General features: G+C 40.4%; 2 protein-coding genes across 3 annotated transcripts; both read right to left on the bottom strand.

Annotated features, from left to right (window-relative positions):
• Positions 1 to 1,631: 1,631 nt before the first annotated feature.
• Positions 1,632 to 12,145, bottom strand: rft1 (RFT1 homolog). Its single transcript, XM_083971840.1, has 10 exons — positions 11,911 to 12,145; positions 11,724 to 11,809; positions 9,986 to 10,108; positions 7,803 to 8,094; positions 6,203 to 6,337; positions 5,842 to 6,102; positions 4,730 to 4,874; positions 4,504 to 4,609; positions 3,280 to 3,529; positions 1,632 to 2,261 (listed from the first exon to the last, which is right to left on the bottom strand). Exons 1-10 carry the CDS (start codon positions 11,971 to 11,973, stop codon positions 2,097 to 2,099), a joined length of 1,626 nt encoding a protein of 541 aa, XP_083827966.1. The 5' UTR covers positions 11,974 to 12,145; the 3' UTR covers positions 1,632 to 2,096.
• Positions 12,146 to 14,852: 2,707 nt separating this feature from the next.
• prkcda (protein kinase C, delta a) lies at positions 14,853 to 54,170 on the bottom strand. 2 transcript variants are annotated; one of them, XM_083971830.1, is made up of 18 exons: positions 54,075 to 54,170; positions 45,939 to 46,068; positions 44,488 to 44,687; positions 41,556 to 41,622; positions 38,244 to 38,400; positions 36,933 to 36,964; positions 35,836 to 35,921; positions 35,116 to 35,245; positions 33,793 to 33,893; positions 30,779 to 30,875; positions 29,277 to 29,407; positions 27,947 to 28,120; positions 25,592 to 25,683; positions 21,384 to 21,446; positions 18,043 to 18,181; positions 16,719 to 16,907; positions 16,458 to 16,586; positions 14,853 to 15,114 (listed from the first exon to the last, which is right to left on the bottom strand). In XM_083971830.1, exons 2-18 carry the CDS (start codon positions 46,045 to 46,047, stop codon positions 14,959 to 14,961), a joined length of 2,052 nt encoding a protein of 683 aa, XP_083827956.1. In that variant the 5' UTR covers positions 46,048 to 46,068; positions 54,075 to 54,170; the 3' UTR covers positions 14,853 to 14,958. The 2 variants fall into 2 exon arrangements, with proteins under 2 accessions (XP_083827956.1, XP_083827957.1); XM_083971831.1 differs by having other exon boundaries at positions 30,779 to 30,872.
• Positions 54,171 to 54,499: the final 329 nt, after the last annotated feature.

The following is a 54,499-nucleotide window of genomic DNA, read 5'->3' as shown; positions in this document are numbered from 1 at the left end:
AATCAACCTGCCGAGTTCTCACAGGAAACAATAAAAAGGTGCAACACACGAGTACAGGATGAAAACCTGTGTGACACTCGGTGTGTTTAATGACAGTTTTTATTTAAAGGAATTAAAATGTCATGTTTTCAACACATGGTTTTAACAGTATGAGATAACTGATGGAACAATGCTGTCATGAGACACCTGAAGTGTTTAAATTAATAGAAATGGCTTTTTATAAACAAACAACAACAACAAGTTTTGGTGTCGTTTGAACTCAAACATCATATTTAATCATAAATGTCCAGAGTTTATGATAAAGACCTGAAAAATATGGAGCCATATGGAGCCATATTGGGACCAAAAGTCTGAAACTGAAAAACAAGGATCTGAAAATGAAAAAAAAAAAAAAGATTTGAAACTGAAAAAAGAAAATCTGAATGAACATACAATAAAAAAAAATGGATCTCAAATATCAAAATATGCAAGCGAAAAATGAAAATAAGGAAATGGACTAAAAGCATGGTTACAAGCAATTAAAACCAGACATGCAACCACCTGTAACCTGTATATAACAACTGCTGGGGCACCATTTGAGTTTTTATTTTCAGTTAATTGTACATAATATTTGGTTTTAGTAGAACTTACATAACTTACATAATACAATTATGTATTACATTTTGTGCAATATCTACACACTTCTGTGTGTAAGGTGAACTGCTGTTGAACTGTTTTTATGTTTATGGGACCTAGGACGGAAATTAGCATCTTGCTATAATCTGGCACATTTACATGTTATTATGTCCATTAATGTGCACTGTCCCATTTAAAGGGATAGTTCAACATTTTGGCAAATTGGCCCATTGCCATAATCGCTATAGTCATAGCAGTAGGTTCGTTACCTTTATTTGTCAGTGCAAGCTATTTTTAGAACGGCGGAGCAGAGCCACGAGCTGCTTAGAGCTACGCTACGGAGGCTAAGGGAATTTCTTGGTTTTCCTCATCAAACTCATCAAATACACAATTCAGCAACTCCAAAATGCTGTCGTGGACAAGTTGTGACCTGCACATTCATCACGCTATGAGATAATAATGTAACGTTATGAGACAGAGTTGTTTTTGAGGTAAATTCATGCAAAACAGACTCTGAATTTCCCTCTAAAACAACTCTGTCTGGTAACGTTGTGTTATTATCTCATAGCGTGGTGAATGTGCAGGTCACAACTTGTCCACCAGAGCGTTGTGGAGTTGTTGGATTGTGTATTTGATGAGTTTGATGAGGGAAACCAAGAAATCCCATCAGCCTCCATAGCGTAGCTCTGAGCAGCTCACGGCTCTGCTCCGCCGTTCTAAAAACAGCTTGCACCGACAATTAAAGGTAACGAACCTACTGCTATGACTATAGCGATTATGGCAATGTGCCAATTTGCCAAAATGTTGAACTATCCCTTTAAATAGACAAATAAAGTAACTTTTTTTTTAATACATTGATGTATTTCTCAAAATGTGAGATCAAGACTTGAAATTTCAGTTTCAAATTTAGCTCCATAGAAAAAAACAGCTGGAAACCTCGATAATAAAGAGAGTTTGAAAAATGACTAATGCAGGTTTTTTGGTCATTTGACATCCCAATATTTTATAACTTTTAATTAACACAAGAAATATGAATTTATTCTCCTTTGTTTATTTGTGTTGGACCAACAAACACACAAACAAGCCATCAGTGTAAACAGTTTCAGTTGTTGTAAAACACATTCATCGCATCATCAGATCCTGAAACAGTCCGGCCAAGAGAGGAATGTTACATAAAAAACACACACACACGCACGCACACACGCACACACACACACACACACACTGTTTTATCTCATTCATATGGACCAATCACTGACATAATGTTTTACAAAAACCACTCAATGCCTCACCCTGACCTCTGGCCTCTGCTTTTAAATACAGACTTCTGATTTATGGGATGCACAATTTTTGGTAAAACAAGCACACACACACACACACACACACACACACACACACACACACACACACTCAGAGTCCGTGGCTCTTTAACTACTGTTCTTGCAGCGGGACAGAAAGTTTTCTTCCTTTTTTAGTCACATTCACGTTTGTTTTCGTCTGAACTGGGGCAGAAGCTGCGTCCTCACAAACTGAACAACACGAGTCTCTGTGAGAAGAACGGCCACGCACACACCGAGCAGACACACCGCTCCCACGGCGACGTGCAGCAGCCTCAGCAACCAGCCGCCGTCGCAGCACAAGACGCCCTGAAACCAAAGGAAGGAAGACACTACAGGTGAATAGGGTAAAAATGTAAACTAACAGATATCACCATGAAACTTCCCAAGTTTATCACTCACATTAAGACAAATATTTTTTGTATTACAAGTTTTGTCAAATTTCATGTTTAAATATGTAAATGAGGCAACATCTAATGAAGTATGCACTAATTTGCATATATTCCCACAACAGAAATCTGAACAATGGATAAAGCTACTTTCAAAATTCTTGTTTTATTTTGTTGACATATTAGAGTCAGAAGTTTTTACAGAGGGGATTTTGGATATCTCTTTTTATCACTTTGTAAACGAGAAAATACTCTCACCAGCCCTAAAAAAATCAAATTTTGCCATTTTTTGAGGGATTAAATGTTGTATAAATCAGGCTGTGAATGATATATCAACAAACCCCTCTGTAAAAACCTTCAGAATATAGAAAGGGATCAAAGTGGAAGGTTTGGTGTCTGTAAGTGCTGCTGAAGTGGAGATTTCTAGCTCAGAGTCTGAGGAAAAACTCTTTCTGAGAAAACGGCCTTTAAAGATTTGTATTGTAAAAATTCCATAGATTGTTAATGTAAATCGTACTTTTATGATTTGTTGGTGACACAGATGAAATGACAATTTTTGGAGCCTACATCATTGTTCAGGGGAGAGAGAGCTTTACAATGATACCTGACATGACATGGGTCAGACAACCCGCACAGCACAGTTTGTCACAGTAGCATGTTAACTTTTGGTGAATTTGGCAGAAATCTACTGACGAAAATGAAGTAAAATAAAAACCTTAATGTGGATTTTCTACCATTTCTTTCCACTAATCTGAAATCAGACATAATAAGGAAGCAAAATAGCTCAAAATCTCAAAATTGATTGGTGCATGAAAAAAATATGTTTTTGCCTGTTAGTGTCTCGCCTTGAACTCAGATTATAAAACACTCTGAATCTGAACGAATGCATTTAAATAGAAAGAGAGGAGAATGAGGAGGCCATGTTTTTTTCCTCGTACCTCAGAAACAGCGGTGACGACGGCGCTGACGGCCAGAGCCAGCAGCAGCAGCGGAGAGGGCAGGAGGCCTCGCAGCGGTCTCCACTGGCTGGACAGGAAGTAGCGGTGGATGTAGAGCAGACTGTGGCAGATACGCAGCCCCATGTTGAGGCAGTTGGCCAGGATGAAGCCCACCGCACCGGCCCACCAGGTCAGCAGGTAGGACAGGAAGAGGAAGGACACGGACAGGGCCAGCATCACCAGGTTGTACCTGAGGACGACACACAGACACAGAGGGACGGGGGAGACGATGATGTGTGAGATAAGATACGATACGATATGATACGATACGCTACGGCACAGAACGGTACAATTACGATAAGATGCGGTAAGATAAGATAAGGTTTGGTATGATACAGTACTATATGTTACAATACGCTATGGTATGATACGATACGATACGATACGATACGATACGATACGATACGATACGGTACAATAAGGTAAGATAAGATAAGATACAGCACAGTATGATACGGTACGATACAGTACAATACGATATAATCCAGTACGGTACAGTAAAGTATGATACAATACTAGGGGTGGGAGAAAAAATCAATTCACATAAATATCGCAATATCTTTTTAGACGATTTTTTAATCGATTATTTTTTTGAATTTTTTTTTGGGGGGGGGGATGTTTTTAAATATTGTGCAATGTGCATTTGTTAGCCTTTTTTACATACAGAGAGTACAGGTTTTGAAAAGGGTTTAAGTTCACTTTATAATGGAATATGTTAATTTATAGGCTCCTACAGTATTTGTGTGCAGATAAATGTTAATATGCAGACTAAAAATCGAGAGAATCGGCAATATCATAGAATCGCAATTTAAATAGAATCGCCATCCAAAAAACCGTAGAAGAATCGAATCGGGAGAAAAGCATATTGTCCCAGCCCTATACAATACAGTATGATAAGATAAGATAAGATAAGATACAGCACGGTACGGTACAATACAGTAAATATGATACAATCAATAAGGTAAGACAAGATAAGATAAGACAAGATACAGTACATTATGGTACAGTACGGTATGGTACGATAAGACATAAGATATGATATGATACGATACGATACTATTATTTAGGATAACAATGTGATACGGTACGATACAATAAAATATAAGATTAGATACAATATGGTACAGTACAATATCATAAGATTTTGTATTTGTATGTTCTGACCTGTCGACCTCCTCCTGGCTCATGGCAGCGAAAACAAAACACTCAGTCACTCCGTTGACGGCGAGCAGGAGGACGTAGCAGCTGTAGCATCGCAGCAGAGTGGGGCCTTCAACACAGGAGAGCATCCCATAACTAACTAGAACTATAAAACTATAACTAACTAGAGTTATTAATAATTATATAAACAGTTTGTATTGTGTTAGGTGTGATGATGTGTGTCACTGACCTGCTCCGCTGCTCAGCATGGAGCCGCCGTAAATATCCAGAGCCAAGTGTGAGTAGGCGAAGCCGAACACGGTGATGATCAGACCGATCACCAGCACCAGCTTCAGGAGACACTGCAGGACGTCTGCTGCCATGGCAACGTCCTCCTGCGACACAACAACAACACCAAGTAAAAAACAGTGGCGATTAAAGGAGAATTCAGGTCATTTTTGACCCCTAAATCGTTGTCCTGATGGTCACCCGGTGTTGGTTGGAGCAAAAAACGCGACTAAAATTGATGCAGGCAAACCGGAGTTACCATGGCTACCCGGCGCTAGGGATAGCCACAACGCTAACCTATGGGGGCAATTCTTTATAACCACAACAAACACTCCAAAAACAATCAGATATCTATGGTACATGACTGGAATCCTTAGAGACACCACTGAACTCATATAGTGTACAGTATAAACAGTATAAACTTTGTGTTTTTGCATGTAGCCACTCACCTCAGATAGCCGAACTCTGAAACATCCTGAAAGACATTACTATCCCATCACAGAGCGCCTGCTCTCCCCGCCACAGAAACTAACACTTTGTACTTGTTGTGATGATTTCTTTATAAAATAAACGGTCGAGCAGTGCAGTGGTAACGTCCAAAATATCTCCGACCGTTTATTTTAGTAAAGAAATCATCACAACAAGGAAAAAGTGTTTGTTGTGGCGGGGAGAGCAGGCGCTCTGTGATGGGATAGTAATGTCTTTCAGGATGTTTCAGAGTTCAGCTGTCTGAGGTGAGTGACTACATGCAAAAACACAAAGTTTATACTGTTTATACTGTTATATGAGTTCAGTGGTGTCTCTAAGGATTCCAGTCATGTACCATAGATGTTTGATTGTTTTCTGAGTGTTTGTTGTGGTTGAAAGAATTGCCCCCATAGGTTAGCATTGTGGCTATCCCTAGCGCCGGGTAGCCATGTTAACTCCGGTTTGCCTGCATCAATTTTAGTCGCGTTTTTGCTCCAGCCAACACTGGGTGACCATTAGGACAACGATTTAAGGGTCAAAAATGGCCGGAATTCTCCTTTAACAGACATTAAACACACAGAGCCATGAATCCTCCGGGGTTCGAACCTGTTTCTGGCTCTTCACGTCCCGTCCTCGCTCCAGAACTTTGGCAAAGAAGATGTAGAAACTCTCCTCGATGGGCAGGAAGATGAAGCGAGCGACCATGGAGCCCAGGTTGTTGACGATGTCGTAGACGCCCTGGTCCCCGAAGCTCAGCACGTTGAGGAAGGTCATGACGTAGCGCTCGCCCTCCGTCAGGATCTGCTTCAGGAACGACTGTTTGAAGAAGCTCCAGGTGAGTCGGGCCAAGGTCCCGTCCACCAGCGGCTGCAAACACAGACACAGGAGGAGGATTCAGTCCTTCGTGTCTCAAAAACAAACAATCATCATCATTGTTGTTGAATTTGTGGATGTTTTGCGGCACCACCTCTCCTTCCTCTCTGCGGGGCAGAAGATCTCCAACACTGTCCAGAGGAAAACTCTTCTTCTTCGCTTCTTTAGAGCCCAAGAAACGAACAAAGTAAAGAGCGTAGCACAGCACCAGGAAGCCGGTGTACACCAACTATCAGAAGATAGGATTAAAATGAGTCAAATGTGAAGGACAAACATTAAAGAAATAACCACAGACCATTGCCATAATCCCTATAGTCATAGCAGTAGGTTTGTTACCTTTAATTGTCGGTGCAAGCTATTTTTAGAGCGGCGGAGCAGAGCCGTGAGCTGCTCAGAGCTACGCTACGGAGGCTCATGGGATTTCTTGGTTTCCCTCATCAAACTCATCAAATACACAATCCAACAACTCCAAAACGCTCTGGTGGACAAGTTGTGAGCTGCACATTCACCACGCTATGAGATAATAACACAACGTTACCACACAGAGTTGTTTTAGAGGGAAATTCATGCAAAACCGCTGATGCACGTTGCCTTCAGGGACAGTTTTTCATCAAGCAGTCTCTGCATTTCCCTCTAAAACAACTCTGTCTGGTAACGTTGTGTTATTATCTCATAGCGTGGTGAATGTGCAGGTCACAACTTGTCCACCAGAGCGTTTTGGAGTTGTTGGATTGTGTATTTGATGAGTTTGATGAGGGAAACCAAGAAATCCCATGAGCCTCCGTAGCGTAGCTCTGAGCAGCTCGCGGCTCTGCTCCGCCGTTCTAAAAACAGCTTGCACCGACAATTAAAGGTAACGAACCTACTGCTATGACTATAGGGATTATGGCAATGGGCCAATTTGCCAAAATGTTGAACTATCCCTTTAAAGTTTCAGGAGCACAAGCAGAAAACTTTAGAGCGCAAACTGTTAATAGACTTGCAAAGCAAATATTGGTACATAACCCTTGTACCGCCACATTACGTAATAATGCCGCATTATGTAATAATGTAATACATTTTCGCCTCATGATATAATAACGCCACATTTTGTGATAAAATTCTTGATATGTAATAAACTCTGCCGCATTTGGTAATAATTTGGTGCATTATGTAACAACTTATTTCAAAATGCGGCAGAGTTCTTACATATTGAGTTCAAGAATTTTATCACAAAATGCAGCGTTATTACATAATGTGGTGCTACAACCATTAAATTTACAGGCCGTTAATTATGTAATAATGTCAAGAAATAGCCAAGAAATAACAGTCAATTTCATAGTAATGAATATAACCAAGAAATAACAATTGGTGGAGAAAAATTCTGGCCTTTCCCAAAAAAGCATAAAAAGTATGTGTGTTTATGAAAAACATGACATTACTATGAAACTGACCGTTATTTCTAGGCTATTTCTTGACATTATCACGTAATTAGCGGCCTGTAAATTAAAGGGAAACCCAGATATTCACATTTCCTTTTCATTTATGATCCTCACATAGATCGGTCTGACACCTGTAATGACAAATTCTTTGAGTCGCCCCTTCCATGTTTCATCAGTGATAAATAAAACAGCAAATGTGCAAACAGATGAAACATTTACTTAAACTGTCTCAAATTTTAGGTGCCACGGTCGACACTTTATCTGATTTCTTACGTGAGCAGCAGAGAAGATGTAGAGGCCGAGGCCGCGGGCCGACACCACCAGCACCACGGTGACGCTGCACTTGGCGATCATGGCCAAGCTCTCGGCCACCACCTTCAGACGGACGAACATGTGGGCCTGGGCCAGGACCCAGAGCGGCTCGGCCAGCAGCTCCTGGACCCCGGCCACGGCGAACAGAACCACCGCCGGGCCGTAGTACGGGACGGCCTGAGGGTCCGGGACCTCCAGGAGCCAGAGCCACACACAGACCAGCAGGACGGCCCATAGCACACCCAGAGGAAGTCTGAGAGAGAGAGAGAGAGAGAGAGAGAGAAACATTAAAGGGATAGTTCACCCAAAAATTGGTTCTCGGCGTAGCAGTGCATGTCCATATAACGGTTGCAAATGGATACCAACTGTCTTCGTAACAAAAAGACACACCAAAAAACATCCAGATACCTCCATGCTGCTCGTATGTAATGTCCATCTTGTATTGAAGCCCCGAAATGCGAAATTGTCCCGAAGAAAATTAAATAAGTCTATATTTCAAGCTTGTTTTGTAGCGGAAGCTTCTTGAAGCTCCTCTTCCCGGTTCGTCAAATTTCAATTTTGGGTGAACTATCCCTTAAACAGATCAGCTTTTCTGAACTCCTAACCTCCTGACCTCATCAAATACACAATCCAACAACTCCACAACGCTCTGGTGGACAAGTTGTGACCTGCACATTCACCACGCTATGAGATAATAACACAACGTTACCAGACAGAGTTGTTTTAGAGGGAAATGCAGAGACTGCTTGATGAAAAACTGTCCCTGAAGGCAACACGCATCAGCGGTTTTGCATGAATTTCCCTCTAAAACAACTCTGTGTGGTAACGTTGTGTTATTATCTCATAGTGTGGTGAATGTGCAGGTCACAACTTGTCCACCAGAGCGTTGTGGAGTTGTTGGATTGTGGATTGTCTAAAAATGGCTTGATTGATTGATTGATTTATGATTGATTGATTTATTCGTCCATTCCACAAAACATTAACATACATAAACAAGTCAACATTTCTTAATCAATATGGGCGAAAGGGCAAAGGCAGAAGCAAAGCTTATTAATGCCTACCCTATTTACAGGAAAAAAGATTACAATAACAAAACAAAACTAAATTTGTAGGAAAATTACACTCGAAGAGATTAAGTAGAGTGAACAGTATCAAAACGAAACAAACAGAACCTCCATTTAGTAATAATAATTTTCTTACTTTATGTTAGTGTTAAATATTTATTCAATACGTTGATTTTAAACATTCTTTTAAATTGGGTAATAGTTGTACATGATTTTAATTCATTGTCAAGGCTATTCCATAATTTTACTCCAGTAACAGAAATGCATTTGGCTTTAGTGTTTGTCCTTGCTTTTGGTTTGTTTAAAATGCAGGTCCCCCTGAGGTCATACTGGGACTCTCTAGACGAGAACAGCTTTTGTATGCAGGGTGGAAGTAGGTTGTTTATTGCTTTATAAGTTATTACAGCAGTGTTTAAATTAACCAGGTCTTCGAATTTCAATGTTTTGGTACTGATGAAGAGTGGATTTGTTGGTTCTAAGTAATCCTTTTGGTGTATAATTCTAATGGCTTTCTTTTGCAGTATGAAGATAGGATTTGTGATTGTTTTGTATGTGTTACCCCATACCTCAACACAATATGTTAAGTAAGGAAGTATGAGGGAACAGTACAGTATGTAAAGTGAGTTTTTGTTCACTATGTGCTTTATTTTATGTAGTATTGCGATTGTTTTGGAGACTTTTGTTTTAATATAATCAATATGTGATTTCCAGCTGAGTCTAGAGGCTTGCACCGACAATTAAAGGTAACTAACCTACTGCTATGTCTATAGGGATTATGGCAATGGGCCAATTTGCCAGAATGTTGAACTATCCCTTTAAAGTTGTTAGATTTATTTTTTATTTTTCAATTATTTTTTTATCTTTGTTTTTCAATTCTCATGATGTTTTTCGTAACCATTTTTTTGCTCTATGTCTTGTATGTAAATCACTGTGCAGCACCTTGGTAAACTTTTATGTTTTGGAAATGTGCTATAGAATAAATACAGTGGATTAGACTGGATTGGATGTGAGGTCAAATGTTCATGTCATGATCAGATGAAGAGTGATGATTTCATGATGTCATGATGATGTCATGCTCACGTCAGCCACAGCAGGTTGACCACTTGTCTCCAGCTGTGGTTGGTCCCAGACCCTCCGCTCAGACAGGCTCTCCTGAACGCCTCTCTGGACAGGAACACCAGGGTGGAGTACAGCAGCGTCAGTCTGCAGCAGCAACACAAAGGTAAGAGCGTTACAGCAGGAAAATGGTAGAAAATAAAGTATTTTCTATTATATTCTATTATATTACAGCAGAAACATGGAAGCAGCGACTTCCCGACCCACATGCAAGTCTAATATATGAACATACAATATAAAAACACATATGTAGAGCATATTAGAAAATGGAACAATTTCATGTATTATTGACACAAATATCCAGCCCATAAATATCTGTATGTTTATGTTGACGTAGGTCTGTGTTTGTATTTATATTGTTATATATGTTACATAAACATATCTCCATGTCAAAGCCTGTCCATATATGTTGATATTATGAACAATGGGTTCAAAAAGTCTGAGACCAGTTAGTTTCCCAGAATGTAAATATACGTCAACATTAATGTGGACATTAAAAAGAAAAACATAGTTCAATAATTGTAATACATACACTAAATGTACATGTACTGTATGTAATATACACTGCTCAAAAAAATAAAGGGAACACTTAAACAACACATTGTAACTCCAAGTATATCACACCTGTGTGAAATCAACCTGGGATGATAATTTTGATTGATCATTTGTATGTTATTTTCTTCTCAACACACTGTACTATATATTGAATAACGATTTTAAACTGCAATATTTCATTAATTGAGATCTAAGATGTGTTGTTTAAGTGTTCCCTTTATTTTTTTGAGCAGTGTATGTATATGTATATACACTAAATATAGCAACAGTAATATAGGGTTGAAAGATATCTGAAAAATCATCAAATATGTTATCAACGTAAACCTTCATATATCCAGAGGATGTTGGTGTGTGACAATATAATATAGGTGACAGCATCACTATACGTATTATATATCTAGGGACATTTATATACAGTGACATCATGTAAAAGTTTGTCCCCCCCTACTCTATGGCTTCTGGAGATAATTTCATCTTCCACTTGATGAACTGTTCACATTAACAGACATCTGGTCCAGGGGGGGGGCAAACTTTTGCATGACACTGTAAATGTGTATATGTCATATATTACACGTGTAATTGTGTGTGTGTGGCAGAGCTGGCCCAAGACATAAGCAAACTAAGCACCTGCTTGGGGCCCCGTGACCATTGGGGGCCCCAAAGGGCAAGTAACTTTTTTAAATTGTAGTGCGTAACTTCTGTCAACCCTTGGAGAAACTCTGCGTAACTACAAAAAACTTTAATTGTTGTTACATTTCAAATTGTTGTTGCACTTTGCTGTTGAAAAACCAACATTTTTAAAGAGCAGATGATGTGTTCACAGTAAATGCATTGTCTGTTGGTTTATTTTGTCACTTTTAGTCGTCACCTAGGTGACATTCAGTATCCCAGTACTATATATACTGTATATCAATTTAAATACTAAATGTAAATCAACCGCAGGCTGCACCTTTAGCTGAAAAACCATAGATGGGTAAAAAGCTGCCAGGATATGATGATTCATAATGACAGATTAGAAAAATGAAATTGTATTATTGGCAGTAATAGAGGGCACCGAAATAAAGATTTAGCTTCAAATCAGGCCTCATGGAGGCTTGGGCCGGCCCTGGTGTGTGGCCTGTGACATCACAGCACCTGTGCTCTTTACCTGACGTTGACGACTCCGATCAGCTCCCTGGACACGAAGCGCAGCGTGAAGGCGTTCAGCAGGAAGGTGAGCACCCGGAACATCACCTGAGTTCACAACAACAATAATAGGCTAATCATCATAAAAACCTAAATAATAAACAGCGATGAGAACAGCAGCATCAGTCTGAGCAGGTGTGTGTCTGTACCTGTAATAAAACATTGTATGAGGCCAGAGTGGAGGCTTTCCTCAGCACCTCCTGGGAGCTCATGGTCACTCTGATCAGGACACAAACAGGTTGAGACGAAGAGGAAACATCACGGTGGAGTCAAAGAGTTAAAGAGTTAAACAGTTAACGACAGAGTGACACATCACAGAGTCACTAGCGGCTCTGGTCCGCAGCCATTCAGAGAAAGAAAAGAGCGAGAAACTAAACTACAGACAGACAGAGACAGATAGATAGGCAGCAGCGGTGGAGGCTCCGAGCAGCAGCAACACTTCCGTACACACTGTACGGAGCCACGTAACGCGATGACGTCAAAGCGTGTTGCGTTCAGCGTGCCGCTAGAGGGCGGAAGCGTCTTTAATAAATCCATGGAGCTCCTTCCTTCCTTCCTTTCTTTCTTTCTTTCTTTCTTTCTTTCTTTCTTTCTTTCTTTCTTTCTTTCTTTCTTTCCCTGTCCTTTTCTTTATTTCATTTTTTCTATCCGTGTCCTCTTCTCTTATTTTATCCCTGTCCTTTTCTTTCTTTCTTTCTTTCTTTCTTTCTTTCTTTCTTTCTTTCTTTCTTTCTTTCTTTCTTTCTTTCACTGTCCTTTTCTTTATTTCCTTTTTTCTATCCCTGGCCTCTTCTCTCTTTTTTTTATCCCTGTCCTTTTCTTTCTTTCTTTCTTTCTTTCTTTCTTTCTTTCTTTATTTCTTTCTTTCTTTCTTTCTTTCTTTCTTTCTTTCTTTCTTTCCCTGTCCTTTTCTTTCTTTCTTTGTCTGCCCCTTTTCTTTCTTAGTCTATCCTTTTTCTTTCTTTCTTTCTTTCTTTCTCCTTTTTCTTTCTGATTTATCTTTTTTTCTTATGTTCTTTCTTGATGTTTTCTTGATGCATATGATGTGCTTTTTATACATTTTAAAGTCCACAAAAAAACAAAAAATCCTTTTGTTTTGATATTTAAATCCCTGTTTTTATTTAACTGATTAATATCCCCTGATTAGTACGTAAAATGTGTCATTTCTTTCCTTAACCAGCCAATCAGAGACATTTCTGGCTTCACACTGCAGAAACCATAGATATATAGGCTACATATGGCAGCAACACCAGCAGGCAGCAGCAGCAGCAGCAGCAGCAGCAGCAGGCGTCCTGGATCAGAAGAAGCAGCAGTTCTGGCTCCTCATTGAGCTTCCAGCTGGTTGGACCGGTCCGACGGGTCGTCACAACAAACCATCAGTGTTTCTTCTAACCAAGAATGTTTTTCAGCTTCTTGGCAGAACACACGCGAACAGCCTCCAGTGCTGCTCATGACACACTGACAACTCATAGTGACTTGGCTTATTTATTCATTCTACAAAATAGAATCTATGAATATACAAATATATTTCACATTACTCAAAATAAATGAAAAAATATTATTAGATAGATTATTAGATATTGGATTTAAATAATGAAAATGTACACTACTATAATTAAACCCTTAATTATTTGAGTTCTTCCTCCTCTGAGGAACCAGGATGTAGTAAAGACAAAAGACGTCTGATTTAGGAGTTGATGATTTTTTTTTTTTAATCAGATGTAAAAGATGGAGACAGTAAAAAAAAGCACATCCTTAGTGAACCAATATACATGTTACAACATTGTACTGTACATACATCGTCTATATACAGCGTTTCAGTGAGTTCCCACTCGTTTACAGTCACGTACCAAATCCAATCACTGAACTTTCTCGTCCTTGTCCTCGTCCACTCAGCTTCTGTTCAGTTCAGTTCAGTTTCCTCTTTACATGGCACCGTTAAATCAAAACCACCAGTTGTGTTTTTTGTCAGCGAGCGAGACGGACGTGATCGATCCAGTCGACGAGAGACGTGTGTGACATTCATGATGATGAATCTATATTTAAACATGGACCGGTTTCTGTTGTTCTGATTTCTCTACATGCAGTCAGATCATTCACATAAACAGTTTTTACATTTACAGTACAAAGTTTTTCTGTGGGTTTCTTCTCCTTTGTTCCCCCCGTCAGCGTTTTTCACTTTCAGTTGAGTTGAACTGAGCGTTACAGGAAAGAGACACACACACGATGGAGGCGGTGGCGTCGGGTGGAATGTGAGGATTATTATTATTATTACTCATTCAGGCTTTTACAACCCGGACAAATAAAAAGCATGCACACAAATACACTACCATCATTATATACAGTACAAGTAAAGGGCCCGTTTCTACTTTTACGGTTTCTACACGTACCCAAGGAGACAGTTTGTGCTTAAAGGGATAGTTTAACATTTTGGCAAATTGGCCCATTGCCATAATCCCTATAGTCATAGCAGTAGGTTCGTTAACCTTTATTTGTCGGTGTAAGCTATTTTTAGAACGGCGGAGCGAAGCAGCAGGCTGCTCAGAGCTACGCTACGGAGGCTCATGGGATTTCTTGGGTTTCCCTCATCAAACTCATCAAATACAAAATCCCCAAACTCCAAAACGCTTTCGTGGACAAGTTGTGACCTGCACATTCACCACGCTATGAGATAATAATGGAATGTTATGAAATGGAGCCGTTTTCGAGGTAAATACAGGGTAAATACAGAGTCTGCTTGCTGAAAAACTGTCCCTGAAGGCAACGCGCATCAGCAGTTTTGCATGAATTTCCCTCTAAAACAACTCTGTCTGGTAACGTTGTGTTATTATCTCATAGCGTGGTGAATGTGCAGATTGTCCACCAGAGCGTTGTGGAGTTGTTGGATTGTGTATTTGATGAGTTTGATGAGAGAAACCAAGAAATCCCATGAGCCTCCATAGTGTAGCTCTGAGCAGCTCACGGCTCTGCTCCGCCGTTCTAAAAATAGCTTACACCGACAATTAAAGGTAACGAACCTACTGCTATGACTATAGGGATTATGGCAATGGGCCAATTTGCCAAAAATGTTGAACTATCCCTTTATATCAAGGTCACACCAATACTGAGTGAGGAGCAGCAGGTGGAGCTGCCGCAGAGCGAGCGAGGGATGGAGGGGCTGTAAACAGCAGGGACGTGACCTGGGCGTGTCACCGTCTCTACTCTAGAAGATGCTCCATCTTGGGGTTGATGAAGGAGAAGCCGGCGAACGCCGACTGGTCCATGGAGTCGATGAAGTTCTTGTCGCTGAAGGAGAGACGAGGTTTCTCGCTGAGGAACTCGCGGTCAAAGTTGCTGCAGTCGTTCGGCGCTTTCTGTGAAAACGGACCACAAACATCACACGATCACAAGGTGTCAACGTAAAAACCTAGAACTGATATCACACTGGTATCTGATAGGGCTGCAACTAACGATTATTTTCATTATCGATTAATCTGTTAGTTGTTTGGTCAATAAAATGTTAAAAAATGTTGAAAAACATCAATCAGTGTTTCTCAAACCACAAGACGACGTCCTCAATGGTTTGTTTTGTCCACAAACCAAAGAGAGACTCAGTTTATTGTCATAAAGGAACAAAGAAACCAGAAATATTCACATTTAAGAAGCTGGAATCAGAGAATTTGGACTTTTTTTCTTTAAAAAAACTCCTCAAACTGATTATTAGATTATCAGAATGGTTGACGATTAATTTAATAATTGATTATTGTTCGATTAAACGATTCATTGTTGCAGCATAGTATCTGATATCTGAGCTCTGAGCAGCTCACGGCTCTGCTCCGCCGTTCTAAAAATAGCTTGCACCAACAATTAAAGGTAACGAACCTACTGCTATGACTATAGGGACTATGGCAATGGGCCAGTTTGCCAACATGTTGAACTATCCCTTTAAAGTTTCAGGAGCACAAGCATGAACTTTTAGAGTGCAAACTGTTAATAGACTTGCAAAGCAAATATTGGTACATAACCCTTGTAGCGCCACATTACGTAATAATGCCGCATTATGTAATAATGTAGTAAATTTTCGCCTCATGATATAATAACGCCACATTTTGTGATAAAATTCTTGATCTGTAATAAACTCTGCTGCATTTTGTAATCATTTGGTGCATTATGTAACAACTTATTTGAAAATGCAGCAGAGTTCTTACATATTGAGTTCAAGAATTTTATCACAAAATGCAGCGTTATTACATAATGTGGTGCTACAACTATTACATTTACAGGCCGTTAATTACGTAATAATGTCAAGAAATAGCCAAGAAATAGCCAAGAAATAACGGTCAATTTCATAGTAATATTGAAAAATATAGCCAAGAAATAACGATTGCAAGGACTTGGTGGAGAAAAATTCTGGCCTTCCCAAAAAAGCATGAAAAGTATGTGTAATCTTCTAAAAATAGCTTGCACCGACAATTAAAGGTAACAAACCTACTGCTATGACTATAGGGATTATGGCAGTGGGCCAATTTGCCCAAAATGTTGAACTATCCCTTTAAATTAGCCTTGTCCTTGTATCAAAGTTAATGATTTTTCACTTTCCCCCGTATTAGGACACATATACACTGTCTTTTTTCTGCTTTAAAAAATAAATCCTTGTATGGACACAGAGAAGTTAGGCCCTCGTTACGCCCTCGTCGCTGTGTGAAGTGACACGTACCACTTTGGGTTTGAACGGCGGCTCCACCTCCCTCATCTCCAACGCCTGCCAGTTGATGGTCTTGAAGAACGGGTGCAGACGGATATTACCCACAATGCCCAGCCTGCGAGTGGGATCTCTCTCAAACAGCTGCAGGGGAACAGGAGGACGGAGTCAGAGAGACCGACACGACAACAGACCTCAACACAACTCATCATCACCAGACGTTTGTTATCTAACACAACAGAGTCATATGACAGATGGTATTTGTGTGACACCGACCCGCTCCAGCAGGTCCTTGGCCTCCTTGTTGATCCAGCGGGGGTAGTGGGGAGTGTCCATGCGGATGGACTCAAACAGCTCGTCCTCGTCGTCTCCGTGGAACGGCGACTGGCCGACCATCATCTCGTAGAGCAGCACGCCGAACGACCACCAGTCCACGGAGAAGGAGTACTTCTGTCCCAGCAGGATCTGACACAAAACACATTAATAATAATAACATTTTATATAATAATAATAACATTTTTTGTGATAAAATTCTGATATTTGCCAAACTTCATCAACCACGACTCCAAAACATTGTCATTTTTTTCAGGAAGATTGAAAATGTATTTAGCAGGAATTGGATGGTATATGTTTACAGTTCTGTTTTCAGTCAAATGTTTTCATGCACTGTAGGCTCAATTTTTGATAAATCAAAAATCTGTGTGGATCGTTTGTGGAGGAAGGTCTGAATATGCTCTCTAGCAAGTTTGGTGTCAATTGAGCAAAAACTGTGGGAGGAGATAGGTTTTATACATTTTACAGATTTTGTGATGGACTTCATAATTTGTAATGAGTCTAAATATGCAAAAGTTTTTTCAGTATTGGGGCGACATTTTGGTGAAAGCTGCAAAACTGTAGCATGTACCGTTGATGTGGTAGGAATTTTCAAAGTTTTTAAATTTAAACGCTTATTGTGCCCCCCCGTAGGAGGAATACTGACATGTGCTTGGAGTTGAGTAAATCTGGCATGGGGTCGAACATTTCTGTAACGTTTTTTTCACTTTTTATGCATGGGAAGTAAGATTTCCTTGGAAGAAGAAAGAAGAAAGAAGAAGTTAGGCTGCCTGGCCCCTATTAATAATAATAAATTCAAAATGTTTTTAAAAAATTCAGTTTTTGAGATAAATTTCTGATATTTGCCAGACTTCCTCAACCACAACTCCAAAATATTGTCATTTTTTTTCAGTGAAAATGTATTCATCAAGAATTGGTTTATGTTTATAGTCAAACGTTTTCATGCACCGGAGGCTCAATTTTTCAAATATGGAGGACGGTCTGAAGATGCAGTCGCAGCAAATTTGGTGACAATTCAGCAAAAGTTGTGGGAGGAGAAAGGCTTAATAAGTTTTGGATTTCATAATTTGCACTGGATTTAATGGTACAAAAGTTTCTAAAGTATTGGGGCTACAGTTTGGTGAGAGCTGCAAAACTTTAGCACGTACGTTTGTTTTGGTAGGAATTTTCAGAGTTTTAAAATTCAAACGCTTAAATTGTGTTGTATTATTTTCATGTATGGGAAGTAGGAAGAAGAACAAGAACAAGAAGAAGAAAGACTGTGAACCTCTGGAGCGATGTAGTCTGGAGTCCCACAGAACGTCGTGGCTCGGTTTTCTCCAAACACGTTCTCCTTGCACATCCCGAAGTCGGCGATCTTGATGTGACCTTCGTGATCCAGCATCACGTTGTCCAACTTCAGATCTCTGTCAACACAAAAAACACACAATGAACCAATGAACCACAGTGATTTAGAAACACAGAGACTGATGGGATCATTTAATCACGTGGATACAGACTTTAGACTGTAGTGAACTCTTTTCCTGTTGTATTTCACTTGTAGAGGAATAAATATATGTGATAAAAAAAAAAAACAAAGTGCCGTTAGAGTTTTGCCAGCTGGACTGTGAAGTCCTGAGAGTTCACTGCTTTAAAACACTGAACACTGAAAGAACTCATAACTCAACTCAACTTTCATAACTAGAAAATGGTTTTGACTTTGGATGAATTATGCATGAATATTTAAAAGTTGTATTTATTTAAATCAGATTTTTATTTCCAGGTCGACACTGGTCTCAGTTAATGTTGATCTAAGTAGAAGAATCTAAATGTGGTTGGATCGATGGTTCAACAGCTGCAGATGTTCAGTTTATTATCACATCAAACTAATGATGAAAATTAACAGGTTGAAATGAAATAATTAAAATTAATATTCAGTCCTTTATCTGTATTAACAAACCAGATATGTGTTGTAACAGTTAAGATAGTTATAGTCTATTCTATCCTTACATGGTTATGGAAATGCAGCCACTTCCTGAGGTTTTATCTCTTGAACAGACGTTTTTCATCTTCACAGAATCGGTTTCATTGTTTGTTTTTTTTATTCTGAGTTTGATTTCCTATCTTCACCCACAGAGACGTGTTCTTCTGAAGAGTCTCTGCTCACCACCGCTTCACCACACACTCATAATGAAACTCTGAGAGAGAGAAGGTGTGAGAACGCGTGGGATTATCTAACCCAGCAATCTCTGCTAGTTCACTTTCCAAACGGCAACTGAACTGAAATCAATAATAGCGTTGTGGAAGATGAAGAAAGAAGAGATGAAATCCAAACAACAGGAGCGAGTGCAGTGATGCAGTTTGTTTGTGCAAACGTGAAAAATGATCAGTGTCCATCCTGGTGTTAATTATCAATGTTTGTCCTCCAACAGGCTCTACACTACAGAGTTCCTTCTCTCAGATGAAATAAATTCTGTATCTCCGTCCGTCTTCACTGCTGAACTGAGCCAAAATTAAGTGCAATATGAATAATATTGTATGAGGTTGTATGCAGGGTTTCTGCAGGTTTCAACAACTCAAATTTAAGACTTTTTAAGACCAGTATGGATGAAATTTAAGACCCATATCAAACAAACAAACAAAAAACGTACAAAAGAAATTCAGAGTCACAAAATTACTTGGAAAGTAAATTGGCTGCAATATACAGTATAAGTTGCGCGTTTGCAGTTGAAGATACATTCAATACAACACAATGAAGTGTTACGTACTGAGGTAGTGTTACAGGGCATAAGAAAATTAAGACCTGTCTAAAATTATTTAAGACTTGAACACAATACTTCAACAAATGTAAGACTTTTTAAAGAGACAGTTCAACATTTTAGTAAATCGGCCCATTGCCATAATCCCTATAGTCATAGCAGTAGGTTCGTTACCTTTAATTGTGGGTGCAAGCTATTTTTAGAACGGCGGAGCAGAGCGCGTAGATCACCCCCTTCAGACCGAGTTTGAACTGTTACCTTCAGGTCGGAGGTTAAGGGTGCCCTCTATCAGGACAAATATATATACTGTAGGTCTTCATTTGTTCCTTCTGCTATCATGATGTTGAACAGGGAGATAATTGACAGCTGTCTTGATCACACAGGTCAAGACAGCTGTCAATGCACTTTGTCTCTGTATGCACTTGAAAATGAATTACTCTGCCCACTATGTGTTCTATGTGTTGTGTGCTTTATGTGCTGTTTTTCTTAACAGAGGTTGATTGCTCTGTGTGTGTGTTTTATGTGTATTTATTGGTATTGTATGTTTTTATGTATTTTGGACATCCGGGCTGCAAATCAATTTCCCAACTGGGACAATAAAGATAACTTTGAACTTTGAGCCACGAGCTGGAAAATTCATGCAAAACCGCTGATGCGCGTTGCCTTCAGGGACAGTTTTTCATCAAGCAGTCTCTGTATTTCCCTCTAAAACAACTCTGTCTGGTAACGTTGTGTTATTATCTCATAGCGTGGTGAATGTGCAGGTCACAACTTGTCCACCAGAGCGTTGTGGAGTTGTTGGATTGTGTATTTGATGAGTTTGATGAGGGAAACCAAGAAATCCCATGAGCCTCCGTAGCGTAGCTCTGAGCAGCTCACGGCTCTGCTCCGCCGTTCTAAAAATAGCTTGCACCGACAATTAAAGGTAACGAACCTACTGCTATGACTATAGGGATTATGGCAATGGGCCAATTTGCCAAAATGTTGAACTATCCCTTTAAGGCCTAAAGTTTTGATTTTCACATTTTAGACTTGTATGAAAGAGAATGTGTGATTTCAACTTGTTTACCTGTGAATAATGTTGTATGTCATGGAGCTCAGTATCTGTGCACTTTTGTACCATGTGGTTTTGTCAGTAGGAGGTGATTATGTATGTTACATGTTACATGTTGTATTTGTTACGTTCATTATTTTGTTGTTAAATTAACAACTCAGGGATGTAAAAATAATTTCAGTCCAACTGATAATAAAGGAATTAAAGGGATAGTTCACTCAAACGAGTTACAGGGGGTCCATATAACGGTTGCAAATGGATACCAACAGTCTTCGTAACAAAAAGACACATCAAAAAACATCCAAATACCTCCATGCTGCTCGTCTGTAATGTCCGTCTTGTATTGAAGCCCCGAAATGCGAAATTGTTCCGAAAAAAAATTAAATAAGTCTATTTTTCAAGCTTGTTTTGTAGTGGAAGCTCCTCTTCCTGGTATGTCCAAATCTCGCGAGATTTGCGCCGGTGTCAGTGCGATTACTGACGCCGGCGCGACTTATTAAATTTTTTTCGGAACAATTTTGCATTTCGGGGCTTCAATACAAGACGGACATTACATACGAGCAGCATGGAGGTGTTTGGATGTTTTTTGGTGTGTCTTTTTGTTACAAAGACAGTTGGTATCCATTTGCAACCGTTACATGGACATGCACTGCTACGCCGAGACCCCCTGTAACTCAGAGAAGCCACGGAGGACTCTGAAACTTCTCCCAGCCCTTAGTCCACATGAGGGGGAGGAGATAATGAGTGTAATTTGAATTTTGGGTGAACTATCCTTTTAATTATCTTATGTCATTTTAATTATCATGGAGCTCTGACCTGTAGATGATTCCTTTGGAGTGTAAGAACTGAAGACCACAGATGATCTCTGCTGAGTAAAACCTGTGGAGACAGAGAGACAGACAGTCAGTATAACCCTTCAGTGCAGCAGCTAAACTCCGGTGTGTTGCTTCAGGCTCTTGTCAGTGTACAACTCAATAATTCAGCAGGACATTTGTTTGGAGCAGGAGAACAGGTGAATAACGCTCTCATCATGTGAAACCTGATCAACCTGAAGGATTAGCCTCACTCTGACCTGCTTCTCCTGTCACAGCTGTGTGTCAGTGTCAGTGTGTGTCAGTGTGTGTCAGGTGAAACGATTGAGTCCTGACAGGAGACGAGAGGAAGCTGGTTTCCTCTGTGACTGACGAACCAAACGGACAATCATATTATCACTGCAAAAACTCAAATATCTTACCAAGAATATTTGTCTTATTTCTAGTCAAAATGTCATTTCTAGTCAAAACAAATCTCATTATACTTAAAATAAGACTCATCACATAAAAAGCAGCTTGTTTTTAGACACTTTTTACTTATTTCAAGCAGATTTTCAATTGAAATAAGTAGAAAAATCTGATACTGGAGCAAGTTTTTCTTCCTTATTACAAGCACAAAAAACTTGCTTTCACTGGCAGATTTTTCTATTTATTTCAAGTGAAAATTTGTTTGAAACAAGTGAAAATTATATAAAAACAAGTTAGTTTTTAGGTGATTAGTCTTATTTAAAGTGGAAAGAGATTAGTTTTGACTAGAAATGAGACATTTTGACAAGAAATAAGACAAATATTCTTGGAAAGATTTTAAATTTCTGCTGTGATAATTCTCATAGCACACACACACACACACACACACACACACACACACACACAGATCACGAGTGCACGTGTTTCATCTGAGGACAGTGAGACCGGTGGATGTAACCGGGGCGACAGCGGCTCAACGACCTTCGTGCTGACGAGGAGGTCGCCGGAAAAATGTGCAGTTCAGTCACCGCCCGAGGAAAAATATTATATAACCAGAACCCAGGAGATCGTTTCCATCCCACTGTGACAGCAACACACACACACACACACACACACACACACTGAAATATACATGTACACAACAGACCAGTGTGTGTGTGTGATGATGGACTGGTCCACTCTCTCTCTCTGAGGGAAATCAATCCTCTCAGACTGAACACAGTCGCTGAGTGAGGACGACTCAGCAGCTGCCAACACCAGATCAGGTGTCTGCAGCTGCAACCACGGGAATCAGTCCTGTTATCACTGGCCCACTGGTCCACTGGTCCACACATCAGTTTAACTACAGGAGGCGACTTCATCTTCTCCATATCATGTCATCATCACTTCCTCGGCCGTCTTTAAAGGGATAGTATCATTTTTTTTAAAGTGGGGTTGTATGATCTACAAATAGCCCCTAAGTACTTTAATTGCAGTAGAAGACTCTCTGCACTCCTCCCGTTAGCAACGCCAGCCCATAATAGCCCTGCCCAGAGATTTACAACATACATTGTTGTGAACAGACCCAAAGAAACGGCCTATTTTCACGGCCTAAAAGAGGTTTTACCTGAAAAAAAAAAAAAATACACAGTTCCATTGTTCGCTATAATATAATTTTTTCCAGCCCTTCAAAGTGCAGGAAAAACAGTTTTTATTTGGACCTAACCAACTCACGTATCTCTCCGCCCAGGGTTAGCGCCCGCCCATCAGCAGTTGGTTAGGTCCAAATAAAAACTGAGTTTTTCCTGCACTTTGAGGGGCTGGAAAAAATTATATTATAGCAAACAATGGAACTGTGTATTTTTTTTCAGGTAAAACCTCTTTTAGGCCGTGAAAATAGGCCGTTTCTTTGGGTCTGTTCACAACACTGTATGTTGTAAATCTCTGGGCAGGGCTATTATGGGCTGGCGTTGCTAACGGGAGGAGTGCAGAGAGTCTTCTACTGCAATTAAAGTACTTAGGGGCTATTTGTAGATCATACAACCCCACTTTAAAAAATGCTACTATCCCTTTAATGTCTTGAGACACCCCTTCCAATTCGTTTAAGGTTATTTGTTTGTGTTTAGGGAGGCTATATTTGCATAGAATATTTTTGGCAACCAGAAAAACAATGTTTGACCCGGAGTTTATTTGGGATGGGCGTTTAATATAAAAAAATATTTTGCTACACCCGGCGGATAATTGGGACCAGCGGCAAATTGAGACTCGGACATTATTTGAAGTTTTACGGTCCTAATAAAAGTCTGTGGCATGTTTTCCTGTATTCCTCTCTCCTGGTCTCCCTGTGTATTCATTCTTATAAAACCTCAGCTCAAGTAACTAACTTCCTTTTTTTCAGGACAACCTGAGCTTTCAGAATATTCATCTAGTGGCGTCCTATGAATGTAGAAAAAGATACATGATCAGAAAAAGAAAGGAAAATATAAAACAAAAACAGGTTTCACAGAGAAAATTATTATAAACTTCTTTTAAGACACTATTTAACTGTTCTTTGAGGTGTTGTGGATTAGGGGGGAAAGAATAAAGGCTCTAACTATGACACAAAATATATTATTTACATTATTAATACCACACTGGCCTGGCATGAAAACAGTGTGTGTCTGCAATGTATGAGGCAGAGAGACACATAACAGGTCTAGGGCTGCAACTATCGATTATTTTCATTATCGATTAATCTGTTGATTATTTAAGCGATTAATCGATTAGTTTTTTGGTCAATATAATGTTGAAAAATGTCAATCAGTGTTTCCCAAACCACAAGACGACATCCTCAAATGTCTTGCTTTGTCCACAAACCAAAGAGAGACTCAGTTTATTGTCATAAAGGAACAAAGAAACCAGAAATATTCATATTTAAGAAGCTGGAATCAGAGAATTTTGACTTTTTTTCTTAAAAAACTACTCAAACCGATTATTCGATTATCAAAATAGTTGACGATTAATTCAATAATCGATTATTGTGCGATTAATCGATTAATTGTTGCAGCTCTAAACAGGTCTGACATTTCTATTGGTGCTCAGGCTTTTTTGTCTTGTTTCCTGCACTTAAAATGCATAAATGTTAAATCTACGCATTATTTACTGCATTTATGGCTGATTTTCCAAAAATCACGATCATACAAGGCAACAGAGCATCAACCATCTGGATGTACAGTAAACAAACTCTCTTCCTGTCTCTTACTGGACACGGATGTTTGAGGCAGGACTACTCTGTTTCTGTGTGAGCTACAGACTCACCAGTGGACTCTTTGTAAAGCCTGAAGTGTCCCGCTTTCAATAAAAAAAAGGAATTACGTTGCTATCATTCAGAGTTCAGGAGATAGACGCGAAAGTAAAAAGAAAAACCCTGCCATCGTATACAAGGGTTAAAGAACGGCTGCAGAAGGAGATGATTGTGTTTATTTCCTTCTTACAGGGACTGTGCGTCTAAATCATCAGACTTCCTAAAAGAGCTCGCTCCTGGTGGTCGTCTCCATGATGATGTCACCATGGACACCAGAGTGTTTTGCTCCTGCAGGGATTCCCTCAGAGTTACAGTATTATGGTCTGTAGTAACTGACAAAGAGCAGTCGGAGCTTCACTCCTTACAAGGAAACAGCAGCGAACACATTTATCATGGTGACTGTGTGTGTGTGCAGCTACATAAACATGTGCACACGCTCAGGGACAGTAGTAGGTTGTTATTAGGAGTGGCAATCTTTTACTATCTCACGATTAGATTAGATTCTGAGTTTTGGGGCTACGATTCAATTCAAAATGGATTTTCGATTCAAAACGATTTGATTCCTAATGATTTCTGCTTCAGTCTGTCGGTGTGCAAAGGATCCTCATGATCTACTCCAGTCTGCTTTGCAAGACAGAATGACTGAAGTGTCTTTTTCACATTTATTGAGTTTTAAACATGTATCCATGCTTAGATGGAATTGCTGAAACTGTTGCATAAAAGCAATATCACATATTGCTTAAGTAACAAAATTAAAAGTGCCTCTTTATAAAAAAAAAAAAAATAGTACAGTTAAACATGCTGCCTTTTACAGCAGATTTGTTTCATTTTTTTATTTTCTTAAATCGATTTTGGGACATTTTATATCGATTCTGAATCGTATTAAATGAGAATTGCGATTCTTATGTGAATTGATTTTTTTTGGCACACCCCTAGTTGTTACGTGTGTGTGTGTTGTTGTGTGTTGTTGTTGTGAGACTCACGTGGCTCTGAAGAGTTCAAACCGTCCTTTCTCCTGAATATGAAACATCAGGTCTCCTCCGTTCAGATACTCCATCACAAAGAACAGATGTTCCTGCGGACGAGGTTCACGTCAGTGTCAACAACAACAGGCGCGTTTCCACTGCAGGAACTTGGGGGTAATTTTACGGGGCCAAACAGAGTCCCTGCCTGGGGGTAGGTTGGCCCTGAAAAAGTCCTGGTGGGGCTTGAGATCCTGATTGGTCAGACTCAAAGCAGGATGTTTTTTTTTTTATTATTTATTTATTGTTTATTTGTGACGGGACTTTGCATATTAATGAACATTATAAAAAAAATGTAAATACACCAGATTTAGCTCAGGGCTAATTTCCATCTGTAGTCCCGCGGCACACATAACGACAATTATACAAAACATCAATAACGCTAAGAGAAAGCCCCAAAAAGAGCGGCATTTTTAAACCCCAAAACACAAGACTGACGGAAAAAAGAAAGAGTAGTAGGCCTAGTAAAAAAAAGAAAGAAAAAAGTGTGATAAATACACAATCGCGGGATTACGTGACGATTGAGACGGCAATTAAAAGGTTGGGTCTGGAGTTTTGTGCCCAAAAATAAACATTAGACTTGTACAAATGAAATCCGTCTTAATTATGGGCTTTTGGCTTCTGCTCTGTTTTGTTCAGGTTTTGTTATGCACGTGGACGTTTCTGGGTGGAGAGAAGAGAGAGTCGGTGTTTTCTCTCCAGCCAATGACGGAGCTCAGGTGAAGCTACTAGGCTCAGGGCTGCTAGCCGCACTAGCTGTCTCTGATGCTAACGAGTGCTAGCACGTCTCTCTCTCTCAGCAGCAGCATCAGGACCGCAAAGAAAAAGAAATACAGGGTCCTGTCTGCAATGGAGACACGGACGGTTCCTGTAGATGTTCCTACTCCCTCCTTTTAGCAGGAACTCGGCTAACAACAACAACAACACCAACAACAACAACAACAACAACAAAAACAAAAACAACAACTAGAGCAGTGGTTCTCAACCTTTTTGGGGTCCGGGACCCCCTGTATATTTTTGATCGACGCTGAGGACCCCCCCCCCCCATTTGCAATTTGATAGAAACAGGGGGAAAAATGCATTTTAAATTGCATTATGGCATTTATTTAGCCTACTCGTTGAGGCAAATATAAGCTTTCAGTTGTAACTTCCAGAACAAAAAATCCTACTTACAGTAGGCCTATGCAGTAGCTGCAGACACCTTGAGGGACATTCAAATAGGCCTGATTGAAACTGAATTAACCTTTTTCCCTAATAATTTGGTTGTTTAGATTTTATATTTTTATTTTACAGTACTTGTGCACATCCCTTTCAATTATACACATCTTTTTGTTTTGTATGATATAAAATGAAAAATCCTGACATAGCCTATCATCATTTATCATCATCATTTTGCTGAACATCAGGTCTGTTGTGATGATACAAGTCATTGGTCCTGACATGTGTTTCTCTTCTATAACACACATTGTACATCTCGGAGGCGACATCTTTCCTCTTTTTTTCAACTTGAAAGTTGCAACAACAACAAACAATTCAGTAATTCCAGCTCACGTAACAGGAGACGTCTTTCGACACATGGGCTTCCTTCGCCTTTCAAGCAAGGCAGAGCTCAGTGGGAAACAGTAGGAGAGACACAGGCCGAAGGCAGCGGGGCACAACACCGGGGGAGAAGCTGGTCCGTGCTGTGCGCTGTGCGCCGTGGACGTGCACGGAAAAACAACCGCGTGTAACGGATGTGCACTCACTCCACCCATAAAAGACGTGCTAACCAACCTGCCAAGCGGTTGTCAACCTCTTGGCGAAGAGGTTAGCATCGTCGCCTCCGGTGCGGGAGGTCGTGGGATCGAACCCCACCTAGGGCAGGCCGTGAGAAACACAACGCAGAGGGCCAGATCGACATCGGCTACACGCGCACCGCTACGGCTTTTGAGTTGGGAGCGTGCATGATTACTACATTGAATGGGTTTGAGCGCACGAAAAAGACGCTTCATCACAATGGCCCCTCATGCATGATGCACAGTGCACACACAGTTGAACCAAGGCGGCGGCCAAAATCACCCACGGCCTTTGCAGACAGGGAAAACCCTGCGAGTCCAGCCGGCGGTACCAGGGCGTTTCCTTATCCCAGTGCTGGGGCTCACAGGCACACACAAACACTTTGAGCGTGTTTTCGTGGCCCAGCGCTAACTATTATAAAACTCGTGGGCCGGATTGGAAGGTCCGGCGGATATTTTCACGGACCCCTTGCAATTACACCACGGACCACTAGGGGTCCGCGGACCCCTGGTTGAGAACCACTGAACAAGAGGACAGTACCTTGGTCTGGAAGGTGGAGTAGAGGTGAGTGAGGAACGGGTTGTCCCAGGCCAGAGCCAGAACTCTCTTCTCCACCATCGTACACTCCACGTCGTCGTCCATCAGAACCACGTCCTTCTTCAGAGCCTTCACCGCAAAGTACTCGCCTCGACCCTTCAGCTCCGCCAGCAGGACCTGGGGGGGGGGGGGGGGGGAGGAGGAGGAGGAGGAGAGGGGAGAGGAGAGGAGAGGAGAGGAGAGAGGAGAGGAGAGGAGAGGAGAGGAGGAAAGAGGAGAGGAGAGGAATGAAGAAGGGGGAGGAGGAGGAGGAAGCATCATACAGATGTTATAATGGTTGAGCAGTCAGCAGTGTTTCATGTTTCACTGCTGCAGATGTTTCAGGTTCTTGTTTCTTTGTTGCTGCAGAAAGTTTCAGTGTCGGTGAAACTCAGACTTTCAGTTTTCTATGTGAATCCGTTTTTACATCAGATGAAGAGACGACTCAGTTTCTATGAGTCGACACTGATACAGGATGTTTAATGATGTTTCTGTCACAGACACAACAATGAGTTAAGAGATTTTTTAAAACAGTTAAAGGGGAAGTGCTGTTTTTTACAATCTGGACCTTATTTCTAGCATAAAATACGATCATTTACTCACCCAGATAACTTTGGTGTCATTACAAGTCGTTCTGATGAAATTAGCTCCAGCGAGAGCCGCGTATATCCGTATAATGTGAGTCTACAGGGCAGCAGAATGCAGCCTCTAAATAACACTTTATCTGCAGAGAAACTCCTTCATTTCACCAATGTTTTGTTATGATAGGCTAGTGCTATTCCCCTCTGAGTCCGGGGTTAGCTGTTATCAACATCCGTGGAAGCTGAACTTCATCCAGCTGCTCATTTTGTTCTGACAAGTCGCAGAAACACGCAGAAACGAACCGTAGCATTAGCGGTAGCAACAAGCCGCACCGTGCAGCACAGCGCTCAGAGATGACATCATCCAGGTCAGAGGTCAGTAGGTCAACCTACAGACCCCGGATGTTGATAACAGCTAACCCCGGACTCAGAGGGGAATAGCACTAGCCTATCATAACTAAATATTGGTGAAATGAAGGAGTTTCTCTGCAGATAATGTGTTATTTAGAGGCTGCATTCTGCTGCCCTGCAGACTCCATTATACGGATATACGCGGCTCTCGCTGGAGCTAATTTCACCGGTACAACTTGTAATGACACCAAAGTTATCTGGGAAATAATCGTATTTTATGCTAGAAATAAAGTCCAGATTGTAAATAATAGAAATTCCCCTTTAACTCCACACTGAATGACCGTGTGTGTGTTTTTTTTTACCTTTCCGAAGCTTCCTTTTCCTAACACCTTGTGTAGGACGAAGTTGTCCACGTTGATGCGGGTCAGATGAGTAATACGAGACGTGGGCCGCGGACTGGACCCCTCCCACAGGTGACCATAGGGAGACCCGTCTGAAAAATATAAACACTCATTCATGAAACTCCTCATCATCACTTCATCCTTTGAACCACTCACACTCACACACAGAAAAATAAACAAAACCAGGGTTCCTACAGTTTAAAGGGATAGTTCACCCTAGAATGATATTTCGCTCATTATCTACTCACCCTCATGTTGACTAAGGGCTGGAAGAATTATCAGAGTCCACCGTCCCTTCTCTGAGTTACAGGGGGTCTTGGCGTAGCAGTGCATTTCAATGCAACGGTTGCAAAGGGACACCAGAGCTCTTCGTAAAAAAACACACACAAAAAATACCTCCATGATGCTCGTATGTAATGTCCGTCTTGTGCTGAAGCCCCAAATTGCGTAATTGTCCCGAAAAAAATTAAATAAGTCTATATTTTAAGCTTGTTTGTAGCGGAAGCTTCTCGAAGCTCCTCTTCCTGGTCCGTCCAAATATCGCGTGATTTGCGCCGGCGTCAGTGCGGTTACTGCGAATCACGCGAGATTTGGACGGACCAGGAAGAGGAGCTTCGAGAAGCTTCCGCTACAAACAAGCTTAAAATATAGACTTTTTTTTTTTTTTCGAGACAATTACGCAATTTGGGGCTTCAGCACAAGACGGACATTACATACGAGCATCATGGAGGTATTTGGATGTTTTTTTGTGTGTGTTTTTTTACGAAGAGCTCTGGTGTCCCTTTGCAACCGTTGCATTGAAATGCACTGCTACGCCAAGACCCCCTGTAACTCAGAGAAGGGACGGTGGACTCTGAAAATTCTTCCAGCCCTTAGTCAACATGAGGGTGAGTAGATAATGAGCGAAATATCATTCTAGGGTGAACTATCCCTTTAAGCCAAGTTAAATTTAAGACTTTTTACGACTTTTTTAAAGCCACTTGAAATGAAATTTAAGACCGACTTCATAAAAAACACAAATGCAGAAAAAAGAAAAAAAAACACCACATCAATTACATAGGGTTAGGGACAATTTTACCCACTTTCCTATGTGATCCAAGGTAAAGTGACTGCTACATGAACATTGGATTGTGTCTCTTTCCAGCTGTCCTTTCAAAATAAATGCATAAAAAGTCTGGAAAAAAAAAAAACACTGACTCGGGAGCTGTTAGCGGTGAGAAATTTAGCGTTGACGGCCGCCACTAACTTCTCTATGTCGAAATGTTACCAATTATTTTGAGATTTGAGACTAATTACAATCATAAAATACCACTTATCATGTGTTAATTAACATTTTTAAGACTTTTGAAAAGCTGATTTAAGACATTTTAATGCCAATTAAGGCCTTATTTTTAGATTAATAAATTCACTGCCTTTTAAGACTTTTCAAGGATCCGTAAGAACCCTGAAAACAGTTGACTGACCGTTGACGTCGAGTCCGGCCAGTTTGCTGACTTCATCGTAGATCCCGATGTCGGGCAGACCGGGCAGGTTCGGGTCGGAGCGGCGGGTGGACGACTTCTGATGGAAGAAAGACAGAAAGAGGATAAATAAGCAGGAAACAGCCACACAAACAGTTTCCCAGCAGCCGCTTCCCATCTATCTGAGGTTTCTCCGGATCGTCTGTCGTCCTCCTTAAAACTACATGGATTTTTAGTTTTTGAAAAGAACAAAAGGGAGGAAGAGAAGAGGAGTTGTACCGCGTCCCGAGTCCTTAAACACAGCACGACAGGAAGAGGAGGCTCAGGTTCCCGTCAGGTTCAGGTCAGGTGTCGCCTGAACTACTCATCGACACACACACGGCGGCTGTCGGGATTAAGAGCTTCATCTTTAAATGACACTCAGCCTGGTGGTTTACACTTTATTTTGACCATTAGTCCTTTGTTAATTACCAATGTGACACCGACAGCAGCAACAGTGAAATGAGTCATGTGATCCTCAGGACAGATGTGTCAGTCCGGTTTACAACTGGTTTAATGTCAGAGACTCATAACTAAAGGGTTCAACGACTCAACAAATCAGACAAGAGGTTTTATTTAAAGGGATAGTTCACCCAAAATTGAAATTTCACTCATTATCTACTCACCCTCATGTGGACTAAGGGCTGGGAGAAGTTTCAGAGTCCTCCGTGGCTTCTCTGAGTCCACGCAGCACTGCATGTCTATATATGACGGTTGAGAACGGAGCTCACTTTTCTTCGTCCAAAAAGACACACCAAAAAACATCCAAATACCTCCACGCTGCTCGTATGTAATGTCCGTCTTGTATTGAAGCCCCGAAATGCGAAATTGTCAATAAGCCGTGGTATACGGTGACTTTCAGCTGAATATGTCTGTGGTTGTGGTATTCATACAGATTATTTGTTTGAATATCAACTTATAACTACAGTAACTCAACTAATTTATAGGCTACAAAAAAAACTAATAACCAAAGTAATAACTGACAGATAGTCCACAACATTATCGAAAACATGGACCTGATGGATTTGCATTTGTCCCGAAAAAAATTAAATAAGTCTATATTTCAAGCTTGTTTTGTAGCGGAAGCTCCTCTTCCTAATTCGTCAAATTTGGACAAACCGGGAAGAGGAGCTTCGAGAAGCTTCCGCTACAAAACAAGCTTGAAATATAGACTTATTTAATTTTTTTCGGGACAATTTCGCATTTCAGGGCTTCAATACAAGACGGACATTACATACGAGCAGCATGGAGGTATTTGGATGTTTTTTGGTGTGTCTTTTTGTTACGAAGACAGTTGGTATCCATTTGCAACCGTTATATGGACATGCACTGCTACGCCGAGACCCCCTGTAACTCAGAGAAGCCACGGAGGACTCTGAAACTTCTCCCAGCCCTTAGTCCACATGAGGGGGAGTAGATAATGAGTGAAATTTCAATTTTGGGTGAACTATCCCTTTAAAAGAGGCTGCACTACCTTCTGGCATCAAAAACCTCGGCAGAGAATTCCATGCAGCCATCGCTCTGTAATAAACAGTTTTTTTGTTTTGCATTTGTTTTACATGGGGGCAACAGAAAACGACCTTCCGAAGACTGCCGAGTAGAATAGTTATGACTGTCAGAAAAAAATGCTATTATTGTAAAAAGAATTGCTGGGTTTTTTGTTATTATGAACGACACCACCCTTGGGAGCAAGAGTTACCCAGAATGCAATATTTTCTTTGTTAATAGAGATATAAATATTACGAAAACCATTGTATTATCTTAGTTTAGGCCCCATTTCATGGATTATTTGTCAGTAGCCGGCCGGTGCGGACGAGCCATGTTGCTATCGTTTAGTTACAAGACGGTCATTTTTCTGGGTGGTAATGTAATGTAGTTGTTAAATTGTTTTATCAAGATAGAGCCCATGTTAAATGTTTGACCGGGCTACTGTCATCTCCCGTAGCCACAGAGTTATCTAACCATATAATAATATAATAGCTACAGCTGGTGTTTACCTTTCAATAAGCCGTGGTATACGGTGACTTTCAGCTGAATATGTCTGTGGTTGTGGTATTCATACAGATTATTTGTTTGAATATCAACTTATAACTAACTCAACTAATTTATAGGCTACAAAAAAAAAACTAATAACCAAAGTAATAACTGACAGATAGTCCACAACATTATCGAAAACATGGAGCTGATAGAGCCGTCGATGATACAGTAGCTGCATTTGTGGTTTATGGTTAAACTGGCAGGGTGAACAGTGTTGGCCTACTAACCTCTGATGATAAGGTCAGAGGTTACTAGTAGGTCAACCTACAGACTTCTTTTTTCTCTTTTCTTTCTTTTATATTTATTTATTTCTTTGTTAATGCATTTCATTTATTTCTTACTGTCCTTTTCCTTTTCAGCTCCCACGTTGTGAAGTGTTGCTGTCTATCATCCAGAGGCCACAGATGGCAATTCTCTTAGAGATAAATCTGGCACAATAAGTGTATTGAGCTTTATCCACATCAAATAAACTTAGTTAATAAATAAAATGTAATGCACAGTATTCTATTTTCTTTAATTAATTAAATTGCACAGGTCAGGGTGAGGTCACTTCATAAGCCCCTCCCCCTCACCTGCACACCTCTCCAACTCACTGCTTGTGTTTTTTATTTGTGCAAAAACATGTTCATTAGACTGAGCGTCCTAATTATATTAATATCAATGAATGCATTGATAAATGTTTGTGCAGAAATAGACCCGTTAATGATATTTAAATGTCTTTCAGTAATTGTTGTTGTCGTGTCGTCAGGCTGCAGTTGTTCTCATTACACTAATGGTCTAGTAAGAGATGATGTAATCAGATCAAAGAGCCATATTGTGATTTAATTAAGTCATTATGTGGATTCAGATTCTCTGTGTTTTTTTTTTACTTCAGAGTAAAAAAAGAACTTACAGACGTTTGATTTGAGATTTGACCCCAACCTGAGTGTCAGTGAACTCACCTGGCTGACTTGTGTCAGAGCTTCGGCTAAAAGCTTCTGGTTGATCCCACACAGATTTGCCACTTTGTCCTGACACTTGTGATGGACGTTCATGGCACAATCTGCAAAAAATGATAAAACAAGGCTGTTAAATACAAACACACATGTTAGAGCCATTAGCACATGATGAACAAAGTGATAAATAATTTAGATTTTGTGATATTTGATTTGATTTGTGTTTTAAGGTAATAAGCCGTTTCTATAGTTTGCTGTTATAAAGACTGCAGTTTTCTTATTGGTTAAGACCTTTTGAACGAAGAACATGCGTCCGCTACTGTACATATCAGTGGTTCTGAAACTTTTTTACATCAAGGACCCTTAAATTGACACAAATCAGACCACGGACCCCCATTGGACAAAACTTTTAAACAAATACCAGAAGTATACAAATATTTGTTCAGAGACTTAATAGCATTACTTTCTTAGTCAATGTAGTTCAAATTAGGGCCAATGGAGTGTATTTTTGGAAAAAGTTTGAGAGGGGTCTGGCTACAGACATCCAGCGTGGTGCAGGCTCCACCCTCTTGAAAACTTTAAAGAAATTTGGGGAAAAAAGTGGTAACATTTCTCCAAAAAAGTTACAAAAAATTCTAGAAAAATAAAAGAAAGTTTTTAAAAAATCTAGAAAAAAATAGCAAAAATCTCAAGAAAAGTTTTTTTTTTAAATCTAGAAAAAAAAACGTAAAATTTTTCAAAGAAAAAGTTTTTTTAAATTCTTGAAAAAAGTGGTAAAAATTCTCAATTTTTTTTTATTCTAGAAAAAATTGTAAACTTCTCAAAAAACAGTTTTAACAATCTATAAAAAAATTCTCAATTTTTTTTTTCTAAAAAAAAGTGGTAAAATTTCTCCAATTTTTTTTTTATTTTAGAAAAAAGTGGTAACATTTCTCAAAAAAAGTTTTAACAATCTATAAAAATGTCTCGATTTTTTTTTCTAAAAAAAAAAAAGAGTGGTAAAATTTGTCAAAGAAAAGGTTTTTAGAAATTCTAGAAAAAACATCATAAAAATCTAGAAAAATCTAGAAAAAAGTGGTAAAATGTCTCCAAAAAAAGTTAAAATATTCTAGAAAAAAATGGTAACATTTTGAGAAAATGTTCTTCTTCTCAAGAACCACTGAGCTACATGCTTTGGCTCTATAGCTTAGTGAGTACTTGCAGAAAATGGACGGAGCCACACTAACAACACACACACACACACACACACACACACACACACACACACACACACACACACACACACACACACACTCCGGCCAGCTGTCAGTCAGTCAGTCACGTCCGTACCTTCACACTTGAGCCCCTGCTTGACGAGGCCCCACAGCAAACTGCCACAGTGGTCGCAGAAGGTCGGGCTCATGTAGTTGTTGGTCTTGAAGCGGTGCGGCATGTCGATCTTGAAGCGCTCCTTCTGGAACTGTTGGAGGAAGAGCTCGTCATCATCATCATCATCATGAGACGGGAAAATGACGAGAGGCCTCCGCGGCCGCCGCCGACACCTCACGGCTCGGTGCACCTGCCTCATCTCTGAGTTCACTGACCACAGACACAATACAATGACTGGTTTCTGTCTTTCTCCACTCTGACTTAAAGCTCCTTCAGAAGACCACACCCCATCTGATGGTGGTGGTGGGTGTGTGTCTGTGTGTGTGTGTGTGTGTGTGTGTGTGTGTGTGTGTGTGTGTGTGTGTGTGTCTGCAGCTCATCATTCCTCCAGGTCCATCCAGTCGGTCTTTGATGAACTTTATCTACCCATATTGATGATCACTGAGAATGGATGTGGACCTTTTTACTGGTATCTGCCTTTGAATCATCAAACTCTGACCCACAAACACACACACACAGACCAGTTCAATCAATGCAACAACTAACTACAACAACAACAAACACTGTGTTGTTTTTTTCTCTTTCCGCCCACAGAGTGCAGCAGGGACATACATATGGAGATTACTCAGAGGACATGTTGTTGTCCCGCTGCAGGACGATGCGGGGCTGAGAGTCACGTACCACAGTGTCCCGGCTGTTGGCGGCGGTGCCGGTACATCGGCCGATGATTTTGTCGATGCATTTTTTGTGGATGGCTGCGTTGCATTCTGACAAAAAAAAGCAAAAACAAAGGAGAAGCGTGTGAGCGAGAGAAACACAAGCGTGAAAAATGCACTTATGAGGGTTTTTTAAAGGGATAGTTCACCCAAAATTTAAATTTCACTCATTATCTACTCCCCCTCATGTGGACTAAGGGCTGGGAGAAGTTTCAGAGTCCTCCGTGCCTTCTCTGAGTTACAGCGGGGCTCCGTTGAAGCAGTGCATGTCCATATGACGGTTGCGAACTGAGCTCACTTTTCTTCCTCCAAAAAGACACACCAAAAAACATCCAAATACCTCCATGCTGCTCGTCTGTAATGTCCCTCTTGTATTGAAGCCCCAACATGAGAAATTGTTCCGAAAATAATTAAATAAGTCTATGTTTTAAGCTTTAAGTTTGTAGCAGAAGCTCCCAGTGTCTCAGTTCACTGCTCTGCCTGTGTCAGTGCAAATCTTGTGGGATTAGTGCAAATCGCAGTAAGAACAAAAACACGCACATCCCAAAAACGTGAGGCTAGGTGCAGGTCCACAAAAGGAGATACAGGTGGTAACGTTTTGGGCATCTCAGCCCTTCATCAGACAATGATGAAGGGCTGAGATGCCCGAAACGTTACCACTTGGTGTGTGACAATAAATTGTCACGGGAGCAAAAACTAGTGTGCGGTCTTCTTCTTTCTCTACCGTTAGTGCAAATCGCGCAAGATTTATAGAGAATATAGACTTATTTAATTTTTTTCGGAACAATTTCTCATGTTGGGGCTTCAATACAAGAGGGACATTACAGACGAGCACTATGGAGGTATTTGGATGTTTTTTGGTGTGTCTTTTTGTTACGAAGAAAAGTGAGCTCCATATGGACATGCACTGCTGCACGGAGCCCCGCTGTAACTCAGAGAAGCCACGGAGGACTCTGAAACTTCTCCCAGCCCTTAGTCGACATGAGGGTAGAGTAGATAATGAGTGAAATTTGAATTTTGGGTGAACTATCCCTTATCCCCTATGCAGTGATCTCAACTTACGTCTGCACTTGTAGCCCTGCTTGTTGAGCCCCCTGTTGGAAAAACACACAGAGAGGTCGTGTGAGTCTTTGATCATGTGATTGTGAATGGTTTGTTGATTGATCACTTGTCGTCGGTGATAATCAGCAGCTGCTGATTTGTGTATCACTGTTTCCTTCTTTCTAGTGAAACCAAAATAAGTAACACATATCACCATGAAACTTCCCAAGTTTATCTCTGACATTAAGACAAATATTTTTTTGTATTATAAGTTTCGTCAATTTTTATGTTTAAATATGTAAATGAGGCAATATCTGATGAAATATGCGCTAATTTGCATTACATTTCCAGAACCAAAATCTGAACAATGGATAAAGCCCCTTTCAAAATTCTTGTTTTATTTTGTTGACATATTAGAGTCAGATGTTTTTACAGAGGAGGATTTTGGATATCTCTTTTTATCACTCTGTAAATGAGAAAATACTGTCACCAGCCCAAAAAAATCAAATGTTTTTAGTAATAAAATGTTGTATAAATGAGGCTGTGAATGATATATCAACAATCCCCTCTGTAAAAACCTTCAGAATATAGAAAGGGATCAAACTGGAAGGTTTGGTGTCTGTAAGTGCTGCTGAAGTGGAGATTTCTAGCTCAGAGTCTGAGGAAAAACTCTTTTTGAGAAAACGGCCTTTGAAGACTTGTACTGTAAAATTCCATATATTGTTAATGTAAATTGTACTTTTACGATTGGTTGCGGATAGGGAGGAAATGATAATTTTTGGAGACACATCATTGTTCAGCAGTGAGAGAGAGCTTTACAATGATACCTGACATGACATGTACTGTATGTCACAGTGGCATGTTAACTTTTTGTAAATTTAGGAGAAATCTACAGACGAAAGAAACAAAATGAAGTAAAATAACCATCTTAATGTGGATTTTCTACCATTTCTTTTGATTTTTCTGAAAGAAGACATGTTAGGGAAGTTCAAAATTGATCAGTGCATGAAAAAAAAGTGTTTTTGCCTGTATTAGTGTCTCGCCGTTGATCAGAGGAGATGTGAAGCTACAGATGGACGGTATATACGTACATACGACTCAACCGGAAAGTTACAGGTTTTATCAGCCAGATGCAGAACTGACACCCGGCTGCTCAGGGAGGGAACGCTATGATGACAAGCTGCTGCTGCTGATTATCAGGAAGTTCCTATAAACACTGTGTGTGTTTTTGATGAGTCTGTATCTGATCTGTGGTTTTATGAGTTCCTCTTTTTAGCTGCCTTCAAGGTTTCTGATGATGATGATGATGATGATGGTGGTGGTGGTACTGACCAGACGAACTCCCTGCACACGGAGCAGAAGGTGGGCTGTCTGAAGAAGGTGGCGATGAACTCGTGGTTCTTGATGAAGTGGATCTTGGCCTGTTTGATGGCTCCTCGTCTGCGGTTTATAGTCGGAGCCTCTTCCTCCTTCGCCGCCTGTTTACTCTCTGCAAACACACACAGAAAACATAGCTACTACACATCACACTCCCACAACGCTGCAACAACAGGCTTCTTCTGTACACGTCAACACACTTTTTACTGTTAACCTCTTCATGCAGAGGCCATTTTTGGCAATTTCCGCCTGTTTTTGTATCACTGCAATTAAAGCTTTAAAACTACAGAAGTACTAATCCCACAACTATGGTTTATGGCTTAAATGAAAGACAACATTTGTCCCTTTACATCTATATCTATAAAATATTGAATTGAGTCATTCCATAAAAAATTGAGCTTCTGAAAATACTTTTTTTTTTTCGAAAAAAAAAAACGAGTTTGAAATTTTGGGTGAAAAGGTGATATTTCAAAGTCCTAATTATAAAACAGGTTGAATTTTACATATATGGTTCACACACTCCCTGTCCACATAGTATGTACCAAATTTTAGGTTGATATGTAAAACTACTGAGGCACTATAGAGTTTTTCCAAAGAGTGTCCCTTGGCGATGTCCAGTGTGCCAAACCTGTCCAAAATTGTCCAATTTGGCTAAAATGCACACTGCAAGACTTTAGTGAGATTTTTTTTTTCCAACAGATAACCTATTGGGGCCAATCACAAACTTGATGGCTTTTAGGAACACTAATAATGATGATAATAATGATAATCCATGGAGAACCAGAGGGGACTGTGAGTGTATGTTAATGGTTTTCAGGCTAAACTCTGTGGTTGTGAATACATGTGGGTGTGGGGGGGGGGGGGGGGGGGGTGGAGTTAAAAATGAAAGGAATGAAAAAGACAGATTGTAAATCAGACAAACTGACAGAGTTTCATCTGTTTGGTTTTTAGTTAATTCTGCAGTTAAAAGAGAGAAAACTGTTCACCTACTTTCCTGCTCATGGCCTAAAAACCTATTTTCACTATCAGCTGTGTGTGTGTGTGTGTGTGTGTGTGTGTGTGTGTGTGTGTGTGTGTGTGTGTGTGTGTGTGTGTGTGTGTGTGTGTGTGTGTGTGTGGAGTGTGTGTCTTACACTGACAACACGTTTTCATCTGACATTCATTCATTCTTTTTACTGTTAAACTGTTAGAAGAAGCTGAACAACTGATAACATGTTTAACTTATTTGGCGTGAATATTTTACAGAACAGAAAATGACCTGAGATTAGAAACCATGAGCTTTTTGAAAAATATTTATTCAGGTGCATCTAAATAAATTAGAATATCATGGAAAAGCCAATTTCAGTAGTTCAGGTCAAGTCAAATAGCCCCAAGTTCATATAAATGGACAGACTTTTCAGATGACCAACATTTCCATATTAAAAATGCTTTTTTTTAAAAATTGTTTTATGCAATATTCAAATTTTTTGAGATACTGAATTTTAAACATAACATAATTATTACAATTAAAAGAAATGAAATACATTACATACAAGACATTAAATGTTTCGTTCTGTGTGTAATGGAGCTATATAATGTATTAGTTTCCCTTTTTGAATTGAATTACTGACATAAATATACTTTTCCATGATATTCAAATTTATTGAGATGTATTTCTGTGAATGAGTGAATGAATGAGTTTATTTGAAAGACTGATTTCTCAGTTTGACTATGCAACCAAAAGGGTGTAGGTAGAAGCTGAGCTTATTGACACCTCCCCCCCTTTACTTTAAACGAGGCTCATCACAAAATATATGAAAATTTTTCATATTGTAACGAGAAATTACATCATTTTTATAAAGTCTTTTACAGCCGGCTAGTTGATGCTGCATAATTTAATATTTTCAGGACAGTTGTTCCAGATACAGTGATTTGTTTTAGGGCTGCAACTAACGATTATTTTCATTATCGATTACCGTATTTCCAATAGTAGCCGGGGCCTTTATTTACACAACTGCCCTGGATAGGCCGGCCTTTATTGGAGGCAGGCTTTTATTTGAGGGAGGCCTTTATTTCTAAACTCCTCCGTTTATTTTTTACACATTAGGGATGGGCAATGATTTTCGAAAAGTCGAATAGTCGTTCAGTTAAAAACAAATCGAATAGTTTATGAGACAATCGTCACGTCTGTAAATGTTCCCTTTTTACTGTTGCAGAATGAGAAACCAGAACTCCACCAGAAAGTTCTGTGTAAACCTATGACAAATGTCAAGTTAAACTGAGGTGCAGCTCAAACTCTGCAAGGTGCGGACTGTGATGAGAAGCTACCGGAAAATATCGACGTAGTTTTACACCGGGAGAGAAGACTTCCTCGTTAGGGGTGCTCATTACGGGACGAGGACTTCATTGAATGGTACCGCTGTGACCAGAAGCGGTAACGTTAGAATAGTCTCTGGCACCGAGTCTCACAGTCCGCGGTTTCATTTTCAAATGACGGACGGCTGTTTTTCAGTGGGTGATTACAAATGCTGGACCGGCGGTACCGCTTCTCACAAATGACAGACGAGAGAGAGAGAGAGAGGGAGAGATGGGCGGCGGCTGTGGCTGTGGTGGCAACGGCATTTTGACCAGTGCCACTTGATGACGGACAAGAGAGAAAGAGAGAGAGGTCCCCCACAGAGTCGGGCGTACTGTGCACGTACTGCCGCGCATACGGTGTCACATTTAAAACAGGCTGATTCTGATCATATTCTGATCTTTTTTTTTACCCGGCCTGTATTTGGGACCGGCCTTTATTTGTTCGTGTAAACAACGCTCCCGGCCATTATATGAGACCCGACTATTAATTGAATCCCGGCTACTATTGGAGGAAATACGATAATTATCGATTTTATTTGAATTATTAATCGATTAGTTGTTTAGTCAATAAAATGTAAAAAAAAAATGTTGAAAAAGTGTTTCTAAAACCACCAGATGACGTCCTCAAATGTCTTGTTTTGTCCACAAACCAAAGAGAGACTCAGTTTATTGTCATAAAGGAACAAAGAAACCAGAAATATTCACATTTAAGAAGCTGGAATCTGAGAATTTGGACTTTTTTGTCTTAAAAAAAACTACTCAACCTGATTATTAGATTATCAGAATAGTTGATGATTAATTCAATAATCAATTAATAGATTAGTTTGTTTTCTTCTGGTTTGTTTTCTATGTGTTTCTTCAGTTATGTCATTAAACCAAACACCAACAACAGAGGGAATATACGTACAGTATTTCTGTGTTTTCTCTCACCTGTATCGACTCCTTCCAGGAAATACTGCACGGCCATCATCACCTTCCCAGACGGGTGGAGGTCAACCTGGACACACACACACACACACACAGATGTTGAGGATGGAGGACAGATGTGTGCAGGGTTCCCACTCTTTTCTTGAAATTATTTTCCAGGACTTTTCCAGGACATTTTCAGCAGCTACAGTCTGACAGACATGTCATCATGCCATACAGTACATCTCCTGTCCCATTCATGCTTTGGAGAAGTGTTCTTTTCGACCGTTGTAGTCTATTTTGTACATTTAACCAGTTGGCTTCTATGTTTATTCCTCTCTCACCACTATTATTTTGATTTACACTGCAAAAACTCAAAATCTTTCCAAGAATATTTGTCTTATTTCTTGTCAAAATGTCTCATTTTTAGTCAAAACGAATCTCTTTCCTCTTTAAATAAGACCCATCACCTAAAAATTAACTTGTTTTTAGATCATTTTCATTTGTTTCAAACTAATTTTCACTTGAAATAAGTAGAAAAATCTGCCAGTGAAAGCAAGGTTTTTGTGCAGGTAATAATAAGAAAGAAAAACTTGCTCCACTGTCAGATTTTTCTAGTTATTTCCATTGAAAATATGCTTGAAAGAAGTAAAAAAGTGTCTAAAAACAAGCTGCTTTTTATGTGATGAGTCTTATTTTAAGTATAATGAGATTTGTTTTGACTAGAAATGACAAGACTAAAAATAAGACAAATATTCTTGGTAAATTATTTGATTTTTTTGCAGTGTAGAGGTGTGCAGTCTGTGTCTCTAACTTATGAAACAATCTCATAAATTGTAAAATGTAATCTCTTACATCTTAATCTATACATGCATCTATAGAAATTGTGACAAATTTCTCATAGAACGACGCAAACATGCGGTCCAATACTGGAAACACTCATCAAACCAAAGTCTTTAGACTTCTCACTTGACACCTTTTGGAAAATAAATCCTTGGTGGGGTCTGTGGAAAGGTTTAAATCGAGCTCTGGTAGCTGATGTTACAGTGTGATAAATAATTTTCAATAGGGCTGGGACGATATGCTTTTCTCCCGATTCGATTCTTCTACGATTTTTTGGATGGCAATTCGATTTAAATTGCGATTCTACGATATTGCCGATTCTCTCGATTTTTAGTCTTTAGCATTTTTAACATTTATCTGTACACAAATACTGTAGGAGCCTATAGAGGGATTACCAGCCTACGTCACTGACGTTCTACTGCGCATGTCGCCTGCAGAAAGAGAGCAGCAAGAGCCGTGATCATGTCTTTTTGTGTGGTTAGTTGCACTAATTGTTTTGATAAAAATAACAAAACGCGCAAAATTTACAGAATAGCGTCAACTCGCACCCCTTTCAAGGCAAACGAGAGAGAAAATAGTACATTGGAGATTCATTTGGAGCAATATAACGTGTTAGATACGTTGGTTTGAATGGTGATAAAGCTAAATGCTCACAGGCACAGCTGTAACGCTGTAACTGAGCGAATGAGTTGTGAAATGTTTACTACGACAGTGACTGAAGACGAGGTTACATACTAATGGAAAGCAAGCTGACATTAATTAACGTTAAGCTTTGTTTTAGATTACCGGTACATACTCATTCATGCATGTAACGTTATAGTTACGTTATGCAGTTGTTCCAGACTTTAGACATGTCCGTCCTCTTCCCTCGTCTCTGACCAGGCAGCATCTCAGTCCTCACAGACACTGAGTTTTGTAATCGTGAGTATTTTCCTGAACATGATTGTCTGTTAAAAAGCTGTAGGTAACGTTAGGGATGCACAGTGTTGTTTTTACCGCTGACCGACCGACGCCGTGCTGTGAGACTCCGTGGCTTGTCCCGTGGCTGAGTTTCCGTTGCCGCGGTACAAACTCGATCCTCCGTCCTGACGTTTTTTTTTTTTTTTTCCTGCCGTTATAAAACTATAAAACAGTCTATGTATAAAACACACACTACATCAGTGGGTGATAAACTGTTGTAGTAGGCTGACAACATCGCTAGCTAACACCGCTTTGACTACACTAGATCCATGGAGGTAACCATGACAACCGGTTCTTTCTGCAGTCAGGTTGCGCACGCATCCTGATTTGTTGGTAAACAGGTAATCCCTCTATAAATTAACATACTCCATTATAAAGTGAACTTTATACCCTTATAACCCTTTTCAAAACCTGTGCTCTCTGTATGTAAAAAAGGCTAACAAATGCACATTGCACAATATTTAAAGGTGTACAGAAATGGCCGTTTGTCCTGTTTGTCGCGCCGAGTTGTCACGAGCTGCAACACGAGTTTACCCGAGTAAGGAAAACGAATTTGATTGGTCGTTATCGAGCGGGCGGGATATTCAAAGCTTGGGGCGAGACCGAGCTCCGTGTGTGTGTGTGTCTCAGACGTTTGAATGACGGATGACGGATCCAATATCAGTGGCTGGTGAATCGTGTACAGGCTGACGTATAATCCGTGCGCCTGCATTATCCAATGCGAAAAAAAAAATACACACTTTCATCCCGGATTTACTCAAAAATAGAATTTTGCACAAAGTTTGGCCTACATCGTCTGATAGATGAGTTATTACACTAATTTTATGACCCAGAGTGGGCTTAAATTCAATTTCTTTTCTGTACACCTTTAAAAAAATTCAACAACAAAAAAAAAATTCAAAAAAAAAAAAAAATTCAACAAAAAAAAAAAATCGATTTAAAAATCGTCAAAAAAGATATTGCGATATTTATGTGAATCGATTTTTTCTCCCACCCCTAATTTGCAACTCAAGCAACTCAGGACATTTGACTTTTTTTTCATGTGTTTTGCATGACTGGAAATTTGGTCGATCATTTTCCAGATTTTCCAGATTTTCCAGATTTTCCAGGTTTTCCAGGTGGGACAAGTGGGAACCCCGGTGTGGCGTCCTACCCAGAACTCTGCGCGGCCGTTGGCCTTCTTGCAGCGCTCGGCGAGGACGGACACGCCCACGGTGACCTCGGCCAGCGGCTCCTCGGCCGTCTTCATCAGCAGCACCTCCAGCACGCGGCCCTCGTAGATGTGAGCGTCGAAGCTGGCCTTCCACGCCGGGTACATGGTCGGCTTCCTCTGCACCAGCGTCTTCCCTCGCTCTGAGAGAGAGGGAGGGAGAGAGAGAGAGAGAGAGAGGGAGGGAGAGAGAGAGAGAGAGGGGGAGAGAGAGAGAGAGAGAGGGAGAGAGAGAGAGAGAGAGAGAGAGAGAGAGAGAGAGAGAGATGGAGAGACGTTTTAAAAAAAAAACACTGTTTCTAATTTGTCTGAATCTGGTGAACACGAGTTTTCATTCTTTTAAAATGATCAGTGCAAAGATGCATCGTCCTGAAACCTAATGAAATAAAGTAAAGGAGGAGGAGGAGAAGGAGAGAAGAGGAGGAGGAAGAGGAGAGAAGAGGAGGAGGAAGAGGAGGAGGAGTAGGGGGAGGAGAGAAGAGAAGAGGAGGAAGAGAAGGAGGAAGAAGAGGAGGAGGAGGAGGAGGAAGAGAAGGAGAGAGGAGGAGGAGGAAGAAGAGAATGAGGAGGAAGAGGAGGAGGAGAGAGGAGGAGGAAGAGGAGGAGGAAGAAGAGGAAGAGAAGGAGGAGGAGGAAGAAGAGGAGGAGAGAGGAGGAGGATGAGGAAGAAGAGGAGGAGGAATAGGAGGAGGAGGAAGAGGACGAGGAGGAGGAGAGAGGGGGAGAAAGAAGAAGAGGAGGAAAAGGAGAAGGAGGAAGAGGAGGAGGAAGAGAAGGAGGAAAAGGAGGAGAGAGGAGAGAGGAGGAGGAGGAAGAGGAGGAGGAGGAGGAGGAGGAGGAGGAGGAGGAAGAGGAGGAAGAGGAGGAGGAGAGAGGGGGGGAGGAGGAAGAAAAAGAAGAGGAGGAGAGAGGAGGAGGAGAGAGGAGGAGGAGAGAGGGGGGGAGGAGGAAGAAAAAGAAGAGGAGGAGAGAAGAGGAGGAGGAAGAGGAGGAGGAGTAGGGGGAGGAGAGAAGAGAAGAGGAGGAAGAGAAGGAGGAAGAAGAGGAGGAGGAGGAGGAAGAAGAGGAGGAGGAGGAGGAGGAGGAAGAAGAGGAGGAGGAGGAGGAGGAAGAGGAGGAAGAGGAGGAGGAGAGAGGGGGGGAGGAGGAAGAAAAAGAAGAGGAGGAGAGAGGAGGAGGAGAGAGGAGGAGGAGAGAGGGGGGGAGGAGGAAGAAAAAGAAGAGGAGGAGAGAAGAGGAGGAGGAAGAGGAGGAGGAGTAGGGGGAGGAGAGAAGAGAAGAGGAGGAAGAGAAGGAGGAAGAAGAGGAGGAGGAAAAGGAAGAAGAGGAGGAGAGAGAAGGAGGAGGAAGAGGTAGAAGAGGAGAGAGGAGGAGGAGCAGCAGCTCTTCCTCACCGGTGGTCAGCGCCTCCTTCATCTTGATGGCGCAGAACGGAGGGTCGGCGAGCGCCGGCAGGACGCCGAGGTCGTACGAGTTGAAGGTGATCCTCAGGAAGGGCGCCATGGCGACTGGTACCAGGGTCACCTGGATAAACACACACACACAGTGTTACCATGGTGACGATTATCTGTCACACACACACACACACACACACACACACACACACACACACACACACACACACACACACACACACACACACACACACACACACACCCCTGGTTTAAAACGTCTGTAAATGTGTTTAACAGTTCATCAGGTGGAAGATGAAATGATCTCCAAAAGACATAAAGTTAAACATGAAACACTCTTTTTCAATATTTTAATCAATATCAGTGTGTTATTTTAGTTTTCTACAGTTTCAGAGTGAAAAAGGGAAAAGATTAAAATAAAAAGTGAATGTATGTTCACATTAACAGACATTTGTGTGCGTTTCCCCTTTTGTTTCTTTCTTCTCTCCTTTTAGTTCTTGTTTCTTTTGCACCAATAACAACACAACATGTTTAGCAGCATTTGAATTATTTTATCACATCATATTGTAACCAAACTTATTTTCATTCATTACACTTTATTGTGGGCCTAGAATATAGAATTTATTACCTGTACTTTTTTTTATTTATTTTTTTTACTTATCTTTACAACAATTTAGGAGAGCACTAAAGTCACTTCTGCTAACCAGTCAGTCAATACTTTCCACATGGTCTGCCTATATAAACTGGGATTACTTTATATTTTTACCATATTTTTCTCAAGCTTTTGTATTGCATTGTACAATGTTAAATCATGTTAAACCATGTTTGTATTTATTATGTATAAACAGTTTTTGTACACTGCAAAAACTCAAAATCTTTCCAAGAATATTTGTCGTATTTCTTGTCAAAATGTCTCATTTTCAAACAAATTTTCACTTGAAATAAGTAGAAAAATCTGCCAGTGAAAGCAAGTGTGCTTGTAATAAGAAAGAAAAAGTTGCTCCACTATCAGATTTTTCTACTTATTTCAAGTAAAAATACACTTGGAAGAAGTAAAAAGTGTCTAAAAACAAGCTACTTTTTAATGTGATGAGTCTTATTTTAAGTATAATGAGATTTGTTTTGACTAGAAATAAGACAAATATACTTGGTAATATATTTGAGTTTTTGCAGTGTACTTCACAAATGTATGCACAGTAGCTTAGAGCTGTGGTCGGAGAATGCCACCCCACAAGCCCCTGGAGGGTTTTTTTTTCGGCATTTCTCCTTCACATTGTCTTGGATTCTATATGCTCTATCTTGTACAAAAAACTCAAATAAAGTTCAAGAAAGAAAGAAAGAAAGCAAAGAAACCGTAAGTGGACTCCTGCTGCTCCGTCACTCTGTGTTATTTACTTAGGAGGAGGAGCACATCATGTTTTTACCACCACCTGTTATCAGATTCCACTGCAGCTCTTGGTTCAGATTAGAAATATGATCATGCGTAATATGAGCTTCATATATTTGGTATTTCGTGTTTTTCCAGTGTGAAGATTTCCATAACCGATGGTTTTTCAGGTAGAAAAGCTGTAAATAAACAGAATTTCCTGCTAAAAGTTATAAATCTGAAAAACTACATAACAAAACCCAGTGCAGAGTGTCATGCAGCGGGGACGAGACCTGCTGAAAGTGACATAGGTGACAGATCATGAGTTGCATGCATGACTGCTGTGTAATATGAGCTTGAAGCTTCATATATTTTGTATTTCGTGTTTTTCCAGTGTGAAGATTTCCATAACCGATGGTTTTTCAGGTAGAAAAGCTAATAAATAAACAGAATTTCCTGCTAGAAGTTAGCTATATATCTGAAAAACTATATAACAAAACCCAGTGCAGAGTGTCATGCAGCGGGGACGAGACCTGCTGAAAGTGACATGTAGGTGACGGATCATGAGTTGCATGCATGAGCTGCTGCAGACAGTCACAGCTACAACAGTTTCTATCATGTACAGCAGTTCTGCAGAAAGGTGTTGGCCTAGTGGAGTCACACCTCGAGCTGCTCCACATACCAACTCTAATAGACCCACACACCTCTAATGTTATGCTACACACACAGACAATGTACAACAACAACATCTTCATCATATTTGTGTGTCTGTGCTGCTGGTTTCCCTCCCTGTCGTTGTGTTGTGTTTCCTCAGTGCTGCTCAGTAATCAGTGTTTTGCAGAGTTGCAGCTGCAGCAGTGGAAGTTGTTTTCCTGAACTACAGAGAAGGAGCTCAGGTCTCGACACGTCGCTGTACGCGTTCCTCTGAAACACCCTCATCATCATCATCATCATCATCACAGCTGTTAAAGGGCTGAAAGTTAAAGTTTAACTGGACTTCTTGACATTCTTGGAGAACTTGAAGAAGTCCAGTTGAAGTTCAGTCTCAACAAACTGACTTTTATTTATCTATTAAAGCTTTAATTGGAAGAATGCCACCATGTAGGGGAGACCGGGGACAGTTGCAACACTTTTTGCATTTGGCTCTCTTACTCAGAGACGGTTTGGATTAGACAAACCACATTTTTATACAATAAACTTACATTTGTCTGTTAATAGTCAACACAATTAATAGATGATTACAGAATCCACATTCTTCACAATTTGCATTTGAGTGTAAGAAGTCAGATGTTGCAACTGACCCCGGGCCCGGGGACAGTTGCAACATGTTACAAATACAATATGTTTCATGTCTAGTAAAAGGATTATTATCAAAAATGTAAGTTCTATAGTGTTATTTACTCATCAGCTTTGATCAGATGGCAATTACAGTATAGATTTGAGGAGGAATTACTGCATGTGCAGATGTCAAATATTCAAATTGGAGAAAAAAAAAGACTTTCAGTGACATAGGATGAATGGAACAATTTGTGAGGGAATAACTTTTATATTGCCATTGTCATTTATTCTCTCATCATTTTAATATTAGCAATACAACAGTATAAAAAAATGTTTATGTCAAAATACTGTTTTGTGGTCTGTTTTTATATTCATATATTGCACGGGGACGGTCAGCCATGATTAAACCCCATGTGCTAGCTAAACAAAGTGCTCTTGATACATGCTAATCATATCACCTTAAAGTTAACATATCACTCCTTTAAACCATATAAGTTTGAGCAGAATCACAAAAAGAGTGACAACAGTTTTAACAAAAACAAAGCTCAAGAAAAAAATACTTTCATACCTCAAAAACTGTTTTTTGCAATAAAACCTGCTGGAGCATCTTTTGAATTCAACTGATTTTTCTCTGCAAGGGGGGGGGATCCAACTAAGCACGTGCAGTGTGAGTATCATCACTCTAGCTTGTTCCTGATTGGAGAAAAATGACATGTTGCAACCATCCCCTGTTGCTACTGTCCCCGGTCTCCCCTACTGTAGCTCCCTACTCATTCTCAACTCACTCAAATTACTGGTTGACATTCAGAACTCCAGGGACAAACACCTCAGCTGGAAGAACTGCTTCTAGTTTTTCCTGCAGCTTCCACCTGGAATAACTTACAATTAACATTAAAAATTCATGCAAAACAGCTGATGCACGTTGCCTTCAGGGACAGTTTTTCATCAACAGTCTCTGCATTTCCCTCTAAAACAACTCAGTCTGGTAACGTTGTGTTATTATCTCATAGCGTGGTGAATGTGCAGCTCACAACTTGTCCACCAGAGCGTTGTGGAGTTGTTGGATTGTGTATTTGATGAGTTTGATGATGAGGAAAACCAAGAAATCCCATAATGAGCCTCCGTAGCGTAGCTCTGAGCAGCTCACGGCTCTGCTCCGCCGTTCTAAAAACAGCTTGCACCGACAATTAAAGGTAACGAACCTACTGCTCTGACTATAGGGATTATGGCAATGGGCCAATTTGTCAAAATGTTGAACTATCCCTTTACAATGACCTGGATGACTGAGAACCTTCATCTTCATCATCATCATCACACTCTGCTGCTATGTTGTCAGAGAGTTTTTTCATCAATAGTGAGTGTGTGATTGATTTTGTGCAGCGCTGGTGATCGATCGATTTCCCACCAACAACAAACTCTTCATGTGCATGTGTGTGTGTGTGTGTGTGTGTGTGTGTGTGTGTGTGTGTGTGTGTGTGTGTGTGTGTGTGTGTATCGATTTGTCCCGCCTGTTAAAGTCAGTATAGTTACAGTGACCAATGTTATGTTCAAACTTCCACCTGACTGCACACACAGCTCCTATTTATTCTCTCTGCTTCCTGATGCCGGCATTAATGAGCAACACAGAAGAGTGTGTGTGTGTGTGTGTGTATGTGTGTGTGTGTGTGTGTGTGTGTGTGTGTGTGTGTGTGTGTGTGTGTGTGTGTGTGTGTGTGTGTGTGTGTGTGTGTGTGTGTGTGTGTGTGTGTGTGTGTGTGTGTGTGTGTGTGTGTGTGTGTGTGCATGTGTCTGTGTGTGTGTGTGTCGACAGGAGAAGTTCCTTCACTTATTATGTTATTACACCTAAACTCTGGGCTTCGGTTCAATGTAATTACAGTTAAATAAAAACAACAGTTTGTGTGTTTGTTGTGCATGAATCCTAGTTGAACATGAAAATACCACATTAATAACAACTACAGTGCAGTTATTACATGGTTATATAACACAGACAGCTGCAGAGGTGGTTTCAGTAGAAAGAAAAGAAAAAAGAAAAGAGAGAAGAGAGAAGTTAAAGGCAGAAGAAAAAGAAGAAGAGACGTCACTGGTGCAGCGATGTGATAAGTGAATGTAAAACCACCTCAGACTATTTTGGAGCTCCTCTCTCTCTCTCTCTCTGTGTGTGTGTGTGTGTGTGTGTGTGTGTGTGTGTGTGTGTGCAGTGCAGCCTGTCGGTGATGGAAACAACATGTCCTCACATGCACCGCTCCGCTGAGCGACGTGCACACACACGGCGACGGGGTCTGGTGAACGTGTAGTAACTGAGCTGAGAGACTCGGACGCTGTGGGAAACCGCTGAGACTCTGAGACACAGATTGTTACAACACAAGAAAACAACTTTACACTTATTACTCACGTATATAAATATATTAGATGATGTGATTCTGTATTGATCCTTTGAAGCTCCGTCTGTGTATATATATACAGAACAGTTCACTTCACGGTCACAGTGGTTTTGTGTTGTGAGCTGCTGCTGCTGCTGCTGCACTGCCTCTCTTTTAAACACATAATATTCTTAATGTTTATCCGATCCTTCCTGTTCACACCCGTTTTAGATGTTCATTCAGATTACACACATGCACAGTATTTACTATGATGCACTGCAGGACATTATATATACACTGTGTGTTCTTGATATTATGAGAATTTGACAACTACAGTAGAGCTGCAACAATAATCAATTATAAAATTAATCCTCCTCAACTATTTTGATAATCTAATAATCGGTTTGAGTAGTTTTTTTTAAGGAAAAAAAGTCCAAATCCTCTGATTTCAGCTTCTTGAATGTGAATATTTCTGGTTTCTTTGTTCCTTTATGACAATAAACTGAGTCTCTCTTTGGTTTGTGGACAAAACAAGACATTTGACGACGTCATCTTGTGGTTTGAGAAACACTGATTGATGTTTTTCAACATTTTTTCAACATTTTATTGACCAAACAACTAGTCGATTAATCGTTTAAATAGTCGACAGCTTAATCGATAATGAAAACAGTCGTTAGTTGCAGCTCTAATCACAACGTATTAAAGTACAGTCACCCAGCCTTTAGCTTATTTATCATATCACCAGATTCCTCCACAGCTCTAAGTGAATCTGCATCATGTTCAGACGACCAGTGTGTTGTTTTGTTTGTTGAGATTGATTAAAGCCCCAGTATGAACCTTATTTTGCTTTTTATTAGTAAAAATCAAACATGTCTTTCATAAATCCGTATTTCACTGAAGGTGAATCACAGCCGCATACAAATGAAAGCTTTCTGGTTCCTTAGAATGAGTTGTTACAAGTCGTTACAAATACATAAGTGGGCGACGCACCGAACCGAGGCGGCCATGTTGCACGTTGAGTCGTAGGTAACCACGGAAACTGAGCGGAGCTGTGGGCTCGGCCTGTTAAAACTGTCACCACTGTGTAGTGTGAGGAAGGACGGAGGCACTGGTGTTGCATTCAGGTGCAGTCAGGCAGACGGCCGTCAGTCGGCAAACCAACCGGATGTCATTTTACTCCACCAGAGAAAGACGGTAAAACAATACCACATCACCATGACAACTGTATTGTTTTGCCTCGTGCTGGCGGACCACTTGTTTATCCTGTTACATGCAGCGTCTGTTGTCTGTCTGACGTCTGCCCGATTTCACGTGAATGCAACATCAAGAATACGTTCAGATATGCAACCGCACCGCTAGATGGGGGGAATTCCTACGTATTATACCTTTAATATGTGTGTGTGTGTGTGTGTGTGTGTGTGTGTGTGTGTGTGTGTGTGTGTGTGTGTGTGTGTGTGTGTGTGTGTATTGGGTAGAGCAGGTCAGGCGCCCCATATAGAGGCTATACTCGTCACCGCAGCAGCCGCGGTTTGATAACACCTTTACGCCCCTTTGCTGCATGTTGTTCCCCCCACTCTCTCTGTTTCCCCATTTCCTGTCGATTAAAGGCTGATCTGAGAGCTGTCTTATCTGTGTGTCGTCTTATTATTAAGCATAAACAGCTTTAATGGCCAAGTATTTGCACACACATACGCACACATGCATACAAGGAATTTGACTCAACTCTGTGTACTTACATATAAAAAGAGGTACTGCAACAACGACTAAACAATAAGTTAAAGACAATACAACAATAGTTCAATAACATGGTCAGTGGCCACAGACTGAACTTAAACTACTGATCCCAAAGGAAATTCAAGTCACTGTATTGTACTGTACAATCGCAAAGTAGTGAAAGTAGACAATGAGGTATGACTATCTAGGCTACTATGAATGACATTGTATGTTTTATGTTTTACATTTCTAATAGGCTATAATACGTATATTATAATACAATATAATGTGATTAAAAATAGAGGAAGTGGACGTGTTATTTATTTATTTTGTATTGTTATATTTTTTTAAAAAAGTGGTCAGTCAGTAGCAAATGACATGAAACAATAATAATACTGGATACAGTATGTGTATGAATATGTGCAGCCTATGTACAGTAGTGTACACTGTATGTTTTACATGTCTATGTATATTTACAATATGTACAGTGAGCAGGATATAACAGTGATGGCATTAAATGTTATTAAAAATAGAGGAAGTGGTGGATGTAGCTGTTTATGTGTTGAAGAATATGATCTGTTGCTGTTGCTCTGCTGCAGCGAATGATGAGGATCCTTATTAATTAATTAGCCTATCAAACAAACAAACAAGCCAGTCAAAGTGCATTTAATTAAATTTCTCTAAGAGACACTTCTTTTTCTATCTAGGATGTGGTTGTGTCAGTTGGCGCAACAGTTGCTTTTTTTAACCACACAAACCACACACACACACACAGTTTTTGAGTCTAATGTGGTGGAAAACAACATTACACTCTGCTGTTCAGACCTGCCCCGCATTCCTCCTGCTGTCAGCCGGCCACTTATCGATACAGTAGCACCAACACTTCACCTGCCTGTCAATATCGATTATTAGGCTACTACTGATCAAAAAGTCCTTATATAGTTTCTATCGTACCGTTTCAGTTTAAAAATCGAGACGGGGTGGGGAAAAGAAAAGCTGCAGAAAAGTTGTAAAGATTAATGATTATAAATCAGAACAGCTCGTTAGTGCTGACTCTGCTGTTTAATCCTCCGCCGAGTTAAAGTCGCAGGCTATTACACGTTGTTTTGTTCACGTCACTTAACGTGCAGCTTTTTTTTATGTTTTGTTAATGTTTTATCCAACTTTACAGCGCCAACTGTTACAGTTTAAAGAGTTACCGTTACAGTTTGTTTCCCCCACTCGCACAGCTACGTCACACATCACAGTAGAGGCGAAGACGAGCGAAGGAGAAGAAGGAGGAGGAGGAGGAGAAGTCGGTGCTGGTGTTTGAACTCAGACAAACTTCATGTTTAAAAAAAATAATAATAAAGAAAGAAGTAAAGAAAAAGAAGAGGAAGAAAAGGAAAAGGCTCGACTAACCAGCCGTGTAGTGTCCGGTCCGGTGTGGTTCCGGTTCCTCGCGCGGTGCTGGTTCTAGTCTCCTGCCCGCCCGGCGCGCGCTCTGCTCGGTCTGTGATTCCGTCGATTGAGGAAGTGAAGCGCCTGCACGCGGAGGCTTTCTCGGCAGGCTGTGACGTTTACCTGGCACACACACACACACACACACACACACACACACACACACACACACACACACACACACACACACACACACACACACACACACACACACACACACACACACACACACAGGAACACCCAGTTGGCCTATTTTGAATGAAGGTCCTGTCAGTTGTTGTTTTAAAAATGCATTTTAACCACGAGACCCACACACGGAAATGTGTGTAGTGTGTGTTTATAACACGCATGTAAAAAAAAAAAAAAAAATACTAGCCTATATAGAT

This window comes from Trachurus trachurus, assembly GCF_905171665.1.
Source record: "Trachurus trachurus genome assembly, chromosome: 5".
Lineage (NCBI taxonomy): Eukaryota > Metazoa > Chordata > Actinopteri > Carangiformes > Carangidae > Trachurus > Trachurus trachurus.
The sequence above is the reverse complement of the archived record's forward strand: the minus strand, read 5'-3'. Positions and strand labels throughout refer to the sequence as shown.

What these genes read in the sequence shown, in the direction of transcription:
- rft1 (XM_083971840.1), bottom strand. Translation starts at nt 11,973, where the DNA reads ATGAGCTCCCAGGAGGTGCTGAGGAAAGCCTCCACTCTGGCCTCATAC. An exon ending in ACATCTTCTCTGCTGCTCAC is followed by an intron (nt 6,338 to 7,802) that starts GTAAGAAATCAG and finishes ATCTTCTGATAG; the next exon opens with TTGGTGTACACCGGCTTCCT. An exon ending in AGCCAGGAGGAGGTCGACAG is followed by an intron (nt 3,530 to 4,503) that starts GTCAGAACATAC and finishes TGTCGTCCTCAG; the next exon opens with GTACAACCTGGTGATGCTGG.
- prkcda (XM_083971830.1), bottom strand. Translation starts at nt 46,047, where the DNA reads ATGGCGCCCTTCCTGAGGATCACCTTCAACTCGTACGACCTCGGCGTC. An exon ending in CCAACAGCCGGGACACTGTG is followed by an intron (nt 35,246 to 35,835) that starts GTACGTGACTCT and finishes TTCCTCCAACAG; the next exon opens with TTCCAGAAGGAGCGCTTCAA. An exon ending in TCCAAAGGAATCATCTACAG is followed by an intron (nt 18,182 to 21,383) that starts GTCAGAGCTCCA and finishes TTGTGTTGACAG; the next exon opens with AGATCTGAAGTTGGACAACG.